Here is a 72,089-nt window from a genome sequence, read left to right on the forward strand (position 1 = left end):
GATTGGTTAAAATTCTTTCCATATTAGATTTTCCCATCTTTATAATAGCCTAAAGTGTGTGTTTGGATGCAGAAATAATGACTTTTTAAGTTTGGCTGACAAAAGAAAATCAAATAGAAAAGAAAGAAAGTTTGGATGACAAAGAAAAGCAAATAGAAAAGAAAGATAAGATAAAGTAGGAAGGTAAATTTCTCTTTATCTCATTTGTAAAATATTTATTTCTTTTTTGTTTTTTATTCTCTTTTTTCTTTCTTTTCTAATCTCGTGGATAGACAAAAGCTACTATTTAATGGTTATGGGGAAAAGGTGTAAATTTTTGGCTCCTTTTGACATGGTTCCTTTGAAAAAGAAGAGAACATTGTAGCTTTTTATTTTCAAAAAGATACACAAAGCCAAAAATAAGTTGCTTTCTACTTGGCATGAAAAGAAAAAAAAAAGTTCAACCAAACTTAAAAAGCAAGAGACTTAAATTACTGTATAAAGCTGAGGCCCGTTTGGGAGGGCTGAGATGAAGGTTCAGCTAAGTTGGTTCAGTTTAATCTTTCAAATGGCTGACTGACAGCTGATTGGGTCTCTCTGGATTTTTCACCAAATATAGATTATAAGCAGCTGTCTGTGTGGGGCCTACCTTGGAAAGCCAAAGCCATTGCATTTTATGCCTCCCAAACACCACAGAATCTTCTGCAGGCAAAAACTCTTCATACACTCTAAAAGCAGGGGCGTCGAGTCTCTCTCATAGGGAACATCTCCAGGTTCCTCCCAAGCATTAGGAAAAAAACAGAAAAGATTAATGTCTGTTATGTTTCATTAAAACTCTGCTCCAATTAATCACTTTTTAGAGAATGAATTCAGTGCCGAAGGTAATTACAAAGGATCAATTCTTAGAACCAAGATTCAAAGTATCATAATTCACAACATATTGGTATGTATCATATAGTAGGTATCAGGTTTCAGGATCATGGATATGTTGAAATACATAGAGTTAGACCTATTTAATAGATTCAAATGTTAATTTTCATCCTAACATATCTACAAATTATCAAACTAAAAAATTAAAAAAAGTAAAATATATTTAAGTGATTAAAATGTTTGATACTCAAATTTTAGTAGTGAAAAAAATTAGTATCAAGCGTTTTGATACTTTGAACCTTCCTTAAAACGAATTTTGTTCCTAGAAAAAAGACTCTAGTTTTAAAAATTTTCATAATAAAGCAATTCTCACAATCACAAAATTCATCCGAATTAAGTCTCTGAAGTATGGCAAATGCAAGTATCTCAATCCTAATGATTATGCCCTCTTTTTGTATTAGGACTTATTATTTGGGAAGAGTTGGGGCATTTTCATTTGGCTTTTAGACAAGGTTCAAAGTATCAATACAGGCTGATATGTTGGTAGGGCATATCGGCCTGTATCGGTATATTTTTTAGGTTTTATTTATTTTTTTTTCAAAATCAGTTCAAAGAGGTTGGTTTAAGGCTTGACTACCCTCTGAACAAGTATTTGACCCAATACAACCCCTGGAGGGGCGTATCGGGAACCCATCGGCACAATACATATCGGCCAATACGTATTGATACTTTGAACCTTGCTTTTAGATACTGCTTAGACCAAATTTATACCAACTTATTTTAAGTTCTCACATTCTCATTAAAGTTGCAACTACAGCTATCAATGGACTCCAAAAGTCCAATGCCCGATTTGATTCCAAATCCGAATATCTTGGATTTGGATGTTAGAATTTGCATCCAATTAATAATCCGACCGGATGTAGATTTAACCCCTTTTGATCCAATTAAAATTTGAATCTAATAAAAATTATTATTTTATGTATATATGTAGTATAATTATGTTTATAGATATGTTATTTATAATTATATAAAGTTTACAATTGATAAGTTTAATATTTTATATTTATACATTTACTATATATAAATTAAAAATAATTAGGCTTTTTTCAATTTTTGTTAAATACAATAAGATGGATACAAATTAAGGGCCCGTTTGGCATGTCTTTCTGCACGGTCTTTCGGTTGTTTACAAGCCAAGCAAACCGATTTTTGAACTATTTCCATTTGGCGTGTGGAAGATCTAGCTGTCAAAAGCTAGAGCGCCGAAAAGACGCGAAAAGCCAATTTTGGACTAATTTTGGGAAGCTCCAAATGAAGCTTTTCGCGTTTTATTCTCACACTGAAAGACACGGAAAGACGCATAAAATGGCGTTCGCCTATCAAATGTATTTCAGGCTGCTCAGATCTTCATGCAAAAGCTCAATATGTCTTTTGACTGTCAGAGCTACCAGCTCCCTCCCCCCACCCCCCTAACAACCCAAAAGAAGTTGTAACATCTGATTGTATGAATGAGACATCTGGGGACCAACAGCATCTATAACGTCTACTTCTACCTTTAATTATCCACTTCAATCGGCATCCTCCGACTACCCACAACTTTTCATCAGCATCAATGAGCACAAATGTCAAGCAATTTAGAGATCACTACATAAATAGAATCAAGAAAACATCTTGGTTAATTACCTTATACAATTAAGTTGTAGTGCCATTGTGGGTATCTTGATCTGAGGCCACTTAAACCCTATCCAAAGACAATTCTCTGGGCTGTTGCAATTTGAGTCAAATGAATTCCCAATGGCTTTCACTGATAATCTAGTTTGTTGATTTCAGCAATAAAGTAGGCGTTTCAAGATTTCATAGTGTTGCCTTTTATTTGATGAAGGAAAAATATTTCTACGAGACTACAACGACCTTGGATCAATTCTTCATATATACCCTTTTTTATTGGAAAGTGGTCCAAGCAAAGTAATGTCATACACTACATACTCATGCAATTAGGGCTCCATTTAAACATTGTCAGAGAACTTTTTTAGACCGAAATATCTAAGCTAAATTTTTGTTCCTGTCATACTGAAAACCTAGTTTTCTTTGTCGTTTCTACATATAGAAGGGGCCAGGGGGGTTAAAAAATTTTCAGTTAATAAAAGAGCACAAATAATAGTAGTTGAAACATTTTAATCTGAAAATTTTATGTCCATTTTAAGGAAAACTAATGCAGACTGAAGAAGGTATTTTCTAGGAAAACTTAGGTTACAAAAATTGGAAATTGTGTCTATGACAAAGAAATGCATGCTTACCATCACTTAAAGATGGACATTAATAGAAACTACATGAATGTATCACATATTTTTGTCATCTCGCAAATTCACAAAAGTTAAGGCAAAATAGGTCACCAATATTATTTTACATCACCTGTAACGTCTCTTATTGACTGCTGGTCCTAGTGAAGACATAGGACAATATAAGGCCTGTTTGGCGTGTCTTTCGTGCAGTCTTTCAGCTGTTTATAACTTGAGGTAGACTATGCCAGTCTTTTTTCGTTTGATTCGTAAAAGATTTAATCGCCAAAAGTAGGTGTGTCAAAAAGACGCAAAAAGCCCATTTTGGGTTGATTTCGGGAAGCTCCAAATGGAGTTTTTCGCATCTTTCTCACTTTATTCTTGTGCGGAAAGACACGAAAAGGTGCATAGTAGCTAAACTAGCTTTAGGCTGCTTAAATCTTCATGCAAAAGCTTAATGCATCTTGACTGTAAGAACTACTAGAAGATCTTCCCAAAAAGACTGTCAGAGCTACCATTTTGGAGAATGGACTACTTGTATTGTCTCAATCCAGATCTCCAACCCACAAGAATCCTGCCCACACCTACATCTCCTTATCCTAAAAGCAAAAACTCTATGCACATCATGATTTTGAAAACCAGACTGTTAGATCGGTTGACCTGGGAACTAGTTAGGTAGTCGGTTCCATTTTGGGTAAAGTTCGATTACAAGCCAGTTCCACCAAGACCAACCAAGGCTGGTTCATTGGATTGATTCGGGTAGAGTAAAACCTTGGAACTTGGTTCCAAGAATTTAGAATTAGACCTTGCCCTATAACAAATTAGATAGGGTCGGTTTAAAGCCGGTTTGAGATCAGTTCCATTTGATTGCAAGTAGAACCTATCCATTTGCTCACCTCTACTTGACATTTAGGGGTGTTCTATTTTTGGATTTTGAGAAGGGGGGAAAGTTGGTCAATGGCTGGTCATAGAGGCTTAGGGGATTTTCAAAATGGCTTCAACTTCAAGTGAGGAGAAGAGTTGCCTTAGCAAACTGAGGTTCAATTTCCAAGAGCTAGACAAAACAAGGTGTTCAACTTTCTCTAGTCTACAACCCAAGGGCCAAGCGGTCTAAAGTTTGAAATGTGGTAAGGAGGAGATCCAAGGGTCGACCATTTATGAATATTAGATCCATGCTTTTCAAAATCAGATCGGACCGGACGGTCGGATCGGAAAAACTGGGAACTGATCACTTGACCAATTCCGTTTTTCCCAAAAACTGGATTTCCCCCAAAAACCGTTGATTTTGGTCAGCGAACTGCTGAACTGGGCAGTTAACCGTTCGAACCGTTTTGACCATTTTTTATTATTTTCTATCAGAACAAGCCAAGCATTCGGTTCGAAAATGTTGAACCGTTTGACCCAGTAACCGGACCCCTGACCGGTTCGGTTTTAAAAACCATGATCAGATCCATTACCAACGTACGTTCCATATCAAACCTCTCTTTAGTTGTTTTGAGTCCAAATTGAATGCTACCCCAACCCCAAGAAGGCTTCTAACCAGCTTTTGAATGAAGAAAATAAGAGTGAGGGTAATAAACACTTTGGAAAACGAGGCCAGGCAAAGTTTGGATCCGTGAGAATATCCTAGTTCCCAGGCCACTTTATAAGCAGATCCCAATTGAATAACCTCAGGCATGGTTTTCGAACCCCGATTGACCCGGACACTCGGACTGTTTGGCTCGGGAACCGTTTAGACAACCAGTTCCGTTTTACTCCAAATCCGGTCCTTGGCAAAAAACTATTGAATCGGTCAATGAATTATTAACTCAGGCAGTTGAACCGTCGACCTATTCAATATTTTTTGGCCGTTTTTAAATTTTAATTATTTTTTATTTTTTAAATTATTTTGTCAGAACAGGCCATCCATTCAAACCAAACGATTGAACCATCAACCCAAAAATCAGTGGCCAGAACAGTTTTGATTCCGGGTCGTTTTTTAAAACATTGACCTTAGGTCGCAAATGCTCATGTCTCAATTGAATTTTAGCTGCATTCTTGAGGTTTGAACAGAGGAAGATTACACAGCGGTTAGGTAGAACAGATGAGAGAGACTAGGCTCCTCTTCTAACAATCAGAGGATTTAATTCTCCGGAAACTATCCCCAAAATTATGGAAAGAGATAAAGGGCTTGGGTCCGACCTTTTTGGGTACCATTTTATGTTAATAGTGAAGCGTAGAGAGGAGGCACATGACCGGATCAAATTTCTCCGGTGGCTACTAAAGCTATATTTCTCAGTAAGAGCTAGTAACAAAGACCATTTAAAGTTGTCAAATGCCTTTGTTCAACTTCTTACTATGCAAAGTTACGGGTTTTGTTAAGCTAAAGTAAAACAATAGAAATACATAAGAGTAGATAATTTTTTTTTATATTTTATCATTTTAAATAATTAATAATTATTTATATTTCACATACTACTTAATAATTTATTTATAATATGAAAATAACAATAATTACTTTCAGCTAAATTAATATTCTAATATCCAATAAATAACAATAATTTAATCTCTAATAATTATTAAAAATTTATAGTAAAAATGTAATAAATAATTACTAAACATATTATAAATAGCTAATAAAAAATATAATAAATACGATAACTATGAAAACACAATAAATACTGAAAATATATTAAATTAATCAATAAATAGTGTAATCTCCAGTAGTAGCTTAATGTCTAATAAATATTAATCAATAATTATAACAGAAATACATAATTACTGAATTTAAAACTATAAAACATACAATATATTTATTCAAAAAGTTACATAACAATAGTTTAATTTCTAATAACTATTGAAAATTTACTGTTAAATAACAAAATGAAAATAGATTTATGTATAATTATTGAAAATATACTTTATCATAAAAATGCAAAAACAATTAGTGAAAATACAATAGATATTAATTTTAGTATATATAAATATATAATAGATATAGATAAAATTTTAAAACTATTATCAATAAATATTAGTTTTTTTGAATATTATTTTATAGAATTATTAATTGATATAAGTGAAATAATGTTTTTATTATAAGTACAATAATATTTGTAATTATTATTATATTATTAATATCTATTATTTTTTTTGAAAATTATTACATGTTTTTGTTATTTGGAAGCTTCAATACCTCTAAATTATTTAATACATTTTTTATTATTTCAATGATATTTATTTATTTTTAAATTATTTAAATTTTATAGTCTTATTATCAAACATTGTTAAATCTATTGTAATGATTTTTGTGTTTTCAAAATTTTTTTAAAGTTATTACATAATTTTGGTATTTAATCTATTTTTTTATTTAAATTATATTTAAAATATGATTTATTTATTAATTTTTTTATATTTACAATATAGTTATTAAATGATTTTGTTATTTAAAATTTTAAAATACTAATTATTTACTAAATTGAATAATCCATGAAATTACAATTTATAATGTTATTACATAATTTCGTTGTTTTAAATATTTAAAATTTAGTTATGTTAAATATTTCATTGTTTAAAATACTTAGTTATTTAAATATTTAAAGAATATTTAAAATATTTAAAATTTTTGTTATACAAAATTTTTTATTTTAAGGTTTTTACATAAGATTGAATATCTTGTTATATAGTTATTTAGCTATTTCAATATTTTGTTATTTAAAATATTTAATTAATATTTTTTATTTTTAATTATTTAAATCCAATTAAATAATTTTTTATTAAAATTTAAAACATTATGAATATTGTAAAAATATAAAATTATTAACAATCTAAATATTATTAAATCTATTATAGTTATTTTTGTGTTTTTAATAAATATTTTAAAGTTATTACATAATTTTATTCAAATGTTTAAATTTTTTAATTCAAAACTTATTTAAATATATATAGATGATAAGTGGGGGAGAAGATAAATAGAAATTAGAGATAATTTAAGAGATAATAGTGGTGTATTTATCTATTAGTTATTTGTAAAAATGATATGGAATAAAATAAAATTAAAAATTAAAAAAATAAAAAAAAAGATAAAATTCCTTGTTTTGCTTTAGTATATAGATACGAATTCAAGAAACCTCTAATCCGTTTATAAAATCATATCCTTCTCTCCAGTTTCCAATTCCCATTAATTCCCATTAAAAGAGAATGATTGATTGAACCGAACCGAACGCTACCCATTTGGAAGGTCCCTCCACGACACATAACTCCTGGAGTGGCGGAAGCGGGGGAATCATCCCGCGAGATTGCAGCCTTTCCAATGGGATCTTGGTCTGTGGGGGCCTCACCACCGCGGAACTTTAAGCTCTCCGTAGAATGGCTTCTGGCCAGTCGGTCTCACGTCCAGCCTGCTCCGTCTCCACTCCAACGATTAAACAGTGTGAGAAAGCAGAACCGTCGTCACTCGTCACTCGCAGGCCGCAGCAGAGCAGAAGAAAAGGGCGGAAAAAGATCAATAACTACAGGGTAGGCCATTGTTCATTGCAGTTAAATATATATTCCAATCTAATGGCGTAAGAGCGGCTCGTCCTCTCACCAAAAAGGAAGGTGGCTTCTTGCTTCCAGCGCAAGAAAGAGCATTCAGAGTCAAGCCCGGAGTCAAAAGACAAACAGTGAAAAAAAAAAGCTGGAGCGACGCCTGCCTGAAAAAAGGTTTGAGCAAGGAAGGCAGTGGGAGCAGGGATGTCTGAAACTAGAAACGATGGAAAGAGAAGTAGAAGGAAGAAGAATCGGAAGGTGGATTTCGAAAACGTGCCGGAGGAAATCATTTTCCTAATCCTCGTTAACATCCCAGCCCATGTGCTTTATGGCTTACGGCCAGTATGCAAGCTCTGGACTAAGCTGATATCGGAACCCTCCTTCATCGATCAACATCTCTCCCGTTCTGAATCTGCTTTACTTGGTCAATACCGTGATCCCACTAAGGAGTGGTACATATTGAGCACCGCTTGTCTGGAGAAGAAGGGAGAGAAGTTCAGGGTTCGGGATTTGAGTATTGACCTCCCATATCGATTTCGAATTTGTGCCAGTTGCAATGGCTTAATCTTGTTGGACGACATCCACCACCAGAGTGGAGATTTATTCGTCGGTAACCCCATCACCAAAGAATGTGTAAAGATCCCTGCTAACGATAGATTGTCTAATTCTTCATACTCATTTCGGTATGGATTCACATTTCATCCCGTCACAAGAGATTATAAAGTCTTAATCTTTCATATGAACAAGGATTTCCGCATGTGTGAAATACTCACCCTAGGTTCTGCTACATGGAGACATGTTACTGTGCTTGAGGAATTTTACCCACGCACTAATGAGCATATTTCTACTAAAGGCTTCCTGCATTACTTGACGAATTCTTTGGAAGAGGACAAGGATTACATGTGTTCCATAGATACAGCTGATGAAACTTTTCACAGGACACCACTCCCTGTATGTGGAAGGCAAGATAGACTGTTGGAATGTGGGGGATTTTTAGCATTTGCGACTCGAGTTGACTCCACGGCGCAGTTTGACATATGGGTTTTGAAGGATTTCTGTGGGGGTGGTTGGGTTAAACAGCACACTGTTGTTCTTGAAGGTGTAAAGTTTGCCCGTAAGAGAAGCCTTAGCGTGATTTATCCGGTTGGAAGCTTGAAAGATGGCAAAATAATAGTCTTTACAGACACCATATCCTTCTATGCAGCTGATGTTGAATTGAAGATAGTGAAGAGGATTTGGAAGCTCCGGTTTGCAAAACTTCTACCGCATGTAAATAGCCTTGTTTCTTGCAAAATATTTTAGAGCCCCTTTTGAGGTATCTTTCTTAGACTCTTCATGTCTTGGTATTATTGCATTCTGTTTTTAATTTTCATTCTATATGTTCTTGCATTTGAAGTTTTGAACTTCCTATACAACCCTAAGCTTTTGTTTTATTCTGCAAGTAGATGCTTGAGTTTATGATGGTTGGAACTTGGAATACTTTTCGAACCTTATCGTAGTTAAGTATGCGATTCATGCTAGACATTAGTCTGAGATTTAACATTATCTTGTTCTTTAAAATAAGTAGCATATGTTTGGTTCATCTTATGATTATCCGAGAAAAAAATGGCCAAACATTTTCATTATAATTTAATTAAAAATAACAAAACCAAAACTAGGAGATAAGAGAGTTGCATCTAGTGTTTAAAAGTGAGAGGCATGGGAAAGTGCAAAGGCCTTCTAGTGCCCAAGGTCCAATATATAAGGTCAGGTCAGGTGTGCACCCAAATGAAGCAAGGTACAAAGTTTTGGAAAAAATACATAAGAAATACAGAAGGATTAATTTTAAAAGATTGGTTCTCTCTGTTGGGAAGTTTTTCTTTGGAGGTTAAATACTGTGGACAATCTTCAAAAAAGAAGAACCTTCCTTTGCATATCCCCTAATAGGTGTTTTCCATGCAAAGATAGTGGTGAGAGTTGTTATGACCTTCTAATCTCTTGCCCTTTTGTTGTAGGCATTTGAGAAAGGTTTTTATTCTGTTTGGATGCAGCCATGCAGGTGGAATATACTTTTGTGATTAGTGGCGTATTTGATCTTGTGACCTTCGTCATGTGGCCAAAGAGAACGGGTAGAATCTTGTGGAAATGTTCTAGGTCTACTCTCGTTTGCATGGTTTGGGTGGAGAGAAATTCTAGAATCTTCAGTTAGAAGGAAAGAGATGTGAAGGTAGTCTAGGGTTCTGTGCTAAGCGGTGCTTTTTGAATAAAAAGGACTGAATGAAGTTGTATAAGTTATGTATATCTGTCCAAAGGGTTATGAAGTTTTTGGTGGGAGATGAAAGTAGGGTGTATTTTGAGAAGATGAATGGCTTAACACACAACCCTAGATTGCCTTCACATCTTTGGACAGATACACAACCTATACAACTTTGGACAGATACACATAACCTATACAACAGTTACTTCCTTGGCTTCTATCATTGTTTGGGTGTAGATGGGATATGCCAACAGAAGTAACTACAATCTTTTAACCCTTCTATGTCCTATTGGCCCCATAAAAGAGGAAGGAAGATGTGGAGGTGTGCACGAGCAGCCTTGTTATGGAAAATTTGGGAAGAAAGGAATGCCAGGATTTTCCAGGAAAAGGGGAGAAGCAGTCAGGCCTTGAAGGGCTGCATTTTGTATAGGGCAATACATTGGTTAAAGACTAGATTTGTTTGATCATTTCTCCTTTACTGACTGTTGGAGGGATTGGTTATCAGTAGCAAGTTGTTGCTCCTCAAAGATAAAGGTAATGACAAGCTGGGCCCCCCCTCCTCACGGTTCTTTGAAGCTGAATTTTGCTGGAAGTAGCCAGGGCAACCCGGGTCCCTCTGCTTTGGGAGGTGTACTGAGGAATGAGGCTGGAGAGGCTGTCTTACTATACTCTAGTCCTTTAGGTGTTGGGAACTCTATTCAGGCAGAGCTGTTAGCTGCAATACAAGGAATAATTCTTGCAAAAGAAATGGGTGTGGAGCAGCTTCAAATGGCTGACAAGGAATATGTCTGTAACAGTACAGTGGGTTGGGAGATCAGCTAATGCATTTGCTGATGTCTTGGCAAAACAAGGGACAAACAAGGAAACATTGTTTTGGGTGCAACTGTAATTTGTGTCTTTTTAACAGTCATGCACTTTTTGATGTAGCTTTTGTGTTTTCTGTATGGAGGCAGCACCTCGTGCCTCTCTAAGGGGATTTTCATGTAACCGATCTTTGAATTAATGGAATACGACTCTTTACTTATAAAAAAAAAATATTACAAGCATATCATGAGAAAAATAGGTATTAGACTGTGATAGAATTCATAACTCTAAGAGTTGCACATGGGTAAAGACCTCGAAACTGTTTTCAGACTTTAAGGTGGAGAACTTCTTCAGGAGTTGGGGGGCAATAGTTGGCTTTTTCTCTAGGAAACAAAAGATCCTAGAGGTTTGGTCACCCCCAGTGGCTGGTTGGAAGAAACTGAAATTTGATTTTTGTGGGCAATCTTGGTCCCTCAGGAATTGGAGGGGTGATTAAGGATGAGGCTGGTATTAAATGTGCCTTGTATTCAGACCCAATTGAGCAAGGTGATTCAGTAAGGGCAGAATTTTTAGCAACAGTCTTTAAGGTTGAAAAAGCTAAAGAGTAGGGAATTGGTAGTTTGATCATTGAAGGTGATTCAAAGCTAGTGGTGGGGTGATTGAAAAAAAGATGAGGTGGTGATTTGGCATCTTAGAAATGAATTCAGGTGCTTCAAATGACCATCTGTTAACAGCTTGTCAGATGGCTTGGCTAAGCAAGGGGTTCAAAGACAACATGTGTACTGGGCACAGTTGTAATACAGTGTTGGGTGGTTTGTTTTGTAATGGGTTATGCTAGTTTCTCACAACTTGTTGTAATCCTTTCATTTTAAGATCTTAATGAATGAATGGTTTTCCGTATTGCTGATAAACAAGGCATTAGACTGGGGGTATCTGTGTAATATTCCTATATATATGCATGTATAATCAAAAATCAAACTCATCCCAACCCAATTATAATGAGGGCATGTAATGCAGCCTCTTTCCATTTCTCCCTCCACCCCACAAGAAATCTCTTTTGAGTCCTTTTTCATCTTGTCTGTTATTATTGTTGGAAGTTGGAACATTCACAATTGATAAAAAATTACCCTGGAAGACTGACCAAAATACTCTTGATAAGAGTGGTTCTTCCTCCCAATGATTAAGTAGGTAAAGCCAAATCTTTTGCTCCAATTGGATTTCCAAGATGTGTAAAGGCAAACACCTAATCGAACTTTGATGGCAGCTGCCAAGGTAACCCAGGTCCATCCGGAATTGGAGGAATTCTGAGAGATAAAGACAGCAATATGTTGTCTCTTTTCTCAGGACCAGTGGGTGAAGGTGATTCTGTAAGGGCAGAGCTACTAGCAGCGGTACAAGGTATACAAATGGCTAGTCAATTAGGAGTGAACAATTTGTTAGTAGAAGGAGATTCCTAGGTAGTAGTGGGCTGGCTGAATAGCCCAGACACAGTTTGTTGGGGCTACAGGGATCTGTTAAAGAAAGTTAAATGGATGACAAGAAATATGGCTGTTAGGTTCCAGTGGGTTAGCAGATCAGCAAATGTAATGGCCAATTCTCTGGCCAAGCAAGGGGTGTCAAGGGGTGATCTGTTTTGGGCTACTTTGTAATTTGTATCTAAGGTTTGGGCATGTTTAGTGTTTATGATTCAGTCCTTGGGGGAGGTAACATCTCGTGCCTCTTCCTAGGCTGTTTGTATTTCTGATATTTATTTCAATAAAATTACTCTCATTTATAAAAAAAGGGCAAATACCTAACTTGACAGTCTTGACATCTGAAAACACCAGCACAATGTTCAAGAAGGTCCCCATTTATGTAGCCAACTTGCCATTACCAATCATCATGGCCTTACCCAAATTGAACTTAAGATTGGACATGGCTTCATTTTTTTTTCCAATAGCCCACAAATTGAGTGCTTGGTCCACCAAAACATTGATAAAAGTTAGCTTGTCATCAACATATTGTAAAGAGAAATTATAGGACCATTCTCCCCCAATCGGAAGCCTTCAGTAAATCCTAATTGCACTCTTATGCATAGTTTAAAATGTTGACATATTTCCTAATACTTCTGCAGCATATTTCTATTTCCATGGGTACCCGTTTGAAATATTACTATGATTGACACATTTTCTAGTGAAAACTACCAAGGGTACTCTGATTGACACATTACCAATCGTCATTCTCTTACCCACGTAGTAGTATTTTTGCCTGGTTAGTGCTTAATGAAGAGGATGGTCACTTTGAGCCATCTCAAAATTCTTTTTGGATGTGATTTTAAATTAGTTTTTGTCTGTTTAGTTTGTAGTAGATTATTACTTGATCTATTAGAATCATTTGCCCTTTCTATGAGTTCAAATTTTTCTTGAACTTGATCTATTATGTATTTTTAACCCTTGAATTCTGCAGAACTTCACAGTGTCTTATGATGTCTATTAACTACAGTTTCTTGGCTTTGTTTGATGGTTTTGAACAAGATAATAATCTAAAAGGGTGCATCTATGTTTCTTTTGTCGTTTTATAAAATATTATTATATAGTTCTGCATATTTCACAATATTTCCACCATGTCTATATTTTTTAATATCTCCATATGACATTTCTGACATGTTTCCTATATTTTTTTTTGATAAATAACAATGGATTTATTTTTGGATCAATAACAAAAACTCATATATTAAGAAAAGAATGGATTGCATACAGCACTCTGGGAAGAGGTAAAATGACTTCTCTCCCCAAGAGAACAAGAAGGAAATTACAAAATAGCCAAAACATTTGCTCCCTTCCCACCCCTTGCTTTGCCAATGTATTTGCAGTTCTCTTCACCCAACGATACTGAACTTCCAGCCCATTGGATAACCACTTAACCTCCCTCCTTTCATTGGCAAATTTCCATAAACCACTATCCTACCCTAACCAGTTTACAATCAACTTTGAGTCTCCTTCAACCACTAACTTTTGAACGTTCAGCTTCATTGCCTTTCTTAACCCTTCCAAAACAGAAAACATCTCAGCTCTAAGGGACTCACCAACTGTTATGGACGCCTTCCTCGGGAAGATGTACCATCGCCGCCGGCAGCAACAGGCCCTGGGCCCACCGCCAGCAGCAGCAAGGATTCAGTGATGCTCATCCTACCCAGTTCGGCAACAGCAGCCTTATCTAGATTAGATTAGCTCATTTTGCTTGTTCTTATCTTATTGTTCTTATCTTATCTTGTTATTAGCTTATCAGATTAGGATTAGCTTAGCTTATCTTATCTTGTTAGTAGCTTATCAGATTAGGATTAGCTTATCTTATCCTTAGCAAGATAAAACTGGAAGTCTCCCTATTCAGCAAGGAGACTCCCTTTGATTAGGACTCTTGTAATCTTCTATTTAAGGAGACCCCATTATTGAATGAGATATCAAATTATTCAGTCAAGAGTGAGTTAGGAGAGTTGGTGATCTCTTGGACAAATCACCGAAGGTGCCAAGATAGGTTCATCACGAGCAGGAAGGAACAAGGGAAAACAGGAGGTTTTCCCCGTGGACTGACCCGTGACGAGATTCTATTCCCGGGTCCTCAACAACTTGGTATCAGAGCAAGGCGTCATGAGAGATCTGGAGCAGCTACCTTCCAGGGTCCACGACCTCGAGCGCCAACTCGTGGAGATCAGCTCCGAAGTTCGTGAGATCAAAGGTGAAGTGCAAGAACTGCGACGACTAATGGAGATGTTTCTTTCCAGCAGGGAAAGGAACTCTGACGGAGGGACAACAGCTAACGACCGCTGGCCAGATCTACCAGAGTCTTCCGGCGAACAGCAGTCCGTCGGCCATGGAACAGCCATCATCCCCAAGTATAGCAGGCTGGAGTTCCCATCGTACAACGGCAACGGAGACCCCCTAGGCTGGCTGTATCGCTGCGAGCAGTTCTTCCGGAATCAACGGACAAATGACCAGGACAAGGTAAGCCTAGCCGCCTTTCATTTAACAGAAGAAGCACAACTTTGGTTTTATCGGTTAGAGCAAGAAGAACCCGGGCTCAGTTGGCCCCAGTTTAAATCCTATTGCCTTCTTCGGTTCGGACCCCCATTGACCAGCAACCCATTGGGCGAGCTAGTTAACCTTAAACAGACCGGAACAATTGCTGAATACCAGCGACAGTTCCAAACCCTCCTCGCGAGGGCATCCTCCGTGCGACCAGACCAACAAGTGGATATGTTCACAGCAGGGTTAGCAAAACCCCTGCGAGTGGATGTCGAGATGCAGAATCCCCCAAATTTGGTCACAGCCATGAACTTAGCCCGCGCATTTGAGTGCAAGCTGCAGCTCAGCCGCAGAATTTTTAATGTGGGTCGTCCACCGAACTCGTGGGTGCCCCCAAGACCAGCAGCAACGACCCCCTCTTCTGCGTCTAGCCGGGAAATGAAGCCTCCCACGACCACCACCTCTAGAGCAGTGACAAGTACAGGCAGTAACATGGTCACTCCTCCCATCAAGCGCTTGACCAGGGCAGAAATGGCAGAGCGCCGAGCGAGAGGTCAATGTTTCAACTGTGATGACCTCTACTCGGCAGGACATAGATGCAAGAGGCTTTTTTGCCTTCTCATAGATGAGCAAGAGGAGGAGGAAGGGGAACCCGTCACATTCGAACCAAAGATCTCTCTCCATGCGATCACCGGTATTAAAACCTCTCAGACCATGCAGTTACAGGCACAAATCGCAGGTCAGCCGGTGCGCATTCTCGTTGATTCGGGGAGCACACACAACTTCATAAGTGAACATGTAGCCTTGCAGTTAAAACTACCAATGGAACTCCGGCCGCGACTACAGGTAGCCGCCGCAAATGGTGAAAAAGTTCACAGTCCAGGGATTTGTAAGGACGTCCCAGTACAGGTCAATTCCGAACTAATTCTTGTTGATTTATTTGTACTCTCATTGGATGGGTTCGATATTGTTCTTGGGGTCAAATGGTTAATTACCCTAGGCCCGATTTTGTGGGACTTCAGCGCACTCACCATGACCTTCCACCTGAATGGCAAGCAAGTTTCATGGCATGGTTGTAGGGTTAAAGAAAAGACACCACAGGTTCATGCACTCCAGACAGAACCGGCAACCACGGAAAAACTTCTCGCCGAGTTTTCAGATCTGTTCCAGGAACCGAAGGGCCTTCCCCCTTTCCGAGCTTGCGACCATCGTATTCCTTTGGTGGCGGGTTCAGCACCAGTCGTTGTCAGGCCTTATCGCTACCCTCACTTATAGAAGGATGAGATAGAAAAACAATGTACAGCGATGCTGAACCAAGGGATCATACGCAAAAGTCACTCCCCCTTCTCTTCGCCGGTTCTGTTGGTGGCGAAGCAGGATGGAACGTGGAGGTTCTGTGTTGACTATAGAGAACTCAATGACCGGACGATCAAAGATAAGTTCCTTATTCCCGTTGTGGACGAACTGCTGGACGAGTTGCATGGTGCCCAGTATTTCTCTAAGTTGGACCTCAGGTCCGGATATTTCCAAGTTCGCATGGCTCTCGGTGACTTGAAGAAGACTACTTTTTGCACCCACCATGGCCACTTCGAAATTTTAGTCATGCCGTTCGGACTCTCCAATGCACCATCTACATTTCAGTCACTAATGAACGAGGTATTCTAGCCCCATCTGCGCAAATTTGTTTTAGTTTTCTTTGATGATATCCTCGTTTACAACAAATCATGGGTAGAGCATGTCCACCAGCTGAGGACCGTTTTTGTACTCCTACGCCAACACAGCTTATTCCTGAAACGGTCCAAGTGCTCCTTCAGGGAGCGACAGGTTCTTTACCTCGGCCACATCATCCATGGGCAGGGTGTAACAGTTGATAGTTCCAAGGTTCAGGCTATAACAGAATGGCCCAAATCTCAATCCGCCAAGGCCTTACGAGGGTTCCTCGGTTTAACGGGTTACTACCGCAAATTTGTACAGAACTATGGAGTGTTGGCAGCCCCGTTAACCAACCTGTTGAAGAGAAACTCCTTCCGGTGGGACGACGCAGCTGATGAAGCTTTTCTGTCACTGCGAAATGCACTGTCTTCAACCCCTGTCCTGCAATTACCTAATTTCGCCCTCGAATTTATAGTCGAGTGCGATGCTTCCGGAGTGGGTATCGGGGCCGTACTACAGCAGCAAGGGCACCCGATCGCTTTCTTCAGCCGCAGATTGGCTGACCGGCATTTGAAGCTTCCAGCCTATGAGCACGAACTAATCGGCCTTGCCCGAGCCATCTAGCACTGGAGGTCGTATTTGTGGGGGCGGTCGTTCATCGTCAAAACTGATCATTACAGCCTCAAATACCTATTAGAGCAACGTCTCACCACTTCTCCTCAGCAGCATTGGGTTAGCAAACTGCTCGGGTTTGACTTCCGGGTGGAATATAAGGCGGGATCCTCTAATCGCGCAGCTGATGCCTTGTCTAGGCGAGAAGAAGACGCGATGGTTCTATGTAGCATTTCCCAACCTCGGATCTCTCTGTTTGACGACATTAAGAAGGCAGCACCACAGTCCCCGGAATGGTTGCTCTTACTGCAGAAGATCCAGACCGGCACGGCCAACCCCGATTGGTCACTTCATGACGGGTTGGTACTGTATAAGGGACGAGTCCATCTTCCAGCAGACTGCCCGTTGATTCCCACCATCATCACCAGCATCCATAACTCCATCCACGAGGGCATTCAAAAAACACTATACCGCGTCCGGACTGATTTCCATTGGCGAGGTATGAAGATTTCTATTTGAGATTTTGTCCAGAATTGCTCCACATGCCAACAACACAAATGGGAAAACCTACACCCGACAGGCCTCCTTCAGCCCCTTTCCATCCCATCGCAGAACTGGGCTGACATCTCCATGGACTTCATTGAGGGACTTCCCAAGGTAGGGGGCAAATCTGTTCTCTTTGTGGTAGTCGACCGCTTCTCTAAATACGCGCACTTCATTCCTCTATCACACCCGTACAGTGCCACTTCGGTTGCCCTTGCCTTCTTTACACATATCTTTCGCTTATATGGGTTGCTGGAATCCATCGTCAGCGATAGAGACCCGATCTTCACTAGTGCCTTCTGGAAAGAGTTATTTCGACTACACGGCACCACCCTAGCCTACTCATCAGCTTACCGGCCACAAACCGACGGTCAGACAGAAGTGGTTAACCGCACTATCGAGATGTATCTCCGCTGTTTCGTAGGCGATCAACCTCGACGGTGGTTGGAATGGCTTCCTTGGGCCGAGTACTGCTACAACACAGCCTACCATTCCTCCCTCGGCATGACTCCCTTTCGCATCGTTTACGGCAGGGATCCTCCCCGCTTGCTGTCCTACGAGCCCGGATCTACTCGCTTGGACGCAATCGATCACTCCTTACGAGACCGCGATGCCCTCCTCGCCGACGTCCGCATTCGCTTACAACAGGCCCAGCTCCGCATGAAGCTCCACTATGATAAGCACCACCGGGAACTGTCGTTCGATCCAGGACAATTTGTTTGGTTGAAGCTCCAGCCCTACTGGCAGCGCTCCTTGCGCCACAAGGCTGCCCCGAAGCTGGCCCCTAAGTACTATGGGCCCTACAAGGTTCTGCGACGGATTGGCAGTGTGGCCTACCAGCTGGAATTGCCAGAGGCTAGCCGAATTCATGATGTCTTCCACATCTCCTTGCTGAAACCATTTACGGGTGTTCCCCCGGACCAAGTTCCCTCCTTGCCACCCTTGAAAGACGGCAAACTGGTCCCCCAACCTAAAACTGTCACCCGCTCTCGTTTCAATCGTGGAATCCTTGAAGTCTTGGTGGAATGGTGTGATCTACCACCAACAGAAGCCACATGGATCCCATTGGCAGAGTTCCAAGCCACATATCCAGCTTTCGAGCTTGAGGACAAGCTCGTAGTCCAGGAGGGGAGTAATGTTATGGACGCCTTCCTCGGGAAGACGTACCATCGCCGCCGGTAGCAACAGGCCCCGGGCCCACCGCCAGCAGCAGCAAGGATTCAGTGATGCTCATCCTACCCAGTTCGGCAACAGCAGCCTTATCTAGATTAGATTAGCTCATTTTGCTTGTTCTTATCTTATTGTTCTTATCTCTTATCTTATCTTGTTAATAGCTTATCAGATTAGGATTAGCTTAGTTTATCTTATCTTGTTAGTAGCTTATCAGATTAGGATTGGCTTATCTTATTCTTAGCAAGATAAAACTGGAAGTCTCCCTATTCAGCAAGGAGACTCCCTTTGATTAGGACTCTTGTAATCTCCTATTTAAGGAAACCCCATTATTGAATGAGATATCAAATTATTCAGTCAAGAGTGAGTTAGGAGAGTTGGTGATCTCTTGGACAAATCACCGAAGGTGCCAAGATAGGTTCATCACGAGCAGGAAGGAACAAGGGAAAACAGGAGGTTTTCCCCGTGGACCGACCCGTGACGAGATCCTATTCCCGGGCCCTCAACACCAACCCCAATGGGGCTTGTGTACATAGCAACCACCTTCCCATTTTCATCTCTGAATACACCTCCAACTCCTGATGGTCCTGGATTCTCTTCACTACTATCATCAAAGTTTAATTTTATAAAACCTGGAATTAGTGGTGACCACTGAGGGCTCACAGCTGAAAGAGTTGGATCAGAATTTGCTACCTCCTTCCAGCTATTAAGCAGCATCCCTGTGGAGATATTAGCAAACAACTCCAATGGTTTTACCCATTGTACGACCCTAACTGTTGTAATTTCAATGATATCTTCTTTCTTCCTTTCCTTATCAGAGAATATCCTTAAATTCCTTTCCTCCCATAGAGTCCAACATATGGCAGCTCTTAAGCATCTCCACAAGATTTCCCCCTCTTTTTTGGCCACCTGAAGAATGAAGTAGCAAACAACCCTTGTATACTTGGAGGACGGATCCACCTATAACCAAATAAAGCCATAAACCACTCCCAAATAACAGAACCAAACGGGCAAGCGATTAATAAGTGGTAGGGACTTTCATCATTAGCCTTACACAGTATGCACCAATTTGGGGACAAGCACCAATTAGGCCTTTTCCTTTGGAGTAAGTCACAGGTATTACAACTTTCCAAGAAGAATTCCCAACAAAAAGCTCCAACCCTTGGAGGGATTGGTTTACCCCATACTTCTTTTACTAGAAAAGTTTGGGCAATGGAACTAGCAGGTTGCACCAAAGGCTTAAAGAAAGATGCACAAGAAAAGACACCGAAAGGAGATAAGGTCCAAATTCTGCTGTCCCGTTTTGAAAGATCTAAAACCACCCCCTTTAAAACCTGAATTAACCCCAAAACATTTTCAAGTTCTGAATCCCTATTCCCTAGACCCAAATCTCAATCAAAACCAAAGTTGGACTCAGAAGGGACCGAGAAGTTAGACACAGTTTTCCCTTTATATTAGGAGAGAGAAAACAAAAGGGAATTGGTCTTCTGAAGGCATATCACCCACCCAAAGATTTTCCTAGAACTTCACCTAGTTTCCAGAACAAAGATCATACTTGATGTGCTGCAGAAAAGAGGGAAGAATGGTATTTATGGATCGCCAAGGAGAGGTACTAGTAGTCCTTGCCAAGACCCTAGAGTCCCAACCACCATCTGCCTGCTCATGAATGCTCAGCATTACCTTTCCCCACAATTTGTCTCTTTCTCTTGCTAGCTTCCACAACCACTTTTCCTAGAAAGCTTCATTTCTCTTCCAAATGTTGCCTAATCCCAAGCCTCCATCAGCCATACTCGTAGACACTATTTCCCACTTCACCCTATGGACTTTCCTGTCTTCCCTTGGTTCCCACAAGAAATCTCTCATCAAAATTTCCAACACTTTGCTTACTTTATTTAGAATCCTGAAAATAGAAAGATAGTAAACTGGCAAGCTAGACAATGTGGCCTTAATAGAAGTGATTCTACCACCCAGAGATAGGTAGTTCTTCTTCCAAAAGGCCAACCTTATTGTGAATCTATCAATTACTGGGCTCCAAAAGCTATCCTTCCTTGGATTATCCCCTAAGGGCATCCCCAAATACTACAAAGGCCATTGTGATACCATACACCCCAATAATTCAGCCCTCTCCATCATTGCGCTCTCCTCCATATTAATCCCCACCACACAGCTCTTATCAAAATTCACCTTCATGTTTGACATTTTCTCAAAGGTTTGAACTACCAACTTCAAATTTCTCATCCATCTGATATCCTCCCCTTCACAGAAAAATTGTGTCATCAACAAATTGTAGGTGAGTGATAGGTATTTTATCTTGCCCAACCCTCCACCCCTTCATTAGGTTCCTCGAATCTGCCCTCTCCATTAACTTCCCTAACACATCTGTAATCAAGATATAAAGGGAAGGAGAAAGGGGATCCCCTTGTCTGATTCCTCTAATGGTTTGAAAGCGATCTACTACAGCTCCATTTACCAAAATCGAGTAATGAACTAATGACATGTCTCCATACAACCCATGATCCATTTGCACCGTTTCTTCCCAAACCCAAAGTAATCCATCACTTGCATTAGAAAAGACCAATCCACCATATCATAAACATTCTCCAAGTCCAGTTTGCACACAATTATTTCTTCTTTGTTCTCTTTAAATCTTCCACACATTCATTAGCAATTAAGATTTGATCCATAATCTGCCTATTTCCCACAAAAGCCCCTTGGTTTTGTGAAATTATGCTTGGAAGCACCTCTTTAATTCTTCGAGACAAGACCTTAGCAATGTTTTTATACAATCTATTCACCAAACTGATAGGTCTAAAATCTCTTGGATGACTTGCTCCAACTTTCTTTGGGACTAAAGTGATAAAAGTTGAATTTAACCCTGGATTTATTACCCCCTTTTAAAAAATTCATGAAAAACTTTTAGGATATTTGGTTTTAGCATCTCCCAACAATCCTAGTAAAAGGCCATTGTGAAACCATCCGGCCCTAGAGCTTTAGATCTGTACATTACAAAGATTGCTTCTCTTATTTCCTCCACCTCAAAGCTTCTTTCAAGCCATATCTTAGCATTTTCAGAGAGTTTGGGCCAGTCTAGTCCTTCCAACCAAATCCTTTGACTTAATGGTCTTCTATAGATTGACTTAAAATGCTCCGACCCAAGTAATCTTAGCTTGGTGTGTAAGTGTCACTCCATCCACCTCCAGTTTGGAAATAAGATTCTTTCTTTTCTTGCCATTGGCCATTGCATAAAAGAATTTGGTGTTTCTATCTCCCTCTTTCACCCACTTGTGCCTAAACTTCTGTTTCCAACTAACTTCTTTATACAAAATGTCCTCAAGTTGTTTCCTAAGTTCCCATCTCACTTGCTTATCCCTCTCCTCAAAAGAGCCCCCCTTTCCTTGGCATCCAACTCCTCAATTTTACCAATCACTTCTTGCTTTCTTTCCTCAATTCTGCCAAAATGAAGGGTATTCCATTCTTTAATCTTTGCTTTTAACTGCTTCAACTTCCAATGGAATTTCATAAACTCCTCAATTTTACCAATCACTTCTTGCTTTCTTTCCTCAATTCTGCCAAAATGAAGGGTATTCCATTCTTTAATCTTTGCTTTTAACTGCTTCAACTTCCAATGGAATTTCATACCCTCCCAATTGGCCCTTGAATCACTTCTATTCCACCAAGTCTTAACCATCTCAATAAAGCTAGTGTGAGCCAGCCACATATTCTCAAATCTGAACGGTGTGGGACCTCTATTGCCAGTCTCCTCTTTCATTAAAGTGATAAGTCAGTGATCTGATGTTACCCTAGGCAATGTTCCTCCCAATCTGTTGTGAATAAAAATCTATCCAACTTTGAGCAGATCGGATTTGCTTGTAAATTAGACCAGGTGAAGTTGCCATTAAGTAGAGGAACCTCCTTCAACTCAAAATTATTAATGTGTTGTTTCCTCTTCTCACACTGGTGGACTCCTCTATGAATCTAGTGACATTAAGCAGCACGGGCCCTCCCAAAGTCCTCTAATATCCTCCAACTCCTTCCACAAACCACTTCTCTCCCTATACCCAGTTGGATTTCATTAATTAGAGACATGTTTCCTATATTTGGGTAACTTACATTTCCTTAGACACCAACATCCTAACATTCTAAATCTCACCCTCATGTGTAACATATAGCTCAATACCTCCACCACTCAAAAAACAAGATGGTGAAATGGGATCACCTTGCCTGATACCATGAAATGCTTGGAAGAACTCCAAAGAAGATCCATTCATGATTCACCAATATAGAAAATTAAACTTTTGGTTGTAAGTTCTCTTCCTAAATTAATAAAAGAATTTTTACGTTGCTGATAAAAAAAAATAAACTTTTGATATACAGGAGAATATCCATTCTTTCCACTTCTCAAACCTTGTAATCTGGAAGACTTCCTCCAAAAATCCACATTTCACATGGTAATACAACATCTCCAAATCAATTTTGGAAATTAACCCCAGAACCCCACTTTTGAGCCTAGCATGAACAAATTCACTTTTAATTTACACCCCATATAGGATTTGCCTTCATTCCATATAAGCATCTGTGTAGGACCAACCACCTAAACTACCACCTTTTCTAGTCTTTTAGCTAACACTTTCACTACTAACTTGTAGGGACTATAAATCAAACTAGTTAGGCAGAAGTCCTTCAACTCAATTGCACCATTCTTTTTAGGGTCCAATGTAAGGAACATATCATTTGTAGCTTTGTCCAAGTATTGATTCTCCTGAAAACTATTACATGTTCTGGACTATAGCTTTTAACAATATTCTAATGCATCTTATAAAATGTCATGTTAAATCCATCTTAACCGGGTGCTTTGTTGCCATTCATCAACTTTAAGGCCTCTTCGTTTTTCTTTTCTGTGCTGAAATTCCTTTTTCAATGCATTCACTCACCATTAATTCATTATGCAGCAATTTCAGAGAAATATTTCCAATAGCTAATGATCTTTTTTTTTTCTATATATAGATTCATATAAAAACTTCTAATGGCCTGAGTTATGTCAGCTTGGCCTTCCAACCAGTTTTCATGCACCTTTATTCTATTAATGCTATTACTTTTCCTCTTAACTTTTGCATATGCATGAAAGAAAGCCGTATGTTTATAACCGACCTTTCCCTTGATTTCTGCTGTCAACTGATGCTGATTTTTATCCTAAACAGGCTTGGGGAATTAGAGTTGTAATTTGGAATGCTTTTGGTGACTGTATTGCAACTCAAACTGTTTCAGTAGAATTTGGGTCAATGGAGGTAAGAGTAATTGTGTGCATTACAGGCTATCTCTAGGCTGAGTACTTACATTGAGACATGATGAAGGTTGACATGGACAAAGTGGTGGTGGTTCATATTTTTTTAGCAACATTGTGAAACTTGTGGTTGAATACCTTTCTTTCCTTTAGGGCCTTGAAGCTAATTTTGTTAATTTGTTAAGTATTTTAATCAGATTTACCAACAAAAACTAGTGAGATGGTTCATGTTTTGTTTTAAGATTTTTACAGATAGCTTGGGACGCTAAAAGAAATCCATTAATAGCAAATACAAACAGAAACAAACCAAAAAGCATAACAAAGGCGCATGGGTTTGACTGGTTGGCAGGATATATATATATTCTGGGTGGGGGAGGGGGTGGCTACTGTGACCCCTGGATCTGAAAACCCACGAATACAGCACTATGGGCTGCATTTCCCAGCCTAGCAGTAAAATGCAACAATGCCAACAACTAGTTAATATTTTTCAATAAATGCAGAATATCTTTAGAAATAAAGAGCACATACTTTGGTCCATCTTCACTACTCTTGATTGGAGTCATCACCAGGTCCTTAACTTTCCACAACTATATTCTGAGTGTGGAGTTGCAAAGTAGAACTGTTCCATCTCTTGTTGCTAATGCCTAGACCAGTTGTGGAGATTATGCAACATGCTGGCCAAACTATGAGCAAAAAAATTCACCTTAGCATGATCTCATAAAGCCACTGTCCATGTTCACTACAGCAGCACCCAAAAAGACCTTGTGACACCAAGCTAGCTGTCTTTCCAAGATTTTGCAATTCTGGCTGCACAATTTTCCTCACCTCCAGATAGTTGTTGCAAAAATCAGAGATAATTTTACGAGGTTTAGGTAGATTCTGATTAAAGATTATACCATTTCTAGCTTTCCAATTTCCATATATGACACAGTTCACAATTTCAGTTGGAACAATGAGGATGTCCAGCTTGATCTTTTTGTCTCTGACCTCCTCATCCAGCCTTGATTTAACCCAAGTGTTTTGCCTGGTCCAGGAGGACTTCCAAACTAAACACACCTTTAATAATTGCCATTACTTGCATGTGCAATGTGTATGGGAAATGATTTTTGGTTCTTAATTATAAATTGGGCAAGAGGATTGTTAATCGTCTTCCTTCTGAATAACTTAGATCTCATTGTTAATGCATCATGTCGATCTGTATACAAAGGAAACTAGGAAACTTTTTTGTTTGGGGAAATAGGTAGCTTCCAGATTGTTCTCCAATGCACCTTAGTAAAAGTAGATTATATAGAACTTCTCAAGTTTTGATCTTCCCCATCCTCCTCAGCAATGTTGTAAGCTTATCTGACTGAATTACCTTTTGAATCTGGGTACCAACAAAGATTGATGGGTCATGGGTACCTCAAAAGCTTTATCTTGAGGATCTCCTTTCTGAAAGCTGGTAGGATAAGTTCATCAATAACTTCTATCTTTCATTCCAGTTTCATTTCCTGTTGTCTGAGCCAATTAATTGTTCCACTTTCTCTGGAGCATTTGGACTCAGTTTTGGTCCAATGACATTTTCATCCCCAATAGAAGGAATTCATGGATAACTCCAGATACTACTGTTTTCTCCTGTATCAACCTACCAGCATGCCCCCCTTAGAACAATTTTTTTTTTATACTAAAGACAAAATTTCGTTGAAAGAAGAAGGTACAAGGAAGGTGATAAGAAATCACCTGAAAGGAGAATAAGCATAAAAAGCATACAAAACACCCCTCACTTACAGGCTCTCTAATCCTCAAACATTCGGGACAAGAAGAGCAAAAAAAAAAGAAAGAAAAAAACCTCAACGTCCTAATCAACCAACTCCCCCCCCCATTCCCATTATCCCAAATAGAAATTCACACTGCCAACAGTTCACAGTAGTATCCAATTTATCAAAAACTAAATCACACTACCAACTCCAGCATGTTTGAAATTTACTCTTCCACGACATCATCAGGCTCAATAAATGAAAAATCAACAACAGCTTGATCCATTTTCTTGAGCTCCAAGAAGGCATTTGCAAAATCTTCACCTCTCAAGAAAAAAGTTCCAAGGTTTTAGTTACTTGATCTTCCTTTTCATTTACTTTTTCCACTAATCATCTTGTCTACCTGTCTAGCTCAGTTAGAAATCATCACCTCAACATCTTCCTCTCGCATATCGACCTCTTCCTCATTGTCTTTAATGTCTCTCCTGATTCAACATTCTCCTTGGATTCATCTACATAAACTTCTGAACTCACACCCTTTGACTCCCTATCCAATTGATGCTGTACCTGTTCAGAATTCAAGAATTTTTCTGTAGCCTTACAAAATTTGTTATTCTTTTTCATGCATCATTTTCTCATGTATCTTCTTGTACTTATTTACCCCCTCCCCCCCTCCTAAAAAAACACTTTTATTTATTACACAGGCCTGCCCCATAAAGACCATCTTCCAGGCGAGAGAGATTTTGGTTACATGAATTAAATGATAATTCTTCAATCCTGTAGGTTTTCTTGAAAAAATACTCCAACAACCACAAGACTCAGATCTTTCTACCAAGATCCTTACCCAATTTTCCATCAATTACTAAAACATTATTTTATGCGTCACACCATATTTTAATCTTATGCAGGAAAGTGTTTTTTACTTATTTTACTATATGTTTCTTTCTTGAGGGTTCTCCACCATTCTTTGGGTGATGACAGTTGTACTCAAGTTATTCTAATCAATGAAAGTTACTGTTTCTTATAAAAAAGAAGAAAAATGAAAAAAAAAAATCAGAAACAAGAAGATAAAAGGTCTAATGCATGTAATCATCTTTCACCTCAGACTGCTCAACTCTCTTGCTTGTGATACTGAAACTATACAGAACTTGTCTGAATTTGCATGTGTTAACTGGCTGCTTATTAGTGGTTGTGGAGATACCCATTTTCTTTCCCCTTCTTTTCTTTTAAACTACAGATGTATCATGTATTTGTGATTGTGGTTTATTTAACCGATTTGAAAGCTAAGGACCAACTGCATTTGTGGATTCTGCAATTTCTTGTCGAAGGGTTCAGTCTATTTTGATACTCTGAATGCTATTGATTTCTGGGAAGGTAAAATGCATTGACAAGTCCACTATGGATGACAAAAATTGACCAAGTATGCATACTCCCAAACGTTGTTTGTACAACATAGATTGCCCATTATTATTATTATTGTTGTTGTTGGAGATATTCGTTTTCTTTCTCCTTTTCTTTTAAACTACAGATGTATCATGTATTTGTGATTGTGGTTTATTTAATGGATTTGAAAGCTAAGGACCAACTGCATTTGTGGATTCTGCAATTTCTTGTCAAAGGATTCAGTCTATTTTGATACTCTGAATGCTATTGATTTCTAGGAAGGTAAAATGCATTGACAAGTCCACTATGGATGACCAAAATTAACCAAGTATGCATACTTCCAAACGTTGTTTGTACAACATAGATTGCCCATTATTATTATTGTTTGATTTGCTTTAGTGGTTTGTCTTTGGTTTCTGCCGGTGTAAAGACAAGTGATTTTGGCTCTTGCTGCATTCGGTCCAGTGCTCTAGTGGTGGCCTTTGGGCCACTTCTTGCCCTTGTATTTTCTCTTATTTTTCAATAAACTATGTTGTTATTATTATTATTATTATATTACGATAAGTTTCAGGGTTCATGATATAAACGGAGAATGCTCATGACTGAAATATACAGCATTAATATATACGTTTCATTGGGACTGAGTTCATCTGGGGTTTTGATGGAAATGGTATACTTGTGCAGGATCCGAGGGAAACACATTCATGTAGACAAATCTGGGTAAAGATCAGTCTTCAAGTTTCAAACTAGTACTCACATACTGCTTTATATCAATCAACTTGTTTAAACACATAAAACTTGCATAAACCATGCTGCCTTTCTAACACCTGGTTGAACTATAGTACTATACAGATCTCACATGGTTAACTCTAATGACATGTTTGTCTTAAGGAGAAACAAGTTTAGAAATGACATAATCATTTGAGTTGTGGCATCTTTTTCAATGGACAATGACATGATTATTCTATTCATCCAAAAAACAAATCATGCATCTCCTTCAATCCTCATGAGAAGATTGGGGCTTAATCACAGTAGTAGGCTCTGTTTTGGGATCCCAGCAGGCATTTCAAGTTTAAGTCACTCATCCGATAAACATTCAGCTATCAGCCGATGTAACTATTCTGACTCGGCAGACCAAAGAACAAGAGGACGCGGGGCACACCTATCAAAATGGGTCATGTTTCTTTTGCAGTCAATCATTATATAATTGTAGAAAAGGGTTATCTTTGCAAATTGCAATACGAGTGATTCTCAACAATCCATGGAAATCGAGTACTTATTTTTGCTACACCCATTGCCTATTAATTTAGGCACTGATGCACTGTAATTCAGTTGGCCACTTGGCAATTGGCATCCCTCCATTTGAGCAGTCGGAGGCTCAAGCATGCAGGAAGACGGGTTTTCTGTGTAGTTATCAGTGAGCCCGCATCCGCATGTGTACCCTGTCACCACTAATCCACCCTGCCAAGTGGATCTAGCATATAATGTCCATTTGGGAGGGTTGAAGTCAAGGTTCTAAAAAGCTGAAGGCATAGTTGAGGTGTAATGGTCCAAAAAGGCGAGGCGTAAGCTTTAAGAATAAAATTTATAAATTGATAAAAATAGCATATAATATATCAATTTAGAATGACAGAGGATATAAAATATCCATAAAATAAAAATTTATAAATAATAAGTTTTAACAGTTAAGTATTAAATAAAATAATAGCGAATTAGCTGACAATTATAAAGCATTTTACGTTTCATGCCTTAAATGCAAAGTTTTCAAATAATTCAAATGACTAATTTAGAAGAAAGGAAACATATGAAGAATCATCATCTATATAAATGGCTATCAGATTTATTGTCATTCAATAATTTGGAAGAAAAAAATAATTTAGTTAATTTGATTTATGCAAAAACAAAAAGAAAAGAAAATAAATCCATTAGGAAAAGAAATGAGAAAAATAACAAACCTGGGATGTTAGATTTAAAATAATAAGAAAAATCACTTGATATATGCAAGAGAAAGTAAGAACTTCATTGGCCCCTTTTTCATTGAACTCTCCTAAAACACTACGAGAAACTAATAGAACTTGATTTTCCCTATTGGTTTTTCATTTTTACTTTTTATTTGTTTGGTTAATATTGAAGTGCTTCTTTGAGTTCTTTCATATATTTTGATCTATAAAAATGCATCAGCTTTTTGTTTTTTTTTTTGTTTTTGCATTAAATCACTAAATATCATCGATACTTGAGACTTGCATGTTTTTATGCCTCAAGCTATGCCTCACAGCTTAAGGCTTAAGGCTTACGCCTCATTCTGATGAAAGATGGGAGATTATGCCTTGAGACAAAATATGTAGGGTAAAATATAAAAACCTCCCCTGAAGTTTCTAACAATCATAAAAACCTCTCTTATAGTTTTACTTTAGCAAAAATCTCCCATAAACTTTTAAAGATCTTGACAAAACCTCCCTACTGTCATTGATTTAGACGAAAAACCAATAAAATTATGAAATTGCCCTTAAATTAATTGTTAGGGAGTCAATAAAATATTTCAAAATGTTAGAACTACCCCTTCTTTCCCTTCCTCTTGCAATAGAAGGGAACAATGTGAAATCCTTCCCCTGATTGCCCCTCACTAGTTCCCCTACTTCTCCCTCACTACCCCTTCTTCTTCTTCTTCTTCTTCTTCTTCTTCTTCTTCTCTCTCTCTCTCTCTCTCTCTCTCTCTCTCTCTTTTCCATCCCCACTCTTCCATTGAGTTGATTGAGTCAGAGCAATCGATGCACCTGGATTAACAGAAAACGATGAATAATTCAGGAGAAGAAAGAACTCAGAAGGATGGATTCATATACCCAAAATTGCCGATTGTGTTTCTAATAGAATGTATTGAAATTGAGGTGATTGATGGTCAAAATATACTATTTGCACAATTTCTTATGAAAACCAAGAGCAAGACAACCAATTTCAACTCAAAATTGGTAAAGGGTAAACTCAATAAACCTAGAAAGCAATAACAAGATTAGCTTGAAAGTTGAAACCCACAAGAGATGTAGAAAGGAAAGCAGAAAAACACACAAACAAATGGAGAAAAAAGATGACTCCCACTCAAACCAGAATCGAATTTAAGAAATTTTAGAAATTAGGGAAACAACAAACCGAATAACGAAAATCAAATCATACGTTGATTCATTCAACAAGGAGAGAGATTGGGATAAGGGATGAGCTCCCTCTACAATTGATCAAGTGGTTCTCGGAGGTACGATCTGTGTCGCTCAAGGGGAAACTGCATTTTGCTAATTTCAATCTCGTGTCGGAGGGGTGGGGAGGGTACGTGTACCCTTGGATCTCGTCCATGGCCGAAGCTTACTTGTGGTTAGAGGAGTTGATGTTGAAGTGCATGGTGGTAACTGATGAGGTGTTTGAACTGATCTCGCATTTGTTTAAGAATTTTAGTGTTTTGGTCCTCTCGTCTTGTAAGGGTTTCACTATTGATGGACTCACTACCATTGCTGCCAATTGCAAATTCTTTTTCGTTCACTACTCAGTTCTATTGCTTTGTGTTGGGTGGCAGCTTGGAATTGATTTTTAGTAGGTTTAGTTAAAACCTCAAGTTCTCATATGAGAATGAAAAAGCTTCAAGGAGGTCGCCATTAATAGTTGTTGAAGCTCTATTCACTACTACCATGAAGTAGATGAATAGTGCGTTTTGGTTGCTTTGACTCAATTAATTTGATGGAAGAAAGTGGAGACAGTGGGGGTGAAGAAGGCGAAGAAGAAGAAGAAGAAGAAGAAGAAGAAGAAGAAGAAGAAGAAGAAGAAATCAATGAGAAAAACCAGTGAGGGGAAATTGGGGGAAGTATTTCATAATGTTCCCTTTGCGGTTTCTGTTGCGAGAGGAAGGGGACGCATGGGCAATTCTGACATTTTAAAATATTTTACTGACTCTAACAATTAGTTTGGGGCAATTTTATAATTTTATTGGTTTTCCGTCTGAATCAATGACGGAAAGGAGGTTTTTGTCAAGATTTTTAAAAGTTTAGAGGAGCTTTTTGCTAAAGTAAAACTATAGGGGAGGTTTTTATGATTGTTAGAAACTTCGGGGGAGGTTTTTATATTTTACCCATATATATATGCCTCACCTCAAGGCATAAGCCTCGCACCTCAATGCTTAAGCCTTTTTAAAACATTAACTGAAGTACAACGGCTCTTGGCTTTTTGAGGTGGGTCTTACATGGACGGCCTTGAAGCTATGCTTGATGAAAAATTTGGAGAGCTCAAATTGGCCATCAATCAAGCATTTTCTTTTTTTTTTGTTTTATTGGACTGTCCACTTCAACCTCTTCAGATATCTTATTCGGAATGCCTCAATGCACCTGAACCAGCCTGACTTTTGATGTCGGTTGATTGATTACAAGTTTTTCTGGTACCATGTATTTCTGGCATCAAAGTCGAACCCTCATCTCAGCCCTCCCAAATGAGCACATAATAGTAATAGATGGGGCCAAAGACGCATCATATGTACCAGAACAAATGTCCGCTATATATATATATATATTGTAGGAGATAGAACAAGATCAACCCAAAGATTTATATAGGATGTGTTTGGGTTTTTCTCCTTGAGCCAGGCACGTGGTTATGGGTATTGGGGGTAACCCAACCCAATATCGTTATACCCATGACCCCCAACCCTGGTGTGGTGGCAATGGGTTTTGACTTTTGACCCCCAACCAGTGATTGCATCAACCGAAAGATCAGATTGGTACCCCGCCAAATGTACCCCATAGTTGCCCCATATCCACATATTGGGAGTATCTCCCATACTTGTCATTGGGAGATGTTTTCAATACACGGCTAGGATGGGCTGATGTGAATTCATCAACTGAACCATCACTATCAATTAAATTGAGATCGTTATGGGAAGAATATCTTTATGCCATCCTCATAACACTTTACAGCCATGCATTGGGAATCTTTCCATAAATGAAAAGATATAAATAAGGAGATGTTCTAAAAAATCCCAATATATGGCTGCAATGCAAATGTTGTGAGGACGAAATACGCATGCTCTGTTGGTGATGGGATATGGTCCTAGCAAATGGGCGCCTCACATACACATTCACCGTGCATTGGAAACATCTCCTGTGAATAATAACAAATAAGTATGGGAGATGCTCCCAATGTATGATAGGATGTGTGTGAGGGGCCAGGTGTGAAGAACAGATCGGGTCTCGCTCTTTTGGTGTAAGACCAATCTGGGAGAATTATTTTTCATTTAAAATTCTAAGTTCCACAATCAAAATGTATAATGTTCTGTTTGGTTTGTGGGATGGGGATGAAAAAAAGAGAATATTCCTACCTTCCTGGTTTGAATCAGAGAACCAACAACGAAGAAATCATTGTTACCTCCCCTTCCCCGTTGAAAGCAGCGGCGGCTTCTCTGGTTCGAAGCAGAGAATCAGAGCAGAGACTACTACCTTCCTTGTTTGAAGCAGAGAACCAACGACGAACTGTTACTGGTGGCGGAAGCTTCTCTTTCTTCTTCTATTACTATTGAGAAATCCTTATCTTATCTTCATACATGTATCTTTGGCTAGTTGTAGTTTCCTACTACAACTGAATCTCCTAAATTGTATATATACGAGTGTATCTTGCATAATGAAGGCACAAAATTCTCCACAAAGATTTTCTCATGGTATCAGAGCCTGGTGTGTTCGAACAGAATCCCTATGCAGCTTCGGTGCTTGACATGCCAGACAACTTGGGTTTCTCCTCAACCAGAAGTGGACCGCCTTCCTCCCATCGAAGTTCGGCCAGTCATTGTAGCATCCGGCGACATCCTGGAACCTGCGCGATTAGATAACAGTGGATGATTGATCCCCCACGTAGAATTTCCGGTCATATATGAAATTTCTGTGTCGGATCTGCTCTGCTGGTTTCTTGGAATGCAGAAGTCCCTTGAGTTGCAAAGCTTATAGAATCTGCTTTAGCGTCTCTAGATCCTTTGCTGGTTCATCGATTCCCCGCATCTTCAACTGCTTCTCGATCTCTCCGTAGAGAGAGTCCGTGTGTTTTGGTTCCGGAAAGAAATCTTGCATGTCAAAGAAACTCTTACGATGCTGTTGCATCTTCCATGATGACGTAGATAGGCCTCCGCTCGAAGGTCTCGATGGTTCGAGCTTTGGTTCTCTCACACAAAAGTCAATTGAATCCAGTTTCCTGACGTTAGACTTATTATCTTCCGGAGTTGCATTGTCTCTAATCACATTGCTGGTGACGTTAACTCCGAAGCTGGTCTAGAATTGCTACTTTAGATGGAAGTTGTTCCCGTCAACGAAACGATACTGAAGCAGATCTCTTGATACTCTGGATTCTGAAGCAGATCTCCGTAACTCAGGCTGGTCTGATTTCTTGAGAGGCTCACGCCCGGAGTTGGGCAGCGCTTCGAGGCCCATAAGTCGGGCTATGACGCTAGGCGAACGACGCTGCTTGTCGTTACCCTCGGGAGACGTCATTTCTACAGAGCTCTTGAATTGAGTCACGACAAAAATCGCTGCGTTGGTTCGGATCTCCCTCGGGTATAGGCTTTCCTGTTCGAGTGAACCCAGACTCTTCACTCTCTTCCAACAACGGCGATACCGAATTTCCTTTCGGAACAGAGCAAACACTACCCAGGCTGCGGCGAGTGAGACTGGAGGACAGAAGGCTGGAACCATGAATGATCATGATTGTAGCGGATTCCCTGGGCTGAGTGGAGAACAATGGACAACACTTCTTAATATTCTGAACTCTCACAAATCTGGTGGAATGGGAAGACTTTCTGGTAAGAAAAATTCTACTGATTGGATAATTGATTCTGGGGCATCGCACCATATGACTGGAGAAATTGATTTATTGATGGATGTACGGAATATTACATCGTGTCCACTGCAGTGAAGGAAGGGACTTTACATTTGGGTGGAAATATTTATTTATATCGTGTGCTTTTTGTACCAAGAATGAACTACACCCTTATCTCCGTAGCAAAATTATTGCAAGAGATAAACTGTACTGTCACTTTTACTGACAAGCTGTGTGTGATACAGGACCAAATCTCGAGGATTCTGATTGGAGCGGGTGAGCAGTGTGATGGGGTCTATCATTTTAGAGGAGCAGCACTAGTTCGGGCGAATAGAACAAGCGGTATGGATGAATGGGAGTTATGGCATCGCAGATTAGGGCATCCGTCTAAACAGATATTATCTTTTCTTCCTAAAGTAGATAAATTAAATAGTAGAACTGAAGGAGATAAGCCATGTGATGTTTGTTACAGAGCAAAACAAACACGGAAAATTTTTCTTGAAAGTAAACATAAAGTTGATGATTGTTTTTCTTTAATTCATTGTGATACATGGGGCGCCTATAAAGTACTTGCCTCTCGTGGTGCAGTTTACTTTCTAACCATTGTTGATGATTATTCTCATGCTGTGTGGGTTTACTTGTTACTGAAAAAAAGTGAAGTAGCACATATTATTGAAAGAGGTGAATATTTTGTCTCCCATGAGAATGTGTTTCCATATGCCGCCAATCTAAAAGCAACTCTGGAAGACAACCCTGGCCCAGCCATTGCACTAGCTGATATCGTGGTTGATGATGATGTTTTTCATAGCCACAGAGGAAATAAAGACAGGGGGAGTGATACAACTGATATTTGTGGTAGGGGGAGCCTTGAAAATTATGGTGATGATAGAGAGGAGGAGCAAGGAGATGGAGAGAATGTGTAGGAAGTGGAAATCAATGGCGGTGAGGACGGAATTAGTGTGGATCCAACACCACGAACAACACCAGAAGAGCAACTTGGTAGGGGACATCGACATCGCACGCCGTCTGTTATGTTAAAGCCCTACGTAACCTACAATGCTCGGTGTTTGAAAGACCCCATTCACACTCAAGCCCACTTTGAATCAAAGTCCTTAGGTACGACTCCCTATCCCATAACAAATTATGTGACATGTACTAACTTCTCTGCTAGACATCAAGCTTTCTTAGCTGCAGTCACTGCAGGAGCCAAGCTCCAGCTTTTCTAAGGCAATGAAAAGTGAGAAATGGAGAGAAGCTATGAGAAAGGAAATCCAGGCTCTGGAGGATAATGGTACTTGGACATTGGAGACTCTACCTTACAGGAAAAAGGCAATGGAGAGTAAATGGGTTTATAAGATCAAATATAATTCAGGTGGGATGGTTGAAAGGCATAAGGTGCACCTAGTTATTCTCGGGAATAGACAGGTTGAGGGGTTAGATTACAATGAGACTTTCGCTCTTGTGGCCCAAATGAAAACAGTCCAAACCTTCTTAACCGTGGCAGCCGCTAGGAACTGGGAGTTGCATCAGATGGATGTACATAATGCATTCCTACATGGGGATTTGAATGAGGAGGTATACATGTAGTTGCCGCTAGGTTTCACAGCTAAGGATCGAACAAAAGTGTGCAAACTAAAGAAATCTCTCTATGGATTACGTCAAGCTCCCAGATGTTGGTTCTCGAAATTGACAACAGCCTTGATACAGTTCGGGTTTGTTCAATCGTATCTGACTACTCTTTGTTCACTTATTTCAAACACAATGTTCGTATGCACGTGCTGACATATGTTGATGACTTGATTGTTGGGGGAAATGATATTGTAGCCATTGCGAAATTTAAAGAATATCTCAACCGATGCTTCCATATGAAAGATCTAGGTCCACTCAAGTACTTCCTAGGTATTGAAGTAGCTCGTGGCCCTGAGGGAATATTTTTGTCTCAACGGAAGTATGCCCTGGACATCATCTCGGAATATGGACTGTTGGGAGCCAAACCAACGCCCGTGCCCATTGAATAGAATCATCATCTTGCGCTAGAAAAGGAAGCTCTAATGGAAAATCCAATCAGTATTGGCAACTAGTGGGGCGATTGATATACTTAACCATCACACGACCTGAACTATGTTATTGTGTTCATATCCTAGTTCAGTTCATGCAGAGTCCACGGCAAGAACATTGGGAGGCAGCTCTACGAGTAGTGCGATATATGAAGGGATATCCTGGACAAGGTATATTGTTACGTTCTGATAGCATTTTGCGTCTGTATGCTTATTGCGATTCTGATTGGGCAAACTGCCCATTGACACAACGTTGGTTGATCGGCTATTTTGTTCTGCTGGGGCAGTCACCGGTTTCTTGGAAAACGAAAAAACAACATATTGTGTCACGCTCTTCGGTAGAAGCAGAATATCGTTCAATGGTTGCGACAAGCTGTGAGTTGAAGTGGATGAAGCCTTTTGTCCTTGGGAGTGGTGCATGATGAACATGCGCGATTGTATTGCGATAATCAGGCGGCTTTGCATATAGCCGCAAATCCAGTGTTTTCACGAGAGAACAAAGCATATTGAAGTCGACTGTCATTTTGTTCGTGATGAGCTACGGCATGGGAACATTGTTACTTGTCATGTTCGAACCACAGAGCAGTTGGCTGACATCTTGACGAAGGCTCTTAGAAAAGAAAAATTTGCCTATTTCCTCGGCAAATTGGGCATTCAAAATCTTCATGCGCCAATTTGAGGGGGAGTATTGGGAAATCCTTATCTTATCTTCATACATGTATCTTTGGCTAGTTATAGTTTCCTACTACAGAATCTCCTAAATTGTATATGTACGAGTGTATCTTGCATAATGAAGGCACAAAATTCTCCACAAAGATTTTCTCAGTTACCTTCCCCGTTCGCAACGGCTTCTCTGGTTTGAAGCAAAGCAGCGGCGGCGACTTCTCTGGTTCGAAGCAGAGCAGCGTTGGGTTTTGAAGAGGAACTGCATTGAGCTGCCTTACAAGGAGCTGATGGGTTATGAAAAGATGACAACTGTGGAAGAATGCCAGAGTTCCTGACAGAAACTACAGCTGCTGCGTTACGCTATTGGAATCGTTCTGCTGGTAGGAGCAAGCTTGATCTTCGTCGGGATTGCTGGGTTTGGAGCTTACAGGATCTTGAGGAGGAGAGTGAAAGGGAGACTCGGGGAGGAGGGGATATCGCCCAGTCCTTACAGTGATTTTTGGTTCAGTGAGCTTTCGATCGATCGAGATGTGCAAATAGTGATGATAGTAGTGGGTTCAGCGAGCTTTACGCCGGCGAACTACTGTTCGTCTTCATGAACAGAGCACCACACAGCTTCCTCTTCAATGCTTTTTACACTTTTCCATTATTTTCTGACGCAGCGTGGAAGCAATGAGAAACCGGGCTGGCTATGCAAGCACCGGGCGATCGCTAGCTTCTAGCGAACTTGGCGGCTATGGCGAAGTCCCACTGTTTTGGCCTCTCCCGACATATGCTGCGAATTAAATTCCCTAAGGTCCGGTTTACCACTTCTGTCTGTCCATCTGTCTATGGATGGGCTGTACTGCTGAAATTAAGTGATGAATCAAACAACCTCCACAGGGTCATCCAAAAGTGACTGAGGAACCATGTGTCACGATCTGATGTGATGGCCTTGGGTACCCCATGCAAGTGGACAATCTCCCTAAAAAACAATTTGGCTGTAGCGGATGCATCTACTGTTTTCTTGCATGGGAGGAAGTGAGCCATTTTTGAGAATCTATCAACCACCACGAAGACAGAGTCCATGTTCCTCTAGGTCTTTGGCAAGCCTAGCACAAAGTCCATGGACAGGTCTTCCCATATAGTAGTAGGAACGGGTAGGGGCATGTAGAGACCTGTGTTCTGGGTTTGTCCCTTAACTGTCTGACAAACATAGCACCTGCTTACAATGGTAGACACGTCCCTTCTTAATTTCGGCCAGTAATATTGCCCCTTAACTGCTTCTACTGTTTTATCCCTTCCCAAGTGTCCTGCTAATCCACCCCCATGCAAATCCCTAATAATCTTTTCGCGGAGGGAGGTGCAAGGGATACACAACTGTTCCCCTTTCATAAATAAAGAAGTCCTCTGCTGGCTGCTTAGTCACACATTTCTCCCATACTTGTTGAAAGTCTTCATCCTGGGCATATAAATCTTTTAGGCACTCAAAACCCACAATCTCAACACTGAGGGTCTTGATAAGAGCTACACGCCTACTAAGTGCATTAGCCACTTTATTTTGCTGTCCTGTCTTATACACAATTTTATATGGGAACTTGTGTAGGAAAGCAGACCATCTGGCATGTAAATCACTTCTTAATTGCTTTTGTCCACTAAGATATTTTAGGGCCTGGTGGTTAGTGTAGAGAATAAATTCTTTTGCAATTAAATAGTGTTCCCATGTCTTCAAGGCTCTAACCACAGCATAGAACTCCTTGTCATAAGTAGACCACTTTCTCCTGGCTTCACATAATTTTTCATTGAAAAAAGCAATGGGTCTTTTCTCTTGGGACAATACAACCTCTATGCCAACTCCACTGGCATCACATTCAACTTCAAATAATTTATTAAAGTCTAGCAAGGCAAGAGCAGGAGCAGTACATAATTTTTCTTTTATGAGAGCAAAACTTTGCTCTTGTTCTTCTCCCCATTGAAATTTACCCTTTTTCAAACATTCAGTGATGGGAGCCATGATACTACTAAAATTCTTAATAAAGCGCCTATAGAAGGTTGCCAACCCATGGAAACGCCTGACATCTGTGACAGTGGATGGGGTCGGTCACTCCCTAATGACTTTCACTTTTTCTTCATCTACTTTTACACCATCATTGCTTATAATAAATCCCAGGAATATTAAATTATCATTCATAAAGATGCATTTCTTCAAATTAGCATATAATTTATTTTCCCTCAATGTTTTCAGGACCTCCCTAATATGTCCCACATGCTCAGTGATAAATTTGTTGTATATCAAAATATCATCAAAATAGACTACCACAAATTTACCAATGAAGGGGCGCAAATACCTGGTTCATCAGCCTCATGAAAGTGTTGGGTGCGTTGGTTAGTCCAAAGGGCATGACTAACCACTCGAACAAGCCATCTCTAGCCTTGAAGGCCGTCTTCCATTCATCTTCGGGACGGATCTTGATTTGATGATATCCACTCCTGAGATCTATTTTTGAGAAAACTACAGCTCCGCTCAGTTGGTCCAGCATGTCGTCCAGCCTAGGAATGGGAAATTTGTACCCAATAGTAATCTTGTTAATGGCCCTGCTGTCGACACACATTCTCCAACTGCCATCCTTCTTAGGTGTAAGTAAGGTAGGTACTACACAAGGACTCATGCTGATTTGAATGTGTTCCTTTTTCAATAATTCTTCTACCTTTTCCTGTAAGATTTCATTCTCCTTAGGACTCATCCTATAATGTGGGAGGTTAGGTAGACTAGCACCTGGAACAAATTCAATATGGGAGGGAGTTCATTTGGTAACTCCTCTGGAACTACATCATTGAATTCATCCAGTAGTCCCTGTACTTCAGCTGGAATTTTATTTTCATCATTAACATCTTCTCCTTTTACTACTAACAAATGTATTTCATGAGTATCCTTACATTCTTTAACAAATTCAGCATGATGATGGGTGATGGTAAGGAAATTCTTCTCATGTGTTTTTGGAACATTTGTAATATTTTTTTCTGCTATGGGTAACAAAGTATAACGTGTACCCTCTTTTTCAAGTTGGTAGGTATTCTTCCTACCCATGTGCCTTGCATCTGTATCAAACTGCCAAGGTCTTCCTAACAAAATATGGCAAGCATCCATATCTACAATATCACAATATACTTCATCATGGTACTTACCAATTGAAAAATGTACCTTGTAGCGTTCTTCCACTCGTACGCCGCCTCTTTCCTTGATCCACCCAATTGTGTATGGATTGGGATGTTTTTCAGGAATCAGCTGTAATTGTTGGATGACATCCCTGCAAATAATATTTTCCTAACTGCCACTATCAATAATTAAATTAAATAATTTTCCCTTGACAGTACATCTGGTACGAAATAATCTGTGCCTTTGAGAAGTATCCTTATTTTTCTGGGACAACATTAATTTTCTTACCACACAAGTATACTCCTCATGTTCATATGGACCCTCTTCATCCTCCCCATTAGGTCCACAGTATACTTCATCATCAATATCTTCTTCCTCCTCCCTTTCTACCATATTAACTACCTTCCTCTTAGGTCAGTCACTGGATCTATGTCCCACCTCATTACATTTAAAACATTTAATGGGAGCAGGCCTTGCATAAGGGTTACTGGGTTTAGGAGGGTTTGAAGGATTACCTCGAGTATGTCCTCCTGTAGTAGCCTTACCGGCGTTACTTGTGCTTGCCGGGTGAGAAGGTTGTACTACCGGGACTGATTTGTTCCTGTCGACAGTTGCCGGTCTGTTGTCGCTCCCACTGTACCGGCGGTAATTATCACTGCGTGCCTTGTCTTGGAACATTAATTCTGCTTTCAAGGCTAGGTTCCTTGTTTCCTGCACACTGAGAACCATCTGTACACCAATTTTGTCTCTGATGGACGATCTCAACCCGCTCAGATAACGGGCTACCTGCTGGTTATCACTTTCAGACAACTGGTTTCTTTCTGCTAATCTTAAAAATTCTGATGTGTACTCATTAACACTACGTGAACCCTGCGTGCACCTTTGATAAGATTCAAACATATATTGTTCATAATTAGTAGGTAAAAATCTACCTCTGATTAATTGTTTCATGCACCTCCAGGTTCGAACAGGACCCCTTCATTCTCTCATCCGGGTCTCTCTCATCCGTTCCTTCCAAACAGATGCGCCTCCCTTTAATCGGAAAGCTACCAGTTTTACCCTTCGTTCCTCTAGTATCTCCATGTAATCAAAGAACCTATCGACTTCTGTGATCCAATCCAGAAGTCCCTCTATGCCAGGATCTCCACTAAAAGTAGGAATATCTATCTTGAGTTTAAATTCATCATTATTCCTATGGGGATTGAAATTACCTTGGTTGTGCCAATTTCTACCATTTCTGTCGTTGCCGGGAAGAACTAGAGCACCACTAAATTCCAGATCATCATCACTGTCGTCGTCCAGGACTGGTCGTCGGAACGCAGTATGGACGGGTGGTTTGTCGTGGTCGTCTCCCTCGATTTGCTGTGGATGTTCCCGGTTCCGTGGAGCAACCTCCCGTAACAAGGTTCGCAGTTGTTCAGCCATCTCTACCAACTGCTGCTCGATGTTACGTGTGGCTGTACGCTGTTCTTCGATTGCTCTTCAAACAGCTGGAAACCCCTGATTTCCGTCACGGGGTGGGTTGCAACTGCTACCGTCTGGGTTGGACATGACTGGGCGAATTCCCTGCTCTGATACCACCTGACGCAGTGTGGAAGCAATGAGAAACCGGGCTGGCTATGCAAGCACCGGGCGATTGCTATCTTCTAGCGAAGAACACCGAATTCTCTAGGAGAGAAAAGGTGGCGAAAATAGGAAGAAGAGAACTTGAAGAAATTCTGAAAATATGAAGTATGAATTGATGAATAACTATGGGAAAATAACAGTATTTATAATACATTTGGAAATTGTAAAAAAACTTGGAAATAATAACTAGGATAGATCTAAATATCTAATTTGATAGGATCGAACTCTCCTTGGTTTGATCTCCACCGTCTGATCTCCCTAGATGCATGAATCTTGGATTATCTTGCTAATCTTGATGCTTCTTGGAGTCTTTTTGATAATCTTGGAAGAGTCTTGTTTTATCTTGCTAATCTTTGATCAGTTCTTGCTTATCTTGAATTCTTGGACTTAACCTTATCCTGAATTGACCTTATCCTAGGAGCTGCCGCCCCTAGGGGTGAGATGGGCCTTGTGATGGGTCTCCATCATTTTCCCACATCTACAACCAAACAGTGGAAGTTTAAATTTTTACGCTTACCCATCGCATCTCATCCAACCCTTTCCCATCCCACCCAAACTTTCCCTCAAACCAGACGGAGGTTTGATTCCAAACTGATTGCATACAGTTTAGAGCGCATTTGACTTTTTGAAACTCTGCTTATTGCAACACAAGAAGGAAAAGTAGGAAAAAGTAATGGTGAAAGCGCGCGGAATGTGGCTTTATTGAAATTTGAAGTCATGTATCCAAACGAAAAGAGGAGGGACAATCAGTGGAAGTGTAAATTTTTACACTTACCCATCCCAATGATCCCATCTCATCCCATCCCATCCCACCCAAACTTTCCCTCAAACCAGATGGAGGTTTGATTCCAAACTGATTGCGTACAGTTTAGAGCTCATTTGGCTTTTTGAAACTCTGCTTATTGCAACCTTTCGTAGACAAGAAGGAAAAGTAGGAAAAAGTAATGGTGAAAGCGCGCGGAATGTGGCTTTATTGAAATTTGAAGTCATGTATCCAAACGAAAAGAGGAGGGACAAACAGGGATAGAGAATGCGCCCCTGAATTTTGTAGTTTCTGTGTTGCATGGTAAGTGAAGTGAATTCGTTTGTATCAGTTCCAACTGAGGCTTATTGTGTTCTTGTGTCGAATGATCAACTCACCTGTTGCAGAGAAAAAAAATTAATGACTGTATTTGTTTTGTAGTGATTTGCCAAAGTTGTTTATTATTATTGAAGAAAGGCAAGTCTCAATGATGGTTCAGCAACTTCCTGACGATATGATCTTTGAAATCCTCACCTATGTTCCAGCTGATACACTATATGAACAAAGGTTAGTATCCAAGATGTGGCATAAGTTCATATCAGACCCTATTTTCATCAGTGCCCACCTCTCTCATGCAGAGTCTGGTTTGATTTTTCAAGACTTCAGTACAGAAAAGCTCAGGTACAAGGTTAATTTCTTGTATTTAGAAGAGGGGAGGTTCAGGACCAAAGATTTGAAGCTTCCCCTCCTATCTGGAGCTAAAATCCGTGCTAGTTGCAATGGTTTAATCTTGCTGGAGAACATCCCTGAATCTGGAGACTTGTCTGTGGCTAATCCTGTCACTAAACAATGGATCAAACTCCCCCCCCCAGCTCCAAATAAATTGCTGTCATCTAGACGCATTTATGCATCTCAATATGGATTCACATGGCATCCTGGCACAAATGAGTACAAAGTTTTGTGCTTCAGTGAAAGAAAAGCTGTATGTTTGATACTAACATTGGGATCTGATAAATGGGAGCTTGTTAATGTACCTGAACAATTTATCCAACTTGCTCGTGATAATACTTCTGTTAATGGCTTCTTGCATTCAATAGATGGAGATTTTGATGATGGAGACAAAGAGGACATGCTTTCCATGGACACAGCTGATAAAAGTTTCCACAAGAAAAAACTTCCGAAATGTCGAGGGGAGCAAGATAAACTGTTGGAATTAGGGGGTTCTTTGTCATTCATAAGCCGAATTGATTCTACAGCAGAATTTGAGATATGGGTTTTGAAGGATTTTGATAAAGGGGACTGGATTAAACTTTACAGTGTTAAACTTGACGTGGGTGTGAAGTTAGCTAACTCAAGAAGCCTAGATTCAGCTAAGCCGATTTGTTGTTTGATGAATGGCAAATTAGTAGTTTTTGCAGTTGATAGATCCTTCTATGCAGCAAGTACCCAACAGCCATGGGTGAAAAGGATATGGAATCTCAAAACAGAGCATTGTTTGACACATTTGAACACCCTTGTTTCTTGCAAAACATTTTAGAATTGCTTGCTCACATTGTGCTTTAATTTCACTGTGGAGTCATGTTATAACCTACTTTCAAATTTCAATATCTTTCTGTGTTCTTGGATTATATGTTTTCAAAACCATCCTGTGGTATTACTGTTATTTGTTAGTATTGAAGCCTATAGAATAATATTGTATTGATCTTGTATTGAAGCATATAGAATAAAGTTGGCTTTGATAGTACAAATATGCAAGGCATTGAGCTTTGATAGATTCAATAGTTTCAACTTTCAACGAGTTATGGTGATTTATGTTTTTGTATGGTAAACTATGTGACCTATCTCTGTGTACAAATGCTAAATGTTCAGTTTATTCTATCATTATTCAAGGAAAGAACGTAGACAACATTCCTCTATCACAACTTCAGCGGACCCAATCTCAGTCCAGACTGACCCAACCTGCAGTTTTACATGTTCTGGACTTGGATTTTTGATCTTTGGGCTGGGCCTGATCCCAAAAGAACAGTGTTTTTAGATTGGCCCCAAAAATTCAGACTTATTTTATTTTTATGGCTGGATGAGGGCCTAGCCCTTAGGTGGTCCTAACCCAGCCCGAGCTTATTTCAATCCGAGCCTGGCCAAACTATATACATATACATATATGCATATATAAATATATATTTACATGCATACATGCATATATGCACATTCTTAATAAACCATACATAAATGCTTAAATACATACATTTATATCAAATTTTAGTGTAGGCTCATTGACTCACCCGAACATGGCCTATGCCCGAACTCAACCTGAATGCATCAAATTCCAGTGCAGGCGGCTAGGCCTAGGTTGGACAGTACAGGCTTGAACAGAGATTGGCCATAGATCCAACTCTTAGGGTTTGGGCCTTGGTTTAGTTTAAAGTTTAAACCCGACCCAGCTGCCTGACATGCAACCCTACCTTTGTCTCTACTTGACCATTTGCCAAGGTGAAACAAGTACAAAAGCTAGTAGAGGTGGCTCTGTTTGTTAAGGCTACATTTGTTTTGGATGCGGATTCCATTCACAGTAGATGGGAGTGCAGATGTTTACTTTTGGTGAGGAAGAGGAATATCGCTAAGCATACTCTCACGGGTATGATTAGAGAGATGTACTCTCCTAGTTTAAAGAGAATGTCTCAAATACATGGATGCATTATAGTTGTCAAGCTAAAGTTACAAGAGACACCCCTGTACTATGGGGTTTGTGATAAAACCCCCTAGCTAAAGTTACAAGAGACACCCCTGTACTATGGGGTCTGTAATAAAGACCCCCTGTACTTTGCGTTGCGATAAAGACCTCCTTATACTATAACCGTGAGACAAATACCCTCTTAATTTATGTTAATTTACGGTTTAAATCTACCGTTTTAATCCCCATAATACCCTTATAATAAATATTCGAGGGGAGAAAAGTACTGTGTATCTTCTTCAACCTCGCGATACAGGAACAGCAGCGGCTACAAAGATGGGTCATCATCGTGGCAAATGGATTGCCATCCGTTGTCGATGAGCACCAGCCCCGGCGGGCAACTGTCCTCCACCAGACCCTTCACCCCCTCCCACACTCCATCAGGATGTACTTTAAGATAAAAGGCGTCCCAGGTGCACCAACCAAACTTGTCTACTATTCCTGGAGGAGTCTGAAGGTTCCTAGGTGAACCCTCACCACCTTCATTGCGTCTTTAAAAGACTATGCATCATCTCCGACATGCATGTACAGTGAGCTCCTGAAGCTTGAGCTTGTCACTTGTGTCGACCCGCTCTCTACACAAATGTGCAAGTTGTCGTCGTCGCCTGGGTGGAGAGAAGCATGGAATGACCCTTCAATGAGGGGAAGCAGCAGAACATAAGGACGGCCGAAGTCCGACTTGTCCAGAGTCATGATCTGGGTCTCGTGTTCGACATCGCTGCCTTTGTCTCCCACCCAATGCGTCGTCCACCAGACTTTGAATTTAAAGATGCTCATGAACTTAATTCCCCTGAGCTTGCCTAGAGAGACGACGTGCCTACTCTTCGATTCTTAGACATCAAAACCCACATAAGAACCGACCGTGTTTGTTGCCTTGTCCGTAGATGGAGTCGCTACAATATCCAAAGGGACACCGGTGAGGATGGGGTGCCCGTTGGCAATGAAATTCAAACCATTGAGAGTAACCAACGATGGCCGGTCATCGTCGGTGACCCCAATAAGGTCTGTGGATCCTTTGATCAAACTAGGGGCTATGGGATGTGGAGATCCAAGTTAGTACAACACGCGCACAGAAAAGAATGAAGAAATGAAGAGCCGAGTCCGATCAAGATCGACGCATGCAAGGAAAGGCCCAGGAATACCGCCTTAAATAGACTAGCCAAAAGGGGGAATCTGGATGAGATCACGGAGAAGATGAACAGTGCTTTATCTCCTCACAGACTGTCAGTACCTAACCAAAAGGGAGAATCTGGATGCGACAAAGAAGGGGCATTGTATCTCGTAAATCTATGAGATCACGGAGATTGCAACAAGTGGGTTTCTGAGCAGTTGGTCTCTCTTTATATCCTCACAGACGGTCAGTACCTAGTTCTCATAAAATAAAACAAGAACTTTAGTTTCCGCAGAGAGAAATAAAAAGCAGACGATGACTAGAGGGGGATTTAAGGAGACAATCTACAATATTTTTTGCAGGAATTCATGAATTGCTCTGCTTTTTCACAAACAAACTTGGATTCAAGAAAGGATATTGCAAGGAGAAAATTTTTGAAAAAAAAAATTGAATTTTATAGAAGAAAGCTGTGAGGTAAACGTTTACAAAGAATGGTAAGGACTAAGGGCCAAGGGAAGAAGAGCTGATTGTCCAGAAATATATATACATGGAGGTCGAAGTTTATAGGAAAATTAATATCCATTTTTTCTAAACGTAAAAGAAAAATACAATCTACATCAGTCAGAACTCAAAAGAAGCCTGGAAGAAATTCCCAGTTGTGGTGGTGGCCAAAGCCGACAATGCCCCTTCTTTGTGGCTGCTGCTGTTCCTCTATCGCAAGGTCGAAGAAGATGAACAGTGCTTTTTTTTTCCAATTTTTTGAATATTTGGATAGTATTGGGATTAAAATGGTGAATTTCAACGGAAAATTAATCAGATATCGTATTCATATTGAATAGTTAATCAGATTCGAATTTGGATATGACCTAATACAATCCGATAAATATCCGAATTCGACTAATTATTTAATTCTTATATATAATATATAAAATATTTAAATGTCTTATATAATTTACATATATAATAATTAAATTATATAAATAATTTATATATTTATATATTTTACATGAATAAAATATTTATTTTATATATTTATTAATTACTTAAAATAATTAATTAGTCAAATTTGAATCGAATCGAATATTCAAATATTTAATCGAATTTGAATTCAAATATTAATTTTTAATATCCATCGTATATTGAATTTTCTAATTGGATTTAGATTCGGATTTTACTTGATCTGATTCGAATTCGATCCATTTACACCTTTACATATAAGTTTTGTATTTGGATCAGTTATGCATCCATTTATTTATAATTATGATTTGCATTCTTATCTTAAGCAAAAATTTGCACATTTTGTAATATAGAGATTCCCATGTAAATAGAGAGGGTAAGGCTATAGGAAGGTTTACTTGAAAGACGGTAGATGGCTTCGGTGAGGGGAAGCAATGGCTGTTGGCTTGGGAAAGTTAGCATTTTAGAGTGACGAAGCTTCCATACGGATTCTTACAGATGAAAAGTGTGGAGAGTCTTGGACATCTATTATTTATAGACACATATGCATAAGGAGGAAACTTTCAAAGTAGAAAAATTTGTTAGATCTAAAATAGGCACGACACATAGGGTGTCTCCATGTGTCCATGCAGAGATCCCACGATCTGGGTTTTCACCCTTTTCCTCGAGATCTGCTAGAGTTGTAAGATAGTGCTGTGCTGGTGCGGCCCGTGGGTTGTGATTCCCTCCCCTGGGATATTTTGGGGGTCAGCTTGAGTCTGTGTGGGCCCATGTCATGGGCTAGATTGGTCATTGGGCTGAGCCTTAGGCTAGGTTGGGCCGTGGACCGGCCCGGGCCAAAGCTATTTATTTAAAAAAAAATCTTAAAAATTTTATTTTATATGAATTTTGATGTATATAATTGTTTTTATATACAATAATTAAATAAAATAGTATAATAAAATTGAATGCAATTGTTTATTTTATTAATATATTATTATATAATTATAATTTATATAATATATAATATATTATATATATAACTATATTAATAAAATATATATAATATATACAAATATATACAAAATATATATAAATATATATATGAGCTGTGCCAGGTTGAACAGGGCCGGCCTGTGGACCTAAAACCCCAAACCCGACACGATGCATAAACCATCATATCAGGCTGAGATGGGCCACGAGCGACACAACCCGATTTACACCTCTAAGATATGCACATAACACTTGAGCACTAATATAGCTACTGCCCCCTTCTAAAAGTTAATCCAGTTGTGCTATATGAATTTCTTCTTCCCAAAAACGTCTAAATGTTGACTACTACTTATGATGGAGTTGCAGTGTGATGATTGTATGATGCCATTGCAACACTGTATAGAATCAAAATGCAAGTTGCAATTTTGTGATTTTTGAGAAGCGGGGTTGCGATGTAATGGGCTTTGGGCCTAAACTGTTGTGTGATCACACCGTTTACAAGACTTTCATTGTAATTCCCATGACCTCTAAAATCATGTACTTATAGTTTTCATTGTTTATAGTTATTGAATATGTATATAGAGGATCACTTTTTTTTTTTTAATTTACTTTCATAGGACTACATAGTTCTTTATGTTAATATATGCTAAGTAGAGTTGGCTTTATATATATTAAACTGTGTGAATATCACCTATAAATAGTGGTTATATTTGATTGTTCTAGAATTTAAGTAGTAATCACTCTAGGTTGTTTCAGGTTCATCTTAAATGTGGAGATCATCCCAATTAAGTATTGTTTCCGATCTACAACATCTATGTCTTGTTTTGTGAAATGGTTGTTAAGATATTATAGGTAATATGATGCCAAACTAGCTATATTAGAGGTCTCTAAACCTTCAGATGTCTTATATGTGGTAGAGATGTATTAAAGGTAGCTAGTCTATAGAGAACCATATTCTGGTATTTTGTTTTTAATAAAATTCTCAGTTTCAGTAGGAGATTCACCATGAAGAAATGTACTTTATCCAGGATAGAACTAACTCTACACACTATTTAATCGGTTAGGAGTGTGATGAGGTCTATATAAGGAACCTCTCTCTTTGTCCCTTTTCTTGCCACAATTATTTAGAGTAGAGTTTCTAATTTAGGAAAAGAAAAAGGAGTTAGGCCCTGGAATCAGAATTGGAATGGACTAATCTGATTCCAACTGTTTAATTGGGTGGAGTCAGAATCCCATTCCTATTCTTACTGGAATGGCATTCCCCCATTTGAGGGAATGTTCATTCCCTTCTCCTCCCTTGAGAATGAAATTCCATTCTTGCTGATTTTAATTCCTATTCTCATTCCTGTCTGAACCAAATAGATTATGGGAATGAAACATTCCGATTTCAATTCTAATTCCAAGTGTAAACGAAACGGACCCTTAATATTGGAGAAATAAGTAGAAAAGATGTTGCAAATTTCAACATGACCTCCAGGAGCAGAATATGATCCAAATGATTTGGACACATGCACATTTATTTTGTTTTTTTTTTCTCGCATAACCTAGTACAAATTTGATTATTAGGTAGATTTGTTACCCTTTTGGTTATTCATATGCAGTATCAGAACCACATGCAATACATGGTTTAGAAAACTTATAATTTCATTATCTTATACATGTTTTTGTGGTTGGTATCCTTGTCCCATTTTAATCCTCATTCCATTATTTTAGAGATATTAAACTGATCAAACCGGATCTATTCGACATGGTTCTAAAAGAAACTTGATTGGATTTGGTTTAAAAAAAGTTAGAACCCTAAGGCTCGGTTTGGTTACGGGTCATGTCTTTGTAAACCCGAAATAAAAATGACCTGAGTTGACGTATGTATGCAAAAGCCCTAACCTTCGTATTTGTTGTTTTGCTATTATTAATTGTCATTCCCTAACATGACTTTCTATTCTCTAATCTCTATTGTGTCAAACTGTTAGTGTGTCAAGCCAAACTATCGGTCCCTAATTTGCCTTTATAGGGTGGCTGAATTTAAGGATCGTTTATGTGTAAATATTGCATCTAAATTAAGCTCAAGCTGATTGGATCAGGTATTCACTGTCCTGAGCAATGAATTTGGCCTAATCTCTTCTAATGGTAGGGCCTGACTTGTGTGAGACCTTTGTGGGTTTCGCGTCATACAACATTTAGGCCCAAATTGGCCATGCAACACCTTGGGACGTGAGCCATTAGTTAAGTTGTCATGTGACTTGGGTTGAAAATGGGCATGGATTTGGGTATGGAGCATCAATCCTCTTAAGAGGATAATGCTTAAGGATGGCAATTTCCCCTTGTAAAACTAGAGCCCCACCCTGCCCCACTCCCCGACCCTAAACAGGGATGGGGTTTTTCCTCAAATTGAGGATGGGGCAAGGACGGGTTTTGTATATAATTCCCCTAACCCGAAGGTAAAATTAGTAAAATATCTCTAGGTTTAATATTGATATTTAAAATATTTCTAAGTTTTCCCTAAATTCTTAAAATCCTAGAATCCAATAATTCAATTTTTGAAGTACCCCAAAGTATTATAATTCAATTCCTAAAATACTCCCAAATTCCTATATTATATGTAAAAATTGTTCACAAAATAAATAATTTTTAAAAAATTTCCCTGGAGCGGGGAAAATTCGGGGATTACTCGTCCCCAATGGGGAATGGATGCCTTGCCCCGAACCCACCCCTCCATCGGGGATGAGGCAGGGACGAGGCAAAGTATCTTGACTTTGGGGTGGGGACGAGGAGGGGGTGCCCTGCCCCAAACTTGCCCCATTGCCATTACTAATAATGCTTATCAATTAAAGATAGAGACCTGGTCCAAATTTGGATCCTAATTAGATTAGGAGAGTGCTTTATATAAAGGAGGTGGGGGGATCCAATTCAACTAATTCTTTCCACTCTCTTGTTCTCTCCTCTTCTTCCTTGCCTCCTAGAAACCCTAATTCAACCTAGCATTGTTATGGACTGATTTCTATTAGCCTTCTAATGTGTTTGCAAAAAAAGAAAAAAAAAAATCAGAGTACATCAAGTTCATATACCCACTTCGATCCAAGCAAGTTGGATGCTAGTTTTTACTGAAATGATGTTGCTGAATCGACTTCACATACACAATGAACCATCTTTAGTTGGAGGCCGATTTTGATATTGATATTGGACATGAACTACCACTTTGGGAGCTGCATCTTATGGTCTTTGTATCAAGTATGTTTAGTTTTAATTTAGGTTTCAGATTTGGTCCGATTCAATATAAGATTAATCTAAAAATTTCAAATTTCAAAATTACTGGAAAATTAATTTCCAGATTGGATTATAAAATTTTTATAAATTCGGCCAACCTCCAAACCTGGTTCTAACATGTCAAACCTGATTTTAACCCTTCCAACATTTTTGTGCAACTTTCTTGGCGTTAACTTTTCACCAAACTTCTTACCCTTTGACTTCCATGGGAGAGAATATGCTAGTTAAACTCCTTGAACAAGATAAAGAGAGATTTACTTGTCATCAACCCATGGTCAACAAACTCAACGTTAATTTCATAATATCATTTACATGCAGCCCTTAAGGCTATGATCTAGTTGATTCTAAATCTATTTCTATTTACATACATAATGATGTAACCGGTTCCAGTCACATATCATTTTTTCGTGATGTGTCAATTTTTTGGCTAAGTACCTCATCATCTCGTCTACTCCCAAGTGGCCTATGACTTGGGGGCTGAAGTGGAGCTCCCTGGTGGCAAACTGCCTGGTGGTGAACTACCTTGATGAGTTGCTTGGAGGTGAGCTACCTTGATGAGCTGCCTGGAGGTGAGCTACCTTGATGAGCTGCCTGGAGGTGAACTACCTTGATGATGAGCTCCCTGGTGTAGTGCAACCCGACTGCTACCGGTAGGAGGTGGTCTGACTACCAGTAACGATGGGAATGAACTGGCTACTCCTTGCTGGCGATGATCTGCTCATCTTTGTAAGCGGCGGGAGCTGAGGGACCTGCGAGAACTAAATCAGAGAACTCGGGGGTGTTTACCCGGTGAGGTCACTCTGATGGCTAAGTTAGCATAGTATAGTAGTAGAGAGCTTGAAGATGATAAGAGAATGAGAGAGCTACAGGGCAGAGGTTACCTATCCCTTTTCGCATCATACCTTCGCCCCTGGGGGGTGAGGTCTTTATATATTGGAGTCCTCATGGGTTAGGTGGAGTAGTTCCTGGATCCCAGCTGTGATGGGACTGGCTTGCGCGTTAGGTGGGTGAAATGCCATCAAACGGTAAAACTGTCCCTTCTCGTTAGAACCGGGGAGTTGGTGAACTAATATAGCCGTTACAAGTCACAATCCTGTAAAATGCAGGGTACGGAGGTGTGTTCCTCGAGGTTGTCAGGTTGGCGCCTGTGTCAGGCCACCAGGTTGGTGCCTGGGCCAGGCCGCCAGCTTGTGCCAGGGCCAGGCTGCTAGTTCGTGCTAGGGCCAGGCTTTCAGCTCGTGCCAGGGCCAGGCTGCCAGCTCGTGTCAGGCCGCGCCAGTGCTAGGCCGCGCCTGATGGGACACCATCAACTTAGCAAAGGCAAGTTGTTGTCAAAGTGGTCCTGGGTGTCGCCTAGTTGTTCTGAGGTGCCAGGCTACATGATGGCGAGCTGCCTGTATGTTGCAATGATGGCGAATTGCTTGTGAGTGCTGCATGATGGCAAGCTACCTAGTGGCGAACTGTCTGTGACGAGCTGCCTGTGATGAGCTTGAACTGTCTAGCTATCAAGGGGCTGTACTTAATTGGCACGAGGTGCCATGTGTCAAAATATCATTGGAGGGCCAAATCCGCCCTCATCACATAATATTCGAATAATAGATTAAATTTACAGTGGTAACAATGCCGAGGCATGGTGATCACAGCCCCTATCATGCACGTACTTTCTTAAGTGAATTTATTTATTGTTTTATGGATCAAGAGGTGGTGCTATACAAATTGGGGCGTAGCACGGAACAAAACTGGGACCAATATTACGGGCTTCATTATTTTTTTCTTAAGTGAAATTAAATCACAAGGAGGTTTAACTTAATTAAGTTCATTAAATTAACTAAACTAGTTAATTCACTTTATTCACTAAGAAACTTGGATATTTATTTAACCATGGTAAACTAAATTAATTGAACCTTGTGTATTAACGTTTGAAGCTATAAATTAATATATTTTTCAATTTAATTAAGTTAAACAAACTTAAAAATTAACAATTTATCAGGTCATATTAAGAATGGTTTCTAACTTTGTCGAACAACATAGGAGGTTTAAGTAACTTACCTTTTTTAATTAATCTTAAAATCGGGTGAAGTTAAGTTAAACTAACTAATTTAGTTTGTCCTCTAAAAACAAATGTTATTTTAAGATACAGTGAATTTAATTATAATTAATTTCTCTAATAAATTAATACTTTAGAAAGTTTATGTGATATCTATGCTTGAGACAGTATCATGCACGTACCTCTAGTGCATGTTAGAGGGAACCCATTGCTTACGTGTTTTTTCATGCACTTGACAAATACTTGAACCAATTTCTCATGGAACATTATTGTCTAGTTATATTCCTATGTTCCCACACTCAACATGCATGATTGGGGTTAGGAGTTAGAGGTATAAAGTGGACCGTGTTTTCCTCCCCGGTGAAAATTTTTGGGGGTTGGTCCAGCGTAGCCCACGGCCCAAGCCCATGCGAGCCCGTGCCATGTCACAGGCCTGGTCTGGGCCGGGCTGCAGGCCGTGTATGGGCCACAGGGTGGGTCTTGGGCTTGGGCCGAACCGGGATAAATTGATTTTTTTTTTTACTTTTTTTTGTTTTTTTTTTTAATTTTTGATTTATTTTCTAAGTAAAAGTGTAAAACTAAAATATTTAACTTTCCTTTGAATTTTGGGAATTATTTGAAAATTTAAGAAATGAGAAATGGGAAATCTAAGTTATCTAACACAAATGAAAAAAAAATGCTTAACCATATAAGAATGATGGAATAACAAATTGGAAGAAAAATAGGAATTTTATTTCATTCAAATTTGAATGATACAAATTACAAATACAATGATTGGATCATTGGATGAATGAAATATGAAAATGGAATAAATTAATAAAATATAAAAAATATAATATAGTTACAAATTGAAAATACAATATTACATTGTTAAAAAAAATAAAAAATAGCAAATAAAATTAAAAAGATTTACAATAATTTGAGAAAAAATAAAAAATTCTATACAACTAGTCAACTTTATGAATCATGACTTTCATCATCTGCTTCAGGTGAAATATCCGGTGTAGTATCATGCCCTCCTTTATCTTGTAATCTATCTTATGCATCTAGGCAATCCTTAAAGCAGATGCAAATCTCTATATTTTCATCACTTATGCACCTTCTCTTGTTGTCCAATACCCTGGTACTTGTACTAAAACAAGACTTTGATGGAACTGTAGACACCGGAGGGGTTAGTAGATCATGTGCCATGGCGGCAAGAACTAGATAATTTTTTGAAGGTTCACAACACCAGGCTAAAATATCAAAATTATTTGTTCCCTCACCTAAACTAGAAAAAATTGCTTGTAAATAAAAATTAAGTTCAGTAAATGAACTTGTTGTAGAAGACTAGAAGTAGCAGATTTCTGCCTTCTACTTATTAAATAAAAAAGTTTTTTTCTTCTACTACTGGGCTCAAGATCAAAAGTGGAAGATGCTGTACAAGTTGTAGGAATATTTCCTACTATTTTAGATTCATATAAACTGTACATTTCAAATAACAAATTATTAATTTCTTCTTTTTTTTATTTCCAATTTCAGTATTCATATTTTCACAATATGTTTCAAGTAAAATATTTAAACCATATTTCCTAATCTTAGGGTCTAATATTGTAGCTACACAATAAAGGGGAGAAATGTTCTCCCAATATTTTTTAAATTTATTTTCCATTATTTCAATAATATATTTAAATTGTGGATTATTTCTATATTTTGCAAAATAATCACTAATTACCATAAATTGATAAGGTAAATTATAACAAGTTGGATAATAAATACCTGATAATTCATTAGTTGCATCATAAAAATGTTTTAAAAAATCTCTTATACAAATTATCATTTCCTAGTCTTCCTCAAATATAATATTAGTAGGCATTTTTGCATTATAAAAATCAGTAAGAATTTGTTTATGAGAAATACAACTTTCTAACGTAGCATAGGTAGAATTCCACATATGTTTTACATCTAATATAAAATGTTTATATTTTAAACCATAATTTTGACATAAATATTTAAATTCTTATTTCCTTGCCCCTGAACTTTTAATATATATATAATACAATTTCTAATTTTAGAAATATGAGTAGAAATAATATTCAAGGCATTTTGAATACATAAATTTAAGATGTGACATGCACATCTGATATAAAATAATTTACCATTTAAACATGGTTTTAATTGAGATTTTAAAATATTTATTGCAAAATCCTTATTGCTGGCATTATAAAAACTACACAAGTATGTAAAGTATTTAAAATACTTGCAGCAATAGCTGAGCCAGTATGTAGCCTTTCAAGCATGGTAAAACTTAAAATTCTCTTATTTAAAAGCCAATTTTCATCAATAAAATGGATGATAACACAAATATAACTTATGTTAAATTTAGATGTCCAAACATCAGAAGTAATTGGAACTTTAGAATTAAGATTTGATAACAAATAAATTACATTTTGTTTATATGAATAAAAAATTTTTAAAACATCTGATCTAATAGTATTCCAAGAGACTTTTTTATATTGTGGATTTACAGAATTACACAACCATTTTTCAAACTTAGTTTCTTTAGCTAATATAAATGGTTGTTCTACATGTACAATATACTTTGCTAATTCTTGTTTCGTTTTTCTTATAAATATTTAAATGTACCAAAACTCCCCTTCCCAATTTGTGTTTGTGTTGTTTCTCTCCCTTCTTCTTCTTCTTCTTCTTCTTCTTCTTCTTCTTCTTCTTCTTCTTCTTCTTTTTCTTCTTCCTTCTCATGTGTGAGCAAATGTCTACTCAAATGACCTGTACCCAACCCTTGCTACAATAGCTAACATCTTTTCTACATTTTTGGCAATTTGCTCTTTTTCCCTTCCTCTCAATATCCTCTACTTTAAAAATTTTCCAAACTGGGCTACTCAACTTAGAGGCCCTCTTTTTCTTTCCCCTAGTATCAGTATCAGGGGTGAAAGTTCCACTTCCATTAATAACAATAGCATCAGTACTAACACTATCATGATGCGATTGAATATCGTCAACAGTGAACATGTTGGGGAATCGGTTTTTGGAAGAACCGATCATTTTTTTAATTCTAAAAAGATAAAAAATTAATTTAATTGGACTTACTTGGATTGCCGGTTTAGAATCCCAATTTGATTTCAATGGTTAAATCCTTTCAACGTCCAAGCCTCCCAAATTGAGATACTTGAACTGGTTGAGCAAGCCTTCTTCTTGTTGAAACTTCAATAAAGTTGAGACTTGAGAATTGGAGAATCAGGCAATAAGAGTTAATCAGATTGCAGAGAATGTATGAACTTGAGAGAGAAAAGAGATTAAGACAATTGTTGAATTGGTGTGATGAGATTGGTGGAGGATGGGGCTATTTATAGGAATTGAACATAATTCAATTGCCCAAAATACCCTAAAAACTAATTGTTTTTTAGTTGTTGGGAGGGGCATTTTGGTCATTGTAAAGTTATTTATAACTTTACCGAAAAATCCCCCTAAACTAATTGGTATATAGCTGTTGGGGGGCATTTATGCCATTTTTTCTCCCCTCCATAAGCAAAATACATAAATACCCCCTATATAGTTGTTTATAACTGTTAGGGGGGGTATTTATGTAAAAAACCTCCCAAAAAGTTGAAACTAGTAGTTGGGGGGGGGGGGGGGCAACGGTTAGTTTTTGGATGGGCCGAGTGCGATCCACTATGGGCCCTGCCATGCCAGCCTGTGACGAGCCGTGTTGCGGGTGACATGGCATGAACAGTCGTGTCGTGCCGTGTCAGCCCGTGGAATACGAACCCCTAGCCCAACACGACATGGACCATCTTATTTGGTCTGGTATGGCCTACGGGCTATCATGCCGTGCTGTGTCGGGCTGGTCCAATTTTATGCCGGGCCGCAGGCGATCCAACTTGATTTACATCTCTGGTAGGAGTGAGTAAAAAGGGATAGGCTTTACCCATAATTAAAAGGAATTGACCTCAAATTTGCCTTGAACTATCCCTACCCAATTTGTTGTAGAGTAGGCTATGGTTCTAAATTTTTGGAACCGGCTCCCACCTAAGCCGGGTCTAAGTCAAGTGGTTTACTCTACCTAAACTAACTTGATGAAATAACCTTGGTTGGCCTTGGTGGAACCTGTCTTGGAACCGAACATGCCTTAAAATAAACCCCAAAATACCTTTGGGAATGTAAAGATTTGTGCCCAAGTACTCATGGTTATAACGGCCATGGTCTCAATTGCCCATTTAGTTACTAAAGTGATTTGATCATTTGTTTTCACTTCAATATTTGAATGTGTACAATAAGTAATGTAAAAGGTAATATATACAATCTTTAAATTTAAACTATAAAATTTGAACTATATAATGATAATTTACATATTAAGTTACTCAATTTAATCAATAAAGAAGATGTAAATTTTAAACTATATATTATATTTATTGAAAATCAAGTTTTAAAAAATGCTTTTTTTTTATAAAGGAGAGAGTAAAAGAAAGAACAAATTCCACTGGTAGACCTTAAAACCAACCCCGGAACCACCAAGGCCATATGCACACCCCTATTTGGGGGCACTAACTAGGGCCATAAGAAATCCGGTAACATGGTCACTGATTTGGTTTGGTGCATTTTAGTTGTTCAAAGTTGAACCGGTTTCTCACATTTGAGGGACTAGGCTTCATGGACTGATATGCATGGCCTCCAATATGATCTTCCAACTTTTTTTTTGCGATCCTTGCACTAGCCAAAGACATCTCCAAGAATTGGTAATACACACACAGGAGTTGGATGAAATGTGAAAAAAAAAAAAAACAAGAAAACATATATAACTTGAAAGAATAAAGTACTCGGTGAGAGAAGGATGTAAAAATGTAGAAGATGTATTGGATGAAATGCAAGTTACAGGATATATATATATAAAGATGGTTGAGAGAATGTTTATCATAACCAGATGCCTCTAGTGCAGGTTAGAGGGAACCTTTTTTTATTTACATGTTTTTTCATGCCATGAACTTGCTTAATTATTAGTACATTACTTGGCCTTCATGAACACGAAAGGAAACCCTTTTTTACCAAAAAGTATGAGCGCTAGTCCCCCCGTATCATCATCTACTGATACTCCAATGTTCCCACACTCAACATTGCATGATTGGGGGCACACATTTGGGCAGTAGAAAATCCGGTAGTGCTGTCCGGGTCGGGCATTTGGTTTCTTGGTTTCGGCCTTTTCAATCTTGAACCAGTTTCTCACAGTTTCGGGACCAGGCTTTCCCGGTTCTCCTCCGACCAATATGCTTGTTCTCAAACGCATGCCTTCCGGCGCCTTCTTATCTTTCATGTCTTCCACTTGCCAAACTCCAGGCATGTCCACGAATTTAATGTTGAGGTCTGTAGATTCAAGGATGGTTTTCCCCTCAGATGGATTAGCTGGAGAGAAAGTCACCGGCGAACTCAAATTTTTAAACTCGCCACCGGTACCCAGCATTACTTTCGTAGCCCCATCTTCTTTGTAGGGTATTGCACTGCCTCCAATTTGTGTGATATCCCAAAAAATATGGTAGGGTTGATCAACTTCCAGCTCCTTGCCTTCTATATCGACCACCGCTTCCTTTTCAGACTCAGATTCGGCTATAGCTTTTGGCTGAACAATGGAGAGCACAATCAAGAGACATGAGATAAGAAATTTAGTCCCCATGATCCAAGCAAATTGAAGGTCTGTAGCTAGAATTAATACTCCAGTTCCTATAGCTATATAGCTATGGCTATGGAGCTAGAATTGCGATATGAGAGGAGGGAGGTCTGCACTTAGCCACTTACCTTTATATATATATATACACAGCCTTCAAACTTTACACTAGTTGAATTTTCCTCCAACATTCAAGCAGAGTTTTGCGAAAGAATGTGTCAAAAGGGCTAACAAAACCGTTCCTTGCATGGACAAGTTTTAGGTGGTGTTTGCTTGCGCTAAAATCGCCTCAAATTGCTTAATAGCACATCTGTCCCTAACCAGTAAGATGAGGGCTATAAATCACAGCTATCATTAACCAAATATGCCTATTTGTCTATCCAACCAGACCAAGTCAATCCAATAATATAAAATTTGTTAAAAAATCAGTTAAGGATCTCCTACTCACAAGAACCTTACCCGCACATCGTTACAGCCACACATTGAGAATATCTTGCTATATATATACATATATATTGTGTGTGTGACAATTTATGGGAGATGCTCCCAATGTATTGGTTCATGCATGTTGAAAGAATGACATACCCAAACAACCACCGATTATTCTAACTATGACATTAGCTAGCCATGCAAAAAATCACTTCCATTACTTCTTTTCAGTTGTAGCCATTTTATCCAGTCTCAGATTGTACAGTTTCAATTCTAACTCAAGAAAGATGGTTCCCTTCACCATCCAAATATCCAATTAAAACATAGTAATAACTTCATTGTTTGTATGCTCTGATGGAAGATGGTAAGATATATGAATTGAGTGATCTCAGGATCAAGGATTATCTTGATATTGTCAAAAAGGTTCTCTCATGAAATACCAAAAATGACCCTCAATTAGTTAATAAAATAATCAAAAAGCACTAACAATTATTAAACATATATAGTAAAATAATATAGTATTTCATAAATTTCAATAACTAAATAATTAATAAAATTGCATACTTAATCTAAAAGTAACTAGTTAAATGAAAAATCGATTTTATAATTAACAAATTAAGTTAATAGTAATGAAACTAAAAACCAACGTAACCCTTTAATAAATAATATAGTAATTGTAGTTTAATAAATAATACATTATCCATTTGATCATTAATAATTTAACAATTCTATTGTTAATTTCGTAACATTACATGAAATATAAATTATATTTTATAATTTTATTAACTAATTAATATTAGTTAATGAATTATTTTGTTCATCATCATCATCACCATCCATGCGTCATCCCAACTATATAGGGTTGGCTACAAGAGTCTTGTTTTTCCAATCCATTCTATTTAAAATTATATCCATTCTTAAATTATTAATGCTTAAATCATTTCTTACTACAACTACTACTACTACTAATGTTCTTTTTGGTCTACCCCTAGATTTTTTAGCCTTTTCAACCTGTAACAAATCTTACTGGAATTTTTTTGTGGCCCCAAACTTTACTCGAGGTGGAAGGACAACCATCTAAAGCTTTTATTAATTAAACTCAAAATGACAGCATATAGAACAAGGGAGGACTTAGCCTGCCTTATCCCAAAACCCAAGATTACAAATCTCCCCTTCACTAACTCATCCTAGATTACAAATCTAGGATTACAAATCTCCCCAAGATTACAAATCTCCCCTTCACTAACCCAAGATTGCAAATCTCCCCAAAACCCAAGATTACAAAACCCAAGGGAGGACTTAGCCTACCAGTCGGTGGCTCACCGAATCAAGCAAACGGTAGCCCACTGAACTGAACTCACCACTTAATTGGTGGCACACCATTTGCAAACCACCAATTAATGTTGCTTAACTATAAAGACATATTTTTTATAATACTCTTTATACCCCTCAGCTCAAGTATAAATAGTGGTCCCTCCTTTGTTATTTTTCATTCCATTCCATTTCATTTCATTGTATAGTATATATAGTGTCTTGAGAGGAGTGAAGTGTTGGGTGTATTGGGTGCTAGTTACGGATGTGATTCTAGTGAGGTCATTTTTGTATTTTCTCCTATTTATAGTGAGAAGGAAAGTTCTGAGCTGCTATCCATGGACGTAGGCAATTTGGTCAAACCACGTAAATCTGGTGTTCTCTTTTCTTTCTTTCTTTATTGCTATTTGCTTTTGTTTCTTTTTGTGCACATATAGATTATGCTATGGGACAACAGAAATCAAACGAGATCTAACTCAAGAGGTAACAGAAAATGACTCAAGTGTTGGAACTGCGGTAAGAAGGGGCACATTCGAAAAGATTGTCGGCAACCCAAAGCATATCAAAATTGGCCCAACTTTGACAAAGATCCGGCTTCAAATAATTCCCAAGGAAACATCGTAGAAGGAAGTGATTCATCAGAAGGTGGTGAAGTACTGTCTATTGACTCATGTATAAACTTAAAGCATAACTCGATACTAAATTCTGGTGTTTCTTTTCATATAACACCGTGTAGAGATTGGTTCTACACATACCAATCATGCGATGGTGGGGCTGTTTGACTGCATCACTCGTACAATCTTTGGTGTACGGTATGTTCCTGAACTACAAAAGAGTCTCTTGTCATTGGGAAAGTTTGATGAAGATGGTTACAAGTTTTTCGGAGAAAAAGGCCAATTGAAGATCAATAAAGGAGCCATGGTAATTACAAAAGGCAAATTACAAGGAAGCTATACCACTTGATCAGGGATACCATGGTCGACGATGCCATCATTGCAAATGTTGTGACCGATTCTGTCATGATTTGGCACAGACGTTTGGATCATATGAGAAAGCAAGGACTTAAGGTACATCTTAATCAAAATCTTGGTTTAAAATCTACTTACTTGAATTTCTGTGAAAATTGTTTATTTGGGAAACACCACAAAGCTAGTTTTTCCAAGTCTAAAACTAGAAGTAGAGAGGTATTAGATCTAATACACTCTGATATATAGGAAGCTACTATGGAATCTCTTGGAGGTTTGTTATATTTTGTCTCTTTTATTGATGATTTCTCCAAGAAAGTATGGGTGTATATGTTCTGAAGGAAGAGTGATACTTTTTCCTATTTCAAGAAATTCAAAGCTCTAGTTGAAAATTAGAAGGGAAAAAGAATTAAGTGTCTGAGTACCGATAATGGGAAGGAATATACCTCAAAAGAATTTGAAGATTTTTGTAGTAAGCACAACATTTTGAGATAGTATATGATTCCTCAAACTCCACAACAAAACGGAGTTGCTGAATGGATGAACCGTACACTTATGGATCAAGCTAGAAGCATATTAAGTGTAGTCAGGCTAGAGAAGTGCTTTTGGGCAAAAGTAGTCAATACATGTTACCTAATAAATCACTCTCCCACTATGACACTTGATTGCAAAATTCTAGAAGAGGTATGGTCAGAAAACCTTGTTGATTATTCTTTCCTACGTACCTTTGTTGTGATGCTTATGTCTGGATTCCTAAGGAGCAGATGACCAAACTAGATGCATGGTCTAAAAAGTGTGTTTTTCTTGGCTATGTAGAAGGTACAAAAGGGTACAGATTTTGGGATCCTGCTGTACACAAGATAGTTGTTAGTCGAGATGTTGTCTTCAATGAAGATTCGATGCTAAAAGAATCAAACTCTAAGGCAACAGAGAAAGTTGAAGTGGAATCTTTTCAAAAGATTCAGGAGCAACATGTTGATGCTACTATTGATGTACCTGAAGAGCACATTAAAATTTTTGAAGGAGAGACTCACAGTGATCAAGGTTGATCAAGGAAAATTAGAAGACCTTCTGACTGGCTTCAGGATTATGTAACAACTTATGCTTGCATTACAAAAGAGCACAAGCCTTGTTCATACCAGGAAGCATGCAAATTTCCAAATGCTCATAATTGGCAAATGGCTATGGTGGAAGAATTGGAAGCTTTGAAGAAAAACAAAACTTGGGAGTTAGTCACACTACCTAAGGATCGAAAGGCCATTGGTTGTAGATGGGTGTACAAACTCAAAAAGGACACTAGCGGGAATGTTGAGAGATACAAAGATTGACTAATTGTAAAAGGATATGTTCAAAAATTAGGTATTGACTTCAACGAAATATTTTCTCATGTTGTTCGAATAAGTATTGTTCATATTTTATTGAGTATGGCTGTAGTACTTGACTTGGAGTTGGACCAATTAGATGTTAAGATTGCATTTTTGCATGGTAATCATGAAGAAGAGATTTATATGACTCAACTTGAAGGCTTTGTCGAGGACAACAAAAAGGATCTGGTTTGTAGGTGCCAAGGTGTTGGTATAAAAGGTTTGATTCCTTCATTGTGAGCTTGGGCTTTAGCAAATACGAAGCAGATCATTATTTATGCACATACTTTGGTAATGGTCACTTTATCATTTTGCTATTATATGTTGATGACATGCTAGTTGCAGATACTGATAAAGGAAGTATCTCAACACTGAAAGCTTGTTTACCTAGGGAGTTTGACATGAAGGATTTGGGGGTGGTTAATTAGATTATTGGGATGATGGTATATAGGGACAGAAAGAACAGGAAAGTCTAGATAACTCAAAAGAGTTATGTTCAAAGGATCTTGCCGCGCTTCAACATGCAAGAATCCAAACTAGCCAGTATCCCATTTTTTGTTGGTTGCAAGTTGTCTTCAGAACAATCCCCTAGCACTAAAGCTGAGAACACAGAGATGTCCTACATACCATATTCATCAATAATAGGGAGCCTTATGTTTTCCATGGTGTGCACTAGATCGGGCATTGCATAAGTAGTGGGAGCAATCAATAAATTCATGGCAAATCCAAGAAGAGATCATTGGATTGCGGTGAAAAGAGTCCTTTGTTATTTGAAGGGTACTTCTGAAATCTCCATTTGTTATAGTGGCTAAAACTTGAAGCTAGTTAGTTATGTGGATGCAGACTATGCAGGAGATTGTGATAATAGAAAATCAACTACTGGTTACGTGTTTTCTTTAGCTAATGGCGCAGTTAGCTGGGCATCAAAATTGCAGTCTGTGGTGGCCTTATCTATAATAGAAGTAGAATATATGTCAGCTACATAAGCACGTAAAGAAAGTATTTGGCTAAAGAGGTTACTTGAAGAATTCCACATCAAGCAAGAAGTGGTGATGATTCACTGTGACAGTCAAAGCGCATTACACTTAACAAAAAATCCTGTCTTTCATGCACGGACTAAACACATTGATGTACAGTGCCACTTTGTTCGTGAGGTCGTTGAGGATGGGCAGATCTCGTTACAAAAGATTCACACTAACGACAATGTTGCTGATATGCTTAGTAAGCTGGTGATGAGAGAAAAGTTCATCTAGTGCAAAACTTCTCTAGGACTTGATGCCACCTAAAATAGATGGTCGATAGCTGTTTTCGAGAGGGTTTTTCACTATGAAAATAGTCTTCAAGTGGGAGAATGTTGAAAAGTTGAATCAGTGGACCAGTCAGTGGATCACCGAATCAAACAAACGGTGGCCCACCGAACTGAGCCCACCACTTAATCGGTGGCACACCATTTGCAAACCACCGATTAATGCTGCTTAGATATGACGGCATATTTTCTATAATACCCTTTATACCCCTCAACTCAAGTATAAATAGGGGTCCCTCCTCTGTTATTTTTCATTCCATTCCATTTCATTTCATTGTATGGTATATACAGTGTGTTGAGAGGAGTAAAGTGTTAGGTGTATTGGGTGCTAGGTATGGGTTTGATTTTGGTGAAGTCATTTTTTTATTTTCTCCTATTTATAGTGAGAAGGAAAGCTCTGAGTTGCTGCCTGTGGATGTAGGTAATTTGGCTGAACCACGTAAATCTGGTGTTCTCTCTTCTTTCTTTTTTTCTTGCTATTTGCTTTTGTTTCTTTTTGTGCGTATATAGACTATGCTATTTCTACAGTGCAATTCCAACAATATCCATTTAATCCTTACAAAATGAAGACCAATTCAATCCTCTAAAAAGGAAAATCTGGTTCTTTTTGGGAGCTTAATTAGATCAAAATAAACTTAAAAAGCCTCTTCATCAATACCTGCATTTGCTAAAGTATATAGTAAGTGTAAATGAAAGTGACATCCATAGAAGAATCCGAATCTTTAATCTTGAGAAGGATATAATGAATGACCCATGGAATTGAGGTCAAACCATTCATCACTTTACCCAAAGTTTTACTATCACTCTCCATTATTACATGTTGTAACTGAAGTTGGTGGCAAAGAATTAATCCATCTAGAACCACAAAGATCTCCTCTTGAATTGAAGAGTAAAAGTTATAAGACATCGAGAAAGTTTCAACCATGATACCATTGGGCTTTCTTATGATCCCACCTCCTCAAGAGAGTCATGGATTACCTCTAAAAGCTCTGTCTCTGTTAAGCTTGGCAAAACCATCTGAGGGAGGTATCCCTTTTACCCACATCATTGCTCTTTTTAAAAGTGGTTTTCTTGTGACTTGGATTAAATAAGTCAACTGAAAATTTGATTCCTCATAATGAGGAGGAACCAGTTCCTTAATCCATCTTTTGATTTTCTCAATGGATTTGGTTGTTGTTATATAAATGTTTTCATAAGTTCTTCAACATTTTTAAAGCTAGACTGGTGATGGTAATTTTGTGGGAATTTTTGGGAATTCAACTCGTTTTCGCCCTAATAGGACCTGTTTATTAAAATCCTATTGGGTTTAGGATGGGTTTGGATTTTGACTTTAGGGTATCCGATACCCAATACCCGGGATGCATAAATATGAACCTATTATATTTAGCATGACGCATAAATATCAAACAATACATTAATTAATCGTAGAGTGAAAACAGTGCTCCTGGGTTCACCAGTTTTAAGAGTCTAAGAGTGAGAAACTAAGAATGAGAAGAAAAGTGAACTGAGAAGATAGAAGATAAAAATGGTGCTGGCTGAAGAGAGAGAGAAAGAGAGACGACCTAGTTCTGGTGGCGCCAACCACCGATGCTTGATTGCTTGAGTTTGTAGAGTGAAAATGATGCACCTGGGTTCGCCAATTCTGAGAGTCTGAGAGTGAGAAATGAGAATGAAAAGAAAAGTGAGAAGAATTTAAGGTTAGAGTTTGGCGGTTTAGGAATTTAGGGTTTAAATTATACAAAAGTTAGGCTAGGCTTTTTTGACAAATCTCGAGCCCGACCCATAAAATTGTTGGGCTCAGGCTTTTCGGCCCGAGGTCAAGTCCATGGGCTAAAACGCATGTTCAAGCCTGTCCAAGGGTCGGGCCGGCCTGTCGGGTTACCCGGCCCATGAACAGGTTTAATTAAGAGTCCAAGATACAAAACATATGAACCTATTATATTTATCCTAATTATTATATCGATTATTTTCTACTTTATTATTTTTACTTTTTAACATTAACAAAAAGGTTAACCAAATATTAAATTATCATTTAACGATTTATAAAAATATATAATTTTTACTCAAAATATATCAAATCTGTTAACTTGTATAAGATATATATCATATGCAAATTGATAATTTTTAATTACTAAAATAATTATTTCATTATTAAAATTTGAACTTCCATAATTTTTTTGAAACTAAAAATCATTTTTTTCATATAAATATAATTTATTGGATTTGATAGATTCAATTTAATATTATATTCTTGAACATTTTGTAAACAAATTTTTTATTTTTTGTAAAGGACAAATATAATGTTATTTAATATAGATTAAAATATTAACTAATAATTATAAAATATATAAAATTTGTATGATATATATCATGCACAAGTTTATAAATTTTAAGTACTAAGATAATTATTCTGTTATTAATATATTATTTGTATAAATTTCTTGGTATTAAAATCATCATTTGATGTAAATTTAGATATGATAGATTTTTTATTTTATTTAGTTATAAAATGCTAATTTTAAATATCATTTCTTTTAATTTTTAGTTGGAAATGTTAATTATATATGTGTTGATTGTTTGTATGAACACAAAAGTTAATAAAACTTATTTTATTTCATTTAATAACACAAAAGGTGAGATGGCTTAGTGGCTTAAAGTAGTGCTAAGAGATTTGGTGCTATCATTAATTGATTTGTGTTCGAGTCATGTTGTAAGTGTTAATAAACCTTTTTTAGTAGAAAACGTTGAGATTAGGGGGGTTTAAGGGGTGGAACTGGTCGGGATGGGTTTAACGGGTTTAGGAAATTGAGAGAAAAAGTTAAATGGGTTTGGAATCAGGGATATAGGCAATGCTTCCCAAAGTAGAATTGAAGAAAATTTATTAACACTTGGCTTTGTTGGGATTCGATCTCTAACATGTTGAGATCTGTGTATAGGAATGTGCCAAAAATACTTCTTAAGTAGTTCCAACTTACGACATTTCAATGATAGAACTTCATTGCCAAAAAGATGTTGAAAAGATTCGAATCCAACTGCACCACATTTGAAAACCATATAAATGCCCTTTTTCTAATATTCTCATCCACCGTAATACTTTTATGCATAAAAAGCCACATGAAGACATATTTTAGGAGGAAGGCTTGATTTCTAGACATATTTATACCAATCCACAATTTCACTTGACTTCTAATTAGTTTTTATTATGAAAGAAAAGAGAAATTTCCATTAGTAAATGCAGTCCATATTAACCTATCCTCACCGTTATATTATAACTACACTTTTAGACCAGCCACATAACTTTGAGGAAAGGATTTCCTCATTTACATCAGAGAAAGTCAAAATATCTTGTATGTTTGTACTAGAAATGGGTCCATGATCAGTTCAATTGTCAAATCAAAATGAAACATTACATTTATAAAACTTTTATAAAGTGTTTTTATAAAAGTATTTTTTTAAAAAGTGTTTTCGTAAAATTATTTTTATAAAAAATGCTTTCATAAGAGTTGTTTCGTAAAAGTGCTTTCATAAAAGTGCTTTTGTAAAAGTATTTTTGTAAAAGTGCTATAATAAAAGTACTTTCATAAAAGTGCTTGTAGAAATACATTTATAAAAGTAGTTTCTTAAAACTTCTTTCGTAAAAGAACTTTTTATAAAAGTGCTTTTGTACTTTTGTAAAAGTGCTTTCATAAAAGTAATTTTATAAAATTCAACTACAGATAATTTTATAAGTGGTATTTTAAAATTGAACTAAGGATAATTTTGAAAGAAAAGTTGAATAAATGCTTATTGTATATAAACACTTAAAAAGCTGAAAATTTGGGCTTAAAAAATAAGCCCTTCTTTTTAAAATAAACACTTATTTTGGGTTTGTTTCCCAAATACCAATAAGTGCTTAATGGCCCAAATAAGTACTTAATTTAAATAAATGCTTATTTTTAAGCACTTCCAAACATGATCCTAATCACTTCTTTGATCATATATATTCTTCTAGAGTATTCTCGAAGACAATAAAACATGATTTTTTATTATTTGTTTTTTGACCCAAGAATTCTTAAAACAAGTTAGAAATTCTATAAAATTTTGCAATCCCTTTTCTAAACCTCTAACAAAAATTATTGTATCATCAACAAATAAACTATGATTTAAAAGGGATCGTACTTCTTGGCATAAAGAAATAATTAACCAAATTGCTGTTGTATATTGCACCAAGACCCCTACTTACCTCCTCCACTATGATGAAGAGGGAGATCATGTCTCCTTGCCTCAACCCTCTAGTCAAATGGAAATAACTCAGAAGAGATCCATTGATTAACATCGAAAACCAGCAATTAGAAAGACTGAAAGATTGATTTTGATAAGACCAATCCAGGAATCATAAAAGCCAAAATTTTGAAACACTTTGATCAAAGAAACCCAATTCAACCAGTCATACACCTTCATCATATCCAGTTTAAAAATACTATTTCCATCCCTAACTTTTTTGTTTAATTTAATGGTCGTTTCTTGCAAGTTGCAACCCTCTATATATTTGCCTTTTATAAAAGCTCCTTGCTCCAAAGATATGATGTAGGGAAGAACTACACATAATCTCTCACAAAGGATCTTAGAAAAAATTACAATGGCTAATGGCATGTAACCAGAAAAAAGATTTTAGCATGACTTTTTAACCGCCGTTGACTCAAGTGGTCAGACCGTTTGGCTCGAGAACCATTCAACAACTGGTTATGTTTTACTCCAAATCATCGTTTTTAAAAATGAACCACTGACCAAACCGGTCAGGGGTCCGATTATCGGTTTGAACGGTCCGATTGTTTGACCTGAACAGCCGGCCCATTCTGACAAAAAAATAAAAAATTTTAAAAATTGGAAAACGGTCAAAACCGTTCAAACCGTTAACCGGCCAGTTCAGTGGTTTGCTGACCAAAATCAACGGTTTTGGGGGAAAAAGCAGTTTTGGAGGAAAATGGAACCGGTCAGGTAACCGGTTTCCGATTTTTCCGGTCCGACCATCCGGTCCGGTCTGATCTGATTTTGAAAACAGTGCCCCAAACCCGGTCCTTGGCCAAAAATCGTTGAATCAGTCTATGACCCGTTGACCCATTCAATGATTTTTTGTCGTTTTTAAATTTAAATTTTTAATTTTTTATCAAAACGAGCCATCCATTCAATCTAGATGGTCGAACCATCAACCCAAAAACCAATGGCTAGAATGATTCCATTTCCGGGTCATTTTTTAAAACCGCGAATTTTAAGATTTTCGTCTTTAGGGATAAACAGGTACCTAGGCAAAGATTTGGTAATGCAAATTTCTCTAATGAAAATTTTAGGATTGTGGGCACACATCCACAATCTCCCAACAGCGCTAAATCAGCATTCGTTTGAAATACAATTTTCTTTATTTCATCCACCGAACTTTAGATACATTAAAATTATCATATGCAAAAATACATTGAGGAATACATCACAGCATTATATCATGATTAATACTACTCTCATCTGTAAGAAGGGTTGAGAAGAAATCCACCGCATGATTTTCAATGAAATCATATCATCTGTGAGCTCACCATTTTTTATTCTTGATTTGTCTTAGGAATTTTCTTCTTTTTTTAGTGTTTCTCTTGCTCTCATGATGAGGTTGTTTAAGTTCTCTGGTGACAAGTTCTCTTGAATGAAATCTTCAACAATTTTTACCTCTAATTCGGATTTCTTAACATTATTGAACTGAACACATCACCAAAGACCTCTCTAGTCCACTGCTTTAACCCTTATTTCAACTTATTTAATTTGTAAGAGAAAACAAAAATAGCATTAATATTGCCTTCTACCTCAACATTCCAAGACTTTCCCTTTGCTGTATAATCTTCAATTGAAACAATAAGAGGAGAGTGATCTAAGCAAGTCCTATTCAAATGTTCAACAGAAGTGTCAACAAAACAATTGAACCACAAGGTATTTCACTAGCATTCGGTCAATTCTGGTGACCACTTGTCCAATTGATTTCGAACCATTGTACCCTAAATCTTTTAGTAGAATCAATGGAATAATTGAAATCACCCCCACAATCCAAGGGGAGTTGCAACAGATTGCTAAATTATAAATATAAAAAAAAAATCCATAATTTTCGTCTTTAAATGTAATCACAGTTAGCGTAAATGGCAGTGAGAAAAAAAGTATTTTCTTCATAAAGAAATTTAGGCATTGGTTGGATAGACTTCTACTTTTGTATTTTTAAAAATATCAAAGTATAAAGTACATAAAATACTTGTACTTTGATATTTTTGTTTTGAAAACCGTTTGAATAAAAAAATTTGAAAAATATGCTTTTCAAAACATAAGTATCATTTTCTATTTGACAAAAACATATCCATTTGTACTTCTAGTCACTGTTTCTGGCGGTTTTGGGGTTTGAGACTGGCGACGGCTATCCAACTCTAGCAGCGGTGAATAGAGGTAGGGTCGAAAGGGTAACCACCCGTTTGCACAAAAACGAAAATACAATTTCGCCAAAAGCATAGAATATAAAAATCTGACTTGATGCTTTTGGGGTTTTTCATTCTTTTAAAAGTATAAAAACAAAAAGTATAAAGTAGACAATACAAATGCAGCCTCAAAATTCATACATCTTTAATGCTATTTCTCTCTTGTTCTCCCATTGTTGTTTCTTGTTTTTCTGGATCTCTGATTTATTATGATTAGAATTATGGAATTTCAGTCTTTAATTTCATTGTATTGGACACTGGAGTGTTTTGTACAATTTTATCATGTTCTTCTTCAACAAAGTAACTTGTGTAACATGTTAATTTTTAGTTGTTTAAACATTTTCTCTTACATGTAGAGGTCAAGCAACCTATATGTTTAGTCTTCTTGATAGAATATATGATTTTAAGATCATTTGTATCTTTTGACCAATTCTAGGATTATTGTGAAGAGAACATAATATAACAAATACAGACAAGAGCTATAAGAGAAAAATGCATAGACTTAAATGTTCCACATATACCCATTAAGGATAAGAAGGGACGAAGTAGCTTAATTAGTGCAGTTTTTTGTATCACATTGCAGTCTCCAACATCTAAAACCCCACAAGGGTTTTCTCCATACTTGTCTAAGAGTCAATCCTTTTTATAAGGGATAAAGGAAAGGTTTTGTATTTGCAAGAATGCTCAGGCTTATTTTCTTGGTATATGTGACCCACTTTTAAGTTTTGATGAATCTCAGTTGATTGGTTATTACTTTTTAAGGTACCATACCTAAGGAAAGTGGGATTCCTATTTTTTACATAATCGTGACCCATTTGCAGAGCATACAAACAATGGTAGGCATCTGAAGTTATTACTATGTTTTAACTGGATATTTGGATGGTGAAGGGAACCATCTTTCTTCAGTTAGAATTGAAACTGTACAATCTGAGACTGGATAAAATGGCTACAACTGAAAAGAAGTAATGGAAGTGATTTTTTGCATGGCTAGTTAATGTCATAGTTAGAATAATCGGTGGTTGTTTGGGTATGTCATTCTTTCAACATGCATGAACCAATATTCCTCTGCAGAAAATATTTTTAATATGAGCAATCCAGATCTCCTACTCACAAGAATCCTATCCACACCTATCCACACAGGGCACTATATCTGTACATTGGGAGCATCTCCCATAAATTGTCACACACAAATATATATTCTTAATGTGTGGCTGTAACGATGTGTGGGTGTGGGTAAGGTTTTTGTGAGTAGGAGATCCGAACTGCAATATTAGACCTTTTTTTCCTTAATTGATTTTTTAACAAATTTTAAATTATTGGATTGACTTGGTCTGGTTGGACAGACAAATGGGCATATTTGGTTAATGATAGCTGTGATTTATAGTCCTCATCTTA

The 72,089-nt window shown here is 38.0% G+C and overlaps 3 protein-coding genes across 7 annotated transcripts; 2 read left to right on the forward strand and 1 right to left on the reverse strand.

Annotated features, from left to right (window-relative positions):
• Nucleotides 1-7,289: 7,289 nt before the first annotated feature.
• LOC104612194 (F-box protein At3g07870-like) lies at nt 7,290-27,987 on the forward strand. Of its 4 annotated transcripts, none has more exons than XR_737783.3 (3): nt 7,291-8,949; nt 23,852-23,938; nt 27,738-27,987. XR_737783.3 is itself a non-coding variant. In XM_088896457.1 (2 exons), the coding sequence occupies exon 1, from the start codon at nt 7,839-7,841 to the stop codon at nt 8,934-8,936; it is 1,098 nt and encodes a 365-aa protein (XP_088752583.1). In that variant the 5' UTR covers nt 7,290-7,838; the 3' UTR covers nt 8,937-8,949; nt 27,738-27,987. The 4 variants fall into 4 exon arrangements, 2 of the variants coding, with proteins under 2 accessions (XP_088752583.1, XP_010277838.1); XR_016081259.1 differs by lacking the exon at nt 27,738-27,987 and adding an exon at nt 26,908-27,673; XM_088896457.1 differs by lacking the exon at nt 23,852-23,938 and having other exon boundaries at nt 7,290-8,949.
• Nucleotides 27,988-41,917: 13,930 nt separating this feature from the next.
• On the forward strand, nt 41,918-43,783 carry LOC104612196 (putative F-box protein At4g09190). 2 transcript variants are annotated; one of them, XM_010279537.3, is made up of 2 exons: nt 41,918-42,429; nt 42,547-43,783. In XM_010279537.3, exon 2 carries the CDS (start codon nt 42,593-42,595, stop codon nt 43,640-43,642), a length of 1,050 nt encoding a protein of 349 aa, XP_010277839.1. In that variant the 5' UTR covers nt 41,918-42,429; nt 42,547-42,592; the 3' UTR covers nt 43,643-43,783. The 2 variants fall into 2 exon arrangements, with proteins under 2 accessions (XP_010277839.1, XP_010277840.1); XM_010279538.3 differs by lacking the exon at nt 41,918-42,429 and having other exon boundaries at nt 42,529-42,672; nt 42,744-43,783.
• Nucleotides 43,784-58,186: 14,403 nt separating this feature from the next.
• On the reverse strand, nt 58,187-58,849 carry LOC104612225 (miraculin-like). Its single transcript, XM_010279573.1, has one exon. The coding sequence runs from the start codon at nt 58,847-58,849 to the stop codon at nt 58,187-58,189; it is 663 nt and encodes a 220-aa protein (XP_010277875.1).
• Between the last annotated feature and the right edge of the window lie 13,240 nt (nt 58,850-72,089).

This window comes from Nelumbo nucifera, chromosome 1, assembly GCF_055504915.1.
Source record: "Nelumbo nucifera cultivar China Antique chromosome 1, China Antique-T2T, whole genome shotgun sequence".
NCBI lineage: Eukaryota > Viridiplantae > Streptophyta > Magnoliopsida > Proteales > Nelumbonaceae > Nelumbo > Nelumbo nucifera.

Coding starts and splice junctions, on each gene's coding strand:
- LOC104612194 (XM_088896457.1), top strand. CDS start 7,839: ATGTCTGAAACTAGAAACGATGGAAAGAGAAGTAGAAGGAAGAAGAAT.
- LOC104612196 (XM_010279537.3), top strand. CDS start 42,593: ATGATGGTTCAGCAACTTCCTGACGATATGATCTTTGAAATCCTCACC.
- LOC104612225 (XM_010279573.1), bottom strand. CDS start 58,849: ATGGGGACTAAATTTCTTATCTCATGTCTCTTGATTGTGCTCTCCATT.